This window comes from Schistosoma haematobium, chromosome 1 (genome assembly GCF_000699445.3).
Source record: "Schistosoma haematobium chromosome 1, whole genome shotgun sequence".
Lineage (NCBI taxonomy): Eukaryota > Metazoa > Platyhelminthes > Trematoda > Strigeidida > Schistosomatidae > Schistosoma > Schistosoma haematobium.
In genome coordinates, this window is record NC_067196.1 from 53052673 (window position 1) to 53118704 (window position 66032).

Sequence of the window (66032 nt, forward strand, 5' to 3'; positions counted from 1 at the left end):
AGAATTTGTAGCGGCAGACATGTCCGTACCCAAACTTAGTATAGATTTCCTGCAAACGCTTAATTTATTGGTCGATCCAAAACAACATAAGCTTTTAAACAATGGTCATGCGAAAACGATTAGAGGGGTCAGTACAGACTCGTCACCGATGAACTTGGTAATGTTCCAAGTGTCTTCTAATCCACACGCTCCATCGCTAACAGAATTTTCCAAATTGACGATAGTGTCATGAAGAAGCAAATATTCTGAACATGAGGTACAGCACGACATAATGATGAAAGTATCACTAAATGAGGTTAGACCCAGTAAAATTGGAGATAGAGGAAGGTGATTCTGATAGATCTATGAACAAATGCATCATTCGACCGTCTAGCAACCCAGTAATCTCCGTTGTCTATGTTAACTAAAAAGGAAATCTAACCACTTGGCGACTGTCAGGCCCTGAATAAACAAACTCTCGCAGATCGGTACCCAGACCGTGTATCCACGGCTTTGATAACAGTATATACGGTGCAGTAATATTCTCGAAGACTGATTTGGTACGTACACATCATATCTAAATGCCTCCAGTTAATGCATAGAAAACAGCCATTACAACGCCTTTTGGGTTGTACAAATTTTTAAGCATGCCATTGGAATTAACGAACAATGGCCAGACATTTCCATGCTATCGACCAGATAACCTGAGGCATACCAATTGTGTACATTTATATTGACAATCTGGTAATTACAAGTGCGTCGGGAGAAAAACAACTACAGTGCCTCAAACAAATATTCGCAAAACTAACGAAATATGGAGTGGTTATAAACCCTGAGAAGTGTGTGGTAAGAAATAGTTGTATTTCCTGGCTTATGAAATGGGTACGACACCTATCCCATCCGATTTAAAAGCAACTTTTGAAATTGGTAAATTTCTGTGGGTGATTCATTTCATTCTGTGTTGCTCCATCTCAACCACTAAAAAAAATATATTGCGAGGACATATGCGTACTTCCTATTTCCTGATCAAAGTCACACAGGCATTTGAGCACGCCAAAAACTTACTAAACGAAAAGATTGCTGGTTCGAAAAAAAGTCATTACTAGCTATAATGACAGAAGCATCGAACGTGACCATATTAGCCGTTTTCTAACAGTCGGTTAATGAAAAATGGGAACCTCTGTCTTTTTTTCCTAAACGACTGAGTCTGACTCAACCGAGATGTAGTACTTTTAGCTGGGAATTATTAGATATATATCTAGCAATAAAGCACTCTAGATACACGCTTGAACAAAACAGCTTTATAGTATACACTGATTATAAAACGTTTACAAAAGGGTTAGATAATAAATATGACTATTATTCACAGAGATCCGGTATCTAGAGTTTATCCCGCAATTTGCGTCCACCATACGAAGGTAATAAGAACACAGTGGCTAATGCATTATCACGAACAAGTATGCATACATTCCAGTGTAATGATTCCAATTTACAAATGATAGAATGATTGCAACGAGATAATTATGAAGTGCAGAGTTGATTGACGAATGGGCATACCTTGTTGGGATTAGAAAAACTGCTCACAGACACGACGAATATAATATGTGGTGACTACCAGCCGACTAAGATAATTTGTCCTATCAACGTTACGAAGACATCCTCGACAAACTGTGTAAGACTTCACATTGGTATTCGGGCATCAATCAAATTAGTTAGAGATCTAGATGATCTCAAATAAATGGTGATTTATGGCAATGAGCACAAACTTTTATAGTGTGCCAAAGGTCTGAAGTACATCAACATACTACCACGCCTATTGGAAACATTAATGAGCTAGAACGTCTATCTTTAAATTACTGTACATCATATACATATAAACATGTAGCTTTTAAAAGTTTTATGATATTATATTATTTTCTTTTGCCCTATGTGCCCACATTAACTTGCACGTACATTTTAATTTTATAAAATTCTTTTGTGTACACTAATCATTTAAAAGTTTCAAGCTCAAAAGTCTAATATTATTTTGATTCATTATTATATATAGAAATAGGAAATTTCAAACGGTGGATAAAGAATATAGATACAGACCAGAGTGTTAAAAAAAAGTGGTTAATCGGAAAGAATAACCATGATATACAGAAATTACTGAGATATAAAATATGCATGAATTTTACGAAGTGTCAAAATGTTATGATATCGACATACTGTACGCAAGCATAATGCGGGTTAGCGCATAAAAACTTCATCGTGTTAATCTATTGTGCATGAATACACATTAAGTGATGTATTTCATTTTAAAACAAAACTAATGAAAATCTTATGGGAACATTTTAGAAATATTTTTGCAAGTTTATCGAATTACGAAACAGCCAATTGCCGAATTTATTATTAGACACGTATGAAGCTAGATAATTGAGCAAACAAGATACCAACAGATATAAAGCTTAAAATTACATAATATATAAGTAAATAATTCAGAAAATTGTAACAAAATGTAATCATTATTGCTGAAGGTACTGAAATCCCCGTTAACGTAATACTTATTCCCAAAATCCATCGCGTTCAGCGGTGAAAGCTATAAATAAATGGATAGAGACGCAGTACATTGACTATTAGGTTCTAGACTAGGTAAGAACTTTTTTAACCAAACAAGTTGCGCCATACAATGTTAACAAAGGAGCAGCGTATTATCCACCTTCGGCTGAAACAGTTGAAAATTCTATGCAGTTCTCTGTTGACCTGAGCGTCATTAATGGTCGGCTAAGATCATCATCTATCTCATTAATTAGATCTGTCTGGTCAGCTAGTTTCTAAAATTTTGTTCGTGATGCCACTCATTTTTTCGAGAACTCTCGATCCTTTATATAGCTACTTAATCAATAAATTGTCATCTTTTAGAAACATGTTAATGACCTATTTGTATTTCTTCTTTAGAAGCAGAAGCAATAGCCATTTGAACCAAAAAAGGAAATATGTCCAGCCTCTTCTTTTGCCTAAGGAAACTTCAGACCTGATAATTCAGTCATCATCTTAATTATAGGATGACCTCATTTGACTAATGGACACATAGCCTTACCCTATGTAATTTCATAACCTACATTCATCTTATTCAAATATTTTTATTATAATTCGTATCATTATTACTCTTCTTGTAAACGTCAAGAATCTAATTAACTATCAACCTATTTCAATATCTCGTACTGAATTCATATCAATTTATGCATTACCCAGTCGTTAACCAACCATTTAGTTTGATTAATAATTACATTATTCCCTTATTTTGTTTTATCTAAATTTATTCTTCATTATCAATCATCTCATGATTTCATTTAACATATAATGTAATTCAAGTGAACATTGAATACTAATAATTTCAATATTAAATCTGATTTTATTTTTACAATCGTACATTTATATAACCTAATCGTAAACGATGGGTTATCTCACATTTGGTTTAGGAATTTGACTTTGAAGCGATAGAACCTGACGAGAATTTATTGAAAAGAATATTCTTTGTTTATATGACCCATGTTTTATTAATATGATGAAAATTTGTAAACAATTAATTATGTGCAAATATGATAGGTGGCTAACAGTGGAATTCAAGACACGCGTTTCGTCCTATTTGGGACTCGTTAGCTGGATGTGTCTGCATCCCAGAGTTGATGTTCATTCCGGGACCCGGACTCAGCACTGTTCGCTTCAAACGCTATAGCTTTATCCATTTGGCTACTAAGTCCTGATAACCACTTGCTTGTGAAATGGGGTGGAGTTTTAAATTCATTGTATTGTTTGTTTGAATCTTCCCATTGACGTTTAGGACCTCGATTGATCAGGTACATCCAGCATACGAGTCCCAAATAGGACGAAACGCGCGTCCTAAATTCCACTGCTAGCCACCAACCATCTTTGTTCATAATGCTTTTGAACGAAGGCAATATCCAGGCAATCAGTACAGGATGCACATATGCCAATAAGAGACTGATCAATTGCAGTTCTAAACATCAATGAGAAGATTCAAACAAACAATACAAAATAAATTTGATAATTATGCGTAAACCAGAAATATGAACGATCTACCGAAACAATATAAACTTATAATACCAACGAATAAGGTGATGAAAGTGTTAACCATGAAAAAAAACAATTTATACTGTTTAACAATGTATATTCAATTTTAAAAAATTCATATGAATTATATCTTATGTTGTACATACATTCAATTATGAATATGTTAACCCTAAAAAAGAGTTATTTATGAACCAATAATAATAATAGTAATAATAATAAGCGCTCATCTATCGACTAAGTAGGATGTGGTTGATGATGTCGACAATTAAATGACATATTAATACCATACATAATATACAATACAAGTTCCCAGATAAAACTATTATCGTTTAGATGGGGAAATTAAATTGTTTGAGAAATACAATTTTGTAACCAATGAATTATTACCATACTACTGCTTCTGTTACTAACTAATAATACTACCAGAACGATTTTTGAAGATATTTCAATTCGCGATTTTGTTTTTTGCGTCATGTTTTTCATTTTGTAAACTGAACTATATATATATTGTTCAAAGATGGTTATCAATGGATGGATTAAAACATAGATGAACATTTCTTCTTCCAAAAGAAAGGAGAGAAAACACCAAAAGAATAAATTGAATTCTTCTAATTAGATTCATCCCATGGATTTAAAATAAATGTTTCATGAAATTTATTCAAAATATTCCCCAAGTTATTAGCACGATTTCTGTAAAGTAAAAATTGAAGAAAATTAATTGACAAATAGTTAACAGTTGAATAAGCTTTATTATTTTCTAAACGAAAGTATAACAACGGGGAATACATGTAAATAAAAGAGGTTTACCTTTAAAAAAAATATAAATATTTCGAATGTGAGATTAAAGAGAAATGTGAACAGCTTAAGTAAGTGACTCTCCCTATTAAAAAATGGCCACATACGAAATATCGTTTTTTTTTTTTTAAAATGACAGTTTAATCATGATAACATGAAGATGTACGTACACATAAATGCTTTAATTGTCTATTATGCTTCAGTAAACTAGGTCGATGTTCACTTTATTTAATTGTTGTTATTTATTTTTTTCTATGGAATGAGAATAATCACTAATGTTGTGCTGTAAAATCATTTCAATCAGAATTGTACATCATCTATAACTTTGATCATTTTATTCGAAATTCTCATTTTGAAGTTACATGGAAATCACATTCTTTCAGACGCCGTAACCTTAAATTTATTATTGTTGTTATTATAACCAAGTAATTTGCATCAAATTGATCAACGCGGTAAACTGACATACATTCTGTACTTATTTTCATAAAATATTGTTATTGTTATTATAAATACATCCCTTATTTGATATATTCCATATATCCCTTATACCTAAAACTAAAATTATGGACGAATTCAAAAGAAGTGACAAGTAATTTAGGCTAATTGTAGGGAGGATTTCTTTTGGAAACAGATAATCTTTTGCACTATTAGCACAGCAGATAGAATAATAAATAAGGACATAAAACAAAGAGTTCCATGTTCACACTAACATATCTATAGTGTAAGATCCATATATTCAACAGCTTAAAATACAATGTAATTAAATTACTCACTTAAGTTTCCTTGCTTCTGTAGTAATGAAATCCAGACGGTTAATATCACTATCCAATTGTTTCACTTCTTCAACTAAAGTATCAATGAAATTCTCCACTTCCGTGGACAACTTCTTATGAGCTAGATGTAACTCTCTTTTAGCCTAAGAAAATAAATAAAACATGTCAAACACATATTTACAAATAAATTTAAAAGCGGATTAATACTAAAAACCTCTTTTGGGATTTAACTATACATTTGTATCAAGGCTATTAATTATATCTGACTACTTAAACCAAATTAGATAGAACAGAGTTCAAATTTACAGTTAAATAATTGAAAACTGACTGAGTAATTTAATTATTTAACTAACCACAAGAGAATAATACTTTAAACCCCAATAATAATAACATAGTGATAGCAAGTTCTTTTAAGTAATTCCAAGAATAAAAGTGTATAGTGATATATGTATTAGGATGAATAAATAGGAATATTGATAAAGCAACTGGGAAAAAAGCTGAGCAATATGTTGTTCAGTTTTAAGTACACAGATCAGCAAGTGGAAGGATTTCCTAAAATTTAGATTTTCAAAAATTAAAACTACTCCAAATCTGCCAACAACTATTAAAGTTCTATACATTTATATCAAGTATATCAAAACAAAGTAGATGTTATCGCTATTATCAAATTACTTTTTACACTTAAAATTATTCAGTGAACAAACCAAAGAATTTTTTAAAACTTTATCACAAAACTTACTTGATGCCGAGCATTTGTACTAGTTAAATCAACAATTAAACGTAATTTATGGGAAGCGAAATCGACATATTGACGTTTGAAAGCAGTCTCTTTAGCTTTATTTGTCCAAGAAAGTCGTTCGTATAGATATAAACCACCGTATATTCCACAAGCCACTGCTAGAACTCGCCAACCAACAGCTTTAGACATCTAGTATGGTTGGGTTTTTTATCAACAAAAAAAGTAATGCTTGATTCAAAAACGTTTTTTGAAGAAATGAATGAACAGAAACCTACCATTACACTAAGAACTTTAGAAAGCAAAGTACTTAGGACAATATGAAAAAAGTATTGCAATCTAATAAAATCGATTTTCACAAAGCTTATAAAAGTCACTTCACTTTCAAACGGAATTACGAACATTTACAAGAATAACCATTTAAATTTGAACAAATAGTTCCACAGTAGTTTTGAGTCGAGTTAGTATCTAACAATGAGAATATTAGACTTATAAAAATTTCAACGTTTCGCTTGGCAGTCTAGTTCAAGCTTTTGCAAAGAAAATCATTAAAATGACTGGATACAAATATATGGTTTACAAATGGACTATGTACTAAACAAATCATCCAACCATGTTATCAAAGTTGAAAATGAGAGACATTTGGAGTGAAAAAGTGGAGAAACTGTGGCAAGATAACAGGCGTATGTACGTAGATCTGATGCTGGAAAAACTGATCGACTATACATGACCTCACATTATGGTCGTTGATGAAATTAGACAATCTAATAGATGCTGTAAATCAAAGTTGTCATACCACGCAAAGAAGGAGAATAAATGAACAAATAAATGTTTGTATTGCTGTGCTAAGCAAGCCGCGTTTTCATACCCTATCCAGAAACATTGACTATTTGGAACAAAAGAAAATACACCTTTGTTGCCACAGAACGAGACGAATTCGAAGTATTAAAATGAAATTCTCAATTTATAATTTCTAAATAATCTTATAAAAGAGTAATTTATTAAAATACAGGTTGATAAGCTCCCTACCGGCAACTCCAATAGCAATTATGAATATGTAAATATCAAAAGATGTTTATCACAAGCCATAAAAAAATAAATTCTTTCTGATTGACGTTCGCAATGACAAACAAGTAATTTTAAAAGGTGAGCACGAGAGATTTAGATCTTAAATAAAATCTCTACCATCTTGAACAATTTGCTCAAAATTTATCAAGGAAGAAGCTATGGTGAAAATAGTTGATGGACGATTTATTCATATATCATACCACTTATATGTAAATGATGACAGCCAGAAAAAGAAATATGAAACAAGTAGTGAAATCTATTGGGACTATGCATTAAATTTGAAAATGTATACAACTAGAGAACATTGAGTGAGTTATTAAAACTTATTATTCTTTTTATTCATAAAACACCGTAAATACAACACAATGTCAAATGAATTAAAACTTACAATTCCAAAAGCAATAACAGTACCGACAGCGCCTCGGCTCATAAGAGAAGGGAATAAATCAACAGTCAATGAAGATCTGGGTAATATGGAAGAGTTAACCAAACTAGAAGGAATTCCATCAGATTGTGTCCAATGATACTGAAAGTAAGATGAATAAGAAACATCGACTACCTGATTATACATTAAACAACCAAACACGTGTACATATAATTGTTATTTTGCTAATACGAGATCATTTAAAACGTAAACATATTGAATTGAGATAAAACATTTAAACATGATCGTAAAACATGGAAAATTCGAAATATTTATCATTAAATAACGTAGTCCTTTGATTAATTAGGCGAAATACTAATTACTTTTAGTATTATCTAGATTTACTGTAGTGAATGAGAACTCAGGTGAGGAAAACCAATATATTGTTTTATGCAAAATTATACAATGCTTTCGTAAAATCTAAAAATAATACATTAAATACACTATTTGCACATCTTCCCTCAGTTGTCCTGTACATACGTCTTCATTCTTTCAATCCGGTTGTTATTACAATTGCTCTCTGTTTAACTTCCTGTTCTCTTTAATTCAATCCTCTGGCAGACATCTCACTTCCTATTGGTGCTACATACTACTTATATTTGTCAGTATAAGTAGTATACACTACAGTACAACTCATGATACCGAGTTACATTCTGTGATACAAGCTTTTTTTAATTTCAAAATCACTTGTCAATAAGTACATCAATCCTTTAAAATATGACCAAAAGGTTGATATTAATCAGATCAACATGGGCACTTTATCAATAATAGGTAACAATATGCTAGATAGGAGACTTGAAAGACGGATATTCGATAAATGGCGACCAAGTGATATCATCGGATTGTTGTCCGTTTTTAGTGTGGAAATAAACTTACGTTCTAGTTTAAACAGTCACGTGTTCCTAATCTGAGTTGTGTTGTAGTCCTGTAGAATAGACACTGGAAGGATATCTAGTGTAGATATTCGTCTAAGACAAATTAGCGTCCAATTTGTGTAGACGAGGAAAGCTGAGTGTTATAACAAATTCTAAAAAAAAGAATCCTCAGATTCTTTTTCTTCTACCATTATCGAATTAAATCCCTATTAAAATTTTAGGACATTATTCAATGACGTGTTTCTGTTAGAAGACTTTCGAAAAAATAATGATGAATTAATAAAGACAAATCAAACTATCAAAATTATGCATATAAAACGATTCTGAATTCGTATATTCTTCAAAAGAAATGTCTATAAACCGTTTACTTAGTTAACTTATACCTTGTCTTTCAAAAAAGTTGAACAGTAAAAAAGAACAGTGTACAAATGCAACCATTTGTTAAAATAAACTGGAAGTGATAGTAAGTGAAAGTTTTAGTCCAGAAAGAAGTCTTCGACTTATTAGCACCCTTAAAAACAATCTAATTAATTTGTTAGTGTTGAAGAGTACCGCGTCTCAACAAACAAGAACACTTCCTAAATTACACATTTTGTTTAAGGGCCAATGATTCTGTTTAGCTGTTTGAAATCAAATAGTTGACATGATAATGGAAGATGTGATTAAAAGTTAAATGCTTTAACTAGCAAGTCACCACGCTTTACATTACATATAACGACTAAAAAATTCCATTTTTTCAATTAACGAAATAGCTATACACTGACAGAAAACTTACACTATTTGTCGAACGACGTGGGGCTGATAACCGTTGGAACAGCGTTCCCAAACTAAGAGAAAAACGAAACTGAATATCTTCGTGAAAATTCGCACACAAATTACGACAATCAAGATGGAATTCCGGAGTAAACGCAGTAGGATCAACTAGCTGAAGTATACGATTTTTACAAGCTTCGTCTGAAACAATTGCCGCATGTTTATCTGAAACGAAAAAAAAATAAAAGCCAATTCAGAAAACTATACATCATGCATAATATAGAAATTTTGTCAAATGTGGTAAAAACCTGGTACTTCACATTACTATTTATTTTAATGATAGAATTTTAAATCTTCTGGACAAACGAGTATTACCCTACATCTTCAACTCTGATAATGACTATGTTGGATCAACTTTACCACTTTCATATACGAATAAATTACGTAAATATTTAGAAAGCAATTATTTTATCATATTGGACTTTAATAATAAAGAGCAGTACACAAACAGCTATATGAGAGCTTAACAGATCAAGTGCTTAACAATTTTTAGTCTAAATTTAGAGGCATTTACAGTAAGAAAATTTAGTGAGTTATCTAGCTATTATAATTCACAATCAGAACTCTAATGTGTACACAAGAAGGTTACTTTTCAAAAGTAACAATTAGTTTCATCACACTTACAAATATGCATATGAAAATGAAAAGACTTAATTTTTGCTTAATAATTCATAAGTCGATTAGCAGTACTCAAAGACGGAACTGCAAAAAAAACGTGAACACTATGAATTACTATTATGGTGTGAAGCCCCCGACTATTAGCACATGAGTGAGTGTAGTTGCAAGTTTCAAAAAACTTGTTACTCTTAATTAACATTCAAATTTGTAAAAAAAACTTACTCATCATTAACTGTTCACATCGAGCAACTTCATTAAGAATATCACTAGAACAAGCTTCAGTAAGTTTTCTGCCTAATTCACGTTCAACATGTGTATTTAGTTCTCGCTTGTATACGTGAATCAAAGCTGGATCTGGATGGAAAGGACGCGAATAACTATCGACAAGTTCACTCAAACGTCGAATTTCAGCATTTAATGCACTAGCAACTTGGGCTTCAACACGTGCCAAACTAGCATGAAGCATTTCATCTACAGCTTGAGTTGTCTTCATCAACCGGGCGCGTACCTCTTCAAGATGTGCTTGAGAAAGACGACGACAACGAACGGCAGCATCTCTAATACAGAAAAAAATGTGATTAAAATTAAAATTTATAACAACAAACATATGACGACCAATATGGTTATAAATAAAAAATAACTTTGTCAATAAAAGTATACTCATAAGACTAGTTAACTCGTTAAAATAAACAGCTTTCTGAAAGTCAGAACACGTAAAATATTCTAAATAAAGTAACTTAAGATGATCTAAAGGTATGATTGAATGCAAAGTAATACTGCCAAGAAGTCTAAATTATCACGTTCAGGTGAAAACAACGTAATACTCGACTCGAATGTGTTTCGATTCAAGTTATCACATGTTAAACTGTTATAGCGAAGAGAAAATAATAACAGAAAATGTGAATAAACGAAAATAGTGTCAACAGCAGTGAAAAACTAAACCATCAGAAACTGATAGGGTTGATAGACGTAGCCTAAGTATAACTCAATAATATGAGGATCAAAATAGAGAAAATGTTGTATAAACGATGCTAAACTTAATATTAGATAAAGTAAATAAAAAGAATGAAATAGATCAGAATTCAATAAATTTTTACAGTCTATAATCAATGTTAATAATCCTTTTCATAATGAGGATAAATGTAGAAAAACGTCCAAAACAAAGAAATACGCAAGTATAAACACTAACAACATAAAATATCGAACAAAAATCACAATTAAAATAAAATCAAAATGTTAACAATAAAATAATACTAACTTTTCTTCAACTGTTGTCTCATAGATATTTTCCATGATTGTACGAACTCTATTCACTACATCCTTGCCTTGTTCAGAATGAGCTGCAAATTTTGTACGAGTAGCAGACTCTGAAAGATTTTTCTATATAAAAAAAATAATAAATTAACAAGAAGTAATACTGGAGTTCAATAAGTCATAAATTACAAGTCATTATATGTGAAAATTATATTTAAAATAATCTTAAGTATTACTATAATTATATTTGAATGCATTTGAACGCAACACACATAATATATACTAATCTATCTCTAACATGATCAATTCAAAACAGTGATACCTTGATTGTTAGTATTCTTTTATATTGCGATAGCTTACATTCTGTCAACTGATTAATTACATTGAAAAGTTGGTGATGACTTCACCTGGAACTTGTTAAATACCATTATTCGACTTCGATTTGTATAATTCAAGTGAAATTTAAGTAAAAGTTCACCAAGATGACTATCGAGGGGAAGAATGTCCTGAGATTACTCATGAGTGGTACAAAAGTAAATTGAACCTATTACCCTACATTTAAAATTGATTTTTCTTCTTTTTGAACGATAGAGGTATACGTACTATAGATAAAATTCACCAATGCATGATTTTCAAGACAGTTATTCACTACAAATGGATCTCCCCATACAGATAGGAACATAAAAATATATCAAATAAATTTAAATGTAACTAGTTAACTCAGTACAATCTTAAATCGACAATAAAGGGTCGTAGAAAGTTCATTTAAATACATTTAGATCAACTGAAATAAGGTATCTTATGTGACGACTACAGGTTAATGCACTCGATTGACACCAGTCAGTTTTCTCAAAGGAATTAGATGAAGCGATGTTAGAATCTGAAAGTCTTTCGAAGTCGAATGTTATGAACATTAAGACAGTGTTCCAAGTACTGTAAGCCCTTTAAAGAATTTTTAAAAAACTAGGAATCTAACAGTATGTAAGAAAACTAAGCTATAAGCTGTACTTGGTGTATAGTAATTACTTAGCTGTTAAATCTAAATAAGTACAGTGTAGTTGAGAATCCCAGTCCTATAGTTGAAAATTCAGTGTCTGAAATCCACTGAATCACAACAGTATCATGATTATAAGGCCCAATATACAACGAGTGATTAGTGCATTTAATGAAATCATATTGATCATCAGTAATGGAGGACAAAACAGAAAATCACATACAACAAAACATAAAACAGGAAAACTGTCACAAATAAATTACTTCAACGCATAAATAGGGAATAGAAATAAAATTTAACCACCACTAACCTCGAAAACAGTTTCGAAATTTGTAAACTCCACGAGTCTATCTTGCCAACCCTCAGCCATATAGGCCACTAAAAAATCCCAATGTAATGTCACAAAATTATTAGAGTAACTAATAACGATATGGTAGTTTTAAATAAACAACCAAATTTATTTGCTGTAAATTCCAAATATAGAGATCATCCATTTAGATTAGAGAAACTATAACTGATAGAACGATACAAACAACTAGTCTAATTTTTCTTAACTTTGATGAAGTATTAATCAGGTGTTTTATCCGATTATGGACAGTTAATGATCCCGATAGGAAGTAAAGAGAAACGTACTGAAGTTATATTTTGATGTCAAATTTTATTAGAATCAGAAATCCATAAGAGCTGGCTAACGTCTTATTTGTTCTAAAGTAATAAGTAGTGATTTTAATTATACACAGAACCACCATGACAAGCTCATAATTCACAAAGGGATTTCCACTCATCCGTATATATATTTGAGATTACGGGATGACCAGGAGAAGTGAGGGACCATGAAGACCAGTCAGGTAATTAGGGAACTGAGGAGATGCAAATTGGAAGTGCTTGAAATGAGTGAAAACTATTGGAACCAAGATAGATAGAATAGAGTAGATTCGGCAGCGATACTGTTGTACTTTGATCATGAAAAAGAGGATGCTTCACCCATACAGGGAGTTGCACTGATGATAAGAACTGGGAGAAAGGAACGAGAATGGCGAGAGATTTTCAGATATATGTGCCTTCAATAAAATGACTATAAATGACCCCATATTCCCCCACAAGCACATACACAAATCTTCATGTGTCTCACTGGATCACAATACAGAGAACCAGATCAAAAATATTTGAACCATTACAAAATTCAGAAGATCCATGTAAGACGTGAGATCCAAGAGAGAAATCGACAAGTGGAAATGCGTGGAAAACCTAGCAATGGTAGAGGAATAAGCTGAAGGAGAAGGAAATCTGAGACAAATATACAATACAACGAAGAAACTGGTAGGGAAATATGGTAAACCAGAGAGGCCAGTCAAGGACAAAGAAGGCAAACAAATCACCGAGATCCAAGGACAGTGGGACAGGTGGGCAGACCACTTGGAAGAACTCGTGAGTAGACCGGTCCCAATGAACCTATCGGACATCGAAGCAGCATACACTAACCTTCCTGTAAACATTACTCCATCAACAAGCGAAGAAATCACGATAGCCATCAGACAAATAAACAATGAGAAAGCAGCACGACCTGACAACATACCAAACGAAGTGTTGAAGTTAAACACTAGGTTGACTGCAAAGATGCTCCACATTCTCTCCAGAAAGAACTGCGAAGAACAAGTGCCACAAACAGACTGGGAAGAAGCACACCTCATCAAAACACCAGAGAAAGGAGATCTCAGCAAATGTGAGAACTACACAGGCATCACATTACTATCGGTACTAGCAAACGTTTTCAGCAGACTGATGCTTAACCAGATGAAATATTCAATGGACGCCAAACATCCAGATCAACAGACCGGATCTCATGAGGATCGGTCATGCACAGACCACATCGCGACACTACGGATCATCGTTGAACTCATGAAACAATGAGTCCTCAAGAGAAGGAAGTCTTTGTTCAGTTTCTGGATTTATTAGTCATTTATTAATACTTTCCGAAATGTTTGAACACAATCACATGCATTACAAGCCAGCTATTTATAATTTTCGTGATATAGTAGTTTTCAAACTGTCGGATAGGATGGTGCTCTGGCTGTACAGAAAAAAGTGTCTGACAAGTTTATTAACATCAATTCCAGAAGAGTAATATTTTTAGCACTAATGTTCCCCAAAGCCAAATAGATAAATATAAGCTTGATAAGAAAGCACTAATGATAGTAGCCCACCTGCTGACAAAGGAGACCCTATACTTGTAGCCGCTCCAGGAGGACCTGAATGTGGATCGCCACCTAAATTCGCTTTTGTTCTCATCGCTAGAACTTCACGGGCTGAAACGAAGAAAACATGTCCCTCTGCCTCTGTACGTGTGCACACTTTTAATTCATCAACAAGAAACGCTACACAACGTTGCAGGTGTTGCTCACGTACCTAAAAAGATAAATAATTTAAGTAAAAATTATGATAATTTAGAAAGTAATATTCTTGGAAATTATAGTTAGCGTAGGAAAATCGAAATAATGTAAGTGGAATCCACATATGTATATTTTTATTATACTGAGAAAGTGATAGAGTAAAAAGATGGTTCAAACCATATAGATACCCTTACCTAAGTTGGGAATTTAGCTACTGAGTTATAGTCTATGGTTCCAATCACGCTAAGAATACGACCTTTATCGTTTGATGAAGTTGAAAGATGGTCGCACTATATCGCGAATAGACGAAAGTTGAAAATCTAAACTATTAAATGTCAGACTCAGTGACTAAATGGTATGCGCATCGCCAGACCTGGGGGTCATGTTCCAACGCGTATGTAATTTTTAAGAGTCTCGAACAAGGAGAAAACATCTCCACGAATCATGGTTTTCACTGAGCTACTGATTGATGTTGATCCATTACAAAATTTGATTGGTAAAGGGGTGTTTATAAACTCCAATCACGTTACCGTAGGTCTTATAAAAGGAAAATAGTCATTATTATTTGTCTTTCTACCATAGCTCTCTTCTCCCTGAAAAAAAAACTTTAGAAAAGTGGGCCTCAATGATCTTGTTATGACTAAGCTTAATTGAACACTTTTTAGTGGACTCACACTAAGTATTCGAAAGTTTAGAATATAACTAAAACAAGAAAAATGTGCACATACCTCATTAATATATTCAATTTCGTTTGCTGAAGCATCCCAACGATTATTAATGATAAAAATATTTGGTTTGGATAACTTCTGACTGACTTTATGAAAGAAATCTTTCTCCTGAAAAATTTATTACACAAGAACTTTTATCTGAAGGAAAAAACGAATTCCGGTCACTCTTATTTAAAATATTTGAAACAAATAGTGGAGATTAAAGCTTTTCCACAAAAAATTCAAATAAAATACGATTCATTTAGCAAGGTGCAAGTTCATATACTCCACCTTTAGATACACTTTCGGTGTAAGAGTTAATGACACTAACCGAATGATCGAATTAAATTGGTTAGAACGGAGTTCAGATTTACAAACTAACAGCTGAAAAGTTTAATGTTTTAACTATTAGATTACTATAATCTTTGGCTTTAAATAATTTATTACAATGATTAGCAATACAAAACAAACTGAATTCATACAGTGTCCTTTAAAAATAACTCAAAGAAGTAACATTCACAGTGCGTTTTTAATTATCGATAGTGAATTTAATACTAATCTTTATAATAGTCAATTTGCAATTAAATAACCTTCAAGTACATATATATCTCTATGACCACATCATTTTTGTACATTAAAAGATATACAACCGTATTGATTTTGGTAAAATTACCCCTTTCTTTACATTCTATATCTCTACAACCTCATTGTTATTGTGTGGTGCATACGTATTTGGTGCCCCTTTTGTACCAATGTGTTCAAATAAATAAGTAAATTACCAATCAAAATAAAATATGTGAATTACTTACAGCTTGCATTAATGTTGACTCAGCATTAGCAACAAGAATGAAAACATCCGCATCCAAACAGTGAAGATCAATCCATCTATCCATATCTGGATCAACATTAATCCCTGGACTATCTAGTAGAACAACATCTTCACGTAACAGCCTACAATATGAACTTGGCCAGAATATTTTTAGTAGTGTATCTGTGGAAAGTTTGACACTGCTTAATGCATGGGCTAACTGACCAACGGAATCAATAGGACGAGCCTGAGTAAAGAAAAATTAACTTGATTAAGAGATTGTGCCAGTACAACTGGGACTATTTTAATTATTGGGTCGACTTAGCAATAGATTTAAGTAGTAAGATATGAATCAGATATTTCGAAAAATTATACGTTCCACGAAAGTAAATGAACACAAATCTTTCTTTAGGATTATCGTGCTATGCTCTTATTTTTCCAGAATGGTAGAATATAAATGATGAATGCATCTGCGCTACTGTACATGGTTCTGCAATGTCAATTAACGTCTTCGATCACTGATTAGAGTTGCCGCGAAGAACTCAATAGGTAGCTTGTACCTGTCAATAGCAGTCAATGATTGTATGGATTGATAACGCCTTGATATGTTCCACCCTAAATTCCTTCCAACCTATTCCTATCTCACTGAAACAGGTGAAATAAAGTAAACCTCGAGTAGAAAACTACAAGTTGTAAGATGAATGGCAGAATATAGAATTTTAGTACACCCACAAAACTAAAACAAGTTTCAAGACAAAAAATATTTATATTTCAGACTATCCACTAAAATGTAATCGACTTCCCATTAAAACAACAAAATAAAAGTCATCTTTCAAAAGTACTAATTAAAGAGGAAGGATGTATTTGTAAAATCTCGGCGAATGAATTTGGAGTAAAGCCAACGTTTCGCCTGGCAATCTGGTCCAAGCTTTTTCAAGGAAATATAATCAAGCGTCGAAATTATCGAATATAAATAGGTACATGGTTCTTTGGTTCACTGTATACTGAATATGTCATCCAATCAATGTTAACGATGTTTAAAGCAGGCATTTGCATTAGTATGTAAGAGACATGTGATGTGAAACGAAGTGTTAAGACAACAGATTGTGTGTATACGTAAGTGGTGTGAGAAGAAATTTCATTTACTATATATTATCTCTGGTCAGTGAGCTTTAAGAAAACATATAATTTTTATAAATGATATGGATCAAAAATGTCACAGCATGTATAAAATGAGGATAAATAAACAAGATAAAGGAATGAATCCAAAGCGGAGGAATGTAATTGTAACTGAATGTTTGTGTTATTTTAATGTTCCAGTTAATCGTTTAACATATTCAGATAGGACAACTGATTAGAACCGTCAAATGCAATTGCTGTTATTCAGATAACACACACTAAAGTAAATACCTACTTTAAACATTGTTAACATTGATTGGATGACATATTCAGTATACAGTGAACCAAAGAACCATGTAACTCCGCCTGTAGCTCTTCTAGAGTTACTGCCGGTCCCAAGCCCGGGTAAAGGAGGAGGGTTGGGCATGGGGTTAGCGTCCCCATCCCGTAGAAAACTAACTCGCTAAAAAAACGCTTACCAGAAAAAATAATTCAAACCATTTTAACTCTGCCCTGAGAGTTAGAAGGTCTTCACTTAGAAGAATTATGACGCTTCATGGTGAAAGCCGAGTTCGTTCGGAAGCCACGAGGCCGATGCCCCTTCTAACAACCAGAGCAAAAATTTTTATAGGTACATGGAACGTTAGAACAATGTGGGAAACCGGGAAGACCAGTCAACTTGCAACGGAAATGAGGAGATACAACTTAGCAGTACTGGGAATCAGCGAAACCCACTGGACCCAAGCTGGACAGAAAAGGCTAGCTACGGGAGAGATGCTGCTATACTCCGGTCACGAAGAGGAAAATGCTCCACACACTCAGGGAGTTGCTCTAATGCTGTCCAAAGTAGCACGAAATGCACTTGTAGGATGGGAATCCCACGGATCCAGAATCATCAAAGCATCATTCAAAACAAAGAAGGAGGGGATCTTAATGAATATTATCCAATGTTATGCACCCACCAATGGTAGCAACGACGACATTAAAGATCAATTCTACGAGCGGCTGCAGTCAATCATAGAGAAATGCTCAAGAAAGGACCTCACCATTCTGATGGGAGATCTAAATGCCAAGGTCGGAATAGACAACACTGGATATGAAGATATTATGGGACGACATGGACTGGGAAAAAGAAACGAAAATGGAGAAAGATTTGCAAATTTGTGTGCATTCAACAAATTAGTCATAGGAGGCACAATATTTCCACACAAACGTATACACAAGGCTACATGGATCTCACCGGACCACACTACAGAGAACCAGATAGACCATATTTGCATCAACAAAAATTCCGAAGGACAATGGAAGATGTGAGAACCAGGAGAGGAGCTGACGTAGCTTCAGATCACCACCTAGTTGTAGCCAATTTAAAACTGAAGCTAAAGAAGAACTGGACAAGTGGACAAACAGCAATACAAAGGTTCAATACAGCCTTCCTTCGAGATACTGACAAACTCAATGAATTCAAGATAGCTCTCAACAACAGATTCCAAGCCTTTCAAGATCTACTGAAGGAAGAAGAAACTACCATGGAGGACAACTGGAAAGGCATCAAAGAAACATTGACTTCAACGTGTCAAGAGGTTCTGGGCCTAAAGAAACACCATCATAAGGAATGGATCTCTATAGAAACACTGAACAAGATCAAAGAAAGGAAGAACAAGAAGACAGCAATTAACAACAGCCAAACACGAGCAGAGAAAGTCCAAGCACAAGCTGAATACATAGAAGCAAACAAGCAAGTGAAGAGGAGCATTAGAGCCGACAGGAAGAAATACGTGGAAGAATTAGCAACGACGGCAGAAAAAGCTGCTAGAGAAGGAAATATGAAACAGCTCTACGATACAACGAAGAAACTATCAGGGAAATACAGTAAACCAGAGAGGCCGGTCAAAGACAAAGAAGGCAAGCCAATCACTGAAATTCAACAACAGCGAAACAGATGGGTAGAATACTTCGAGGAACTCCTGAATAGGCCGGCTCCAATGAATCCACCGAACATCGAAGTAGCACACACAGATCTTCCTATAGATGTCAACCCACCAACGACGGAAGAAATTAGAATGGCCGTCAGACAAATCAAGAACGGGAAAGCAGCAGGACCCGACAACATACCAGCTGAAGCACTGAAATCAGACGTCGAAGTAACCACAAGCATGCTTTACCCTCTATTCAAAAAGATTTGGGAGGAGGAACAAGTGCCAATGGACTGGAAAGAAGGACACCTCATCAAGATTCCAAAGAAAGGAGATCTGAGCAAATGTGAAAACTACAGAGGCATTACACTACTGTCAATACCAGGGAAAGTCTTCAACAGAGTGTTGCTGAACCGGATGAAGGATGCAGTAGATGCCCAACTTCGAGATCAACAAGCTGGATTCCGAAAGGATCGGTCGTGCACAGACCAAATTGCAACACTACGGATCATCGTCGAACAATCAGTTGAGTGGAACTCGTCACTATACATCAACTTCATTGATTATGAAAAGGCATTCGACAGTGTAGATAGGAGGACATTATGGAAACTTCTTCGACACTACGGAGTTCCTGAGAAGATTGTCAATATTATCCGGAACTCATACGACGGACTACAGTGCAAAGTAGTGCATGGAGGACAGCTGACAGATGCATTCCAAGTAAGGACCGGAGTCAGACAAGGCTGTTTACTCTCTCCCTTCCTCTTTCTTCTGGTGGTCGACTGGATTATGAAGACCTCGACATCTGAAGGAAAACACGGAATACAATGGACAGCTCAGAACCAATTAGACGATCTGGACTTCGCAGATGACCTAGCCCTCCTATCACGTACACGTGAACAGATTCAGATAAAGACAGCCAATGTAGCAGGAGTCTCTGCATCAGTAGGCCTCAGCATACACAAAGGGAAAACCAAGGTCCTCAAATTCAAAGCGGAGAACAGCAATCCAATCACCCTTGATGGCGAAACTCTGGAAGATGTAGAATCCTTCACATATCTGGGAAGCATCGTCGATAGACATGGAGGTTCAGATGCAGACGTAAAGGCGAGGATTGGCAAAGCAAGGGCCGCATTCCTACAATTGAAGAACATATGGAACTCAAAACAACTTTCAACCAATATCAAAGTGAGAATCTTCAATACGAACGTCAAGGCAATTCTACTGTATGGAGCTGAAACTTGGAGAACTACAACAACCACAATCAAGAAAGTACAAGTATTTATAAATAGCTGTCTACGCAAGATACTCAACATCCATTGGCCGGATACCATCAGCAATAGCCTTCTGTGGGAGAGAACAAACCAACTTCCAGCTGAAGAGGAAATTAGGAAAAGACGATGGAAATTGATAGGACATACATTACGCAAATCGTCAAACTGCATCACGAGGCAAGCTCTAACTTGGAATCCTGAAGGGAAGCGGAAAAGAGGAAGGCCAAAGAACACGTTACGTCGGATAATAGAAGCAGATATGAAAAGGATGAATTACAACTGGAAGGAGCTGGAAAGGATTGCCCAGGACAGGGTTGGATGGAGAATGCTGGTGAGCGACCTATGCTCCTTCACGAGTAACAGGTGTAAGTAAGTAAGTAAAGAACCATGTACCTATTTATATTCGATAATTTCGATGCCTAATTATATTTCCTTGAAAAAGTTTGGACCAGATTGCCAGGCGAAACGTTAATGTCTCACATCAACTCGGCGCCCAAATACTGTGTAACTATTCGAAAGTTCTTAAATGCGAATTAAATATTTGATCAAACCTGGTGAGAAATATCTGACGTTTCTTTAGGGTTGGTATCAGAATCAGCCATTAGAAGATATCCTGAGTCCTGATCCGTTCCTTGGATTTCAAGGAAACAACTGGTGGTGTGACCCAAACCAGAAGGTAACAATTTTGAACCCAACATCGCGTTGATAACAGTACTCTTTCCATTTGATGTTCTATACGTAGAAAGATAAAAATTACAATACACCTGAATAACATCAAAACTGAGTACTAGAGGAAATAAAAAACATGTTTACCGATTCCTAAAACGCCTTCATTTTGATTATTTTTCCAAGTGAACTCCGGTAGAGCCATTATCCTGATAAAGAGAAACTATCGGCCTAGTGACCATAAAGATTATTTATCTACTACTAACTAATGATACCCTTGTAAGTGATTAGTTCCATTTAAGAAAGGGCAATATTATTACTAGTGTATGGTCATCAATCATACTGTGACCCACTCCGCGACACGAATAAGGACATTGTTGGGCTTGACTATAATCAGAGATGGGCATCTAAGTCAGTCAGTCACAATGTAAAACCTAGTACGTATGTACATAGATCCAAGTTGCCATACCCCATTAGCACAGAGAGATTAAATTGTCAGGCCGAATTCCAGAATAGTAGAGGTACTAACAATAGGTATGGTGATAAAAAAGATTATGCATCAAAGATACGATTCAAGAAAATATACATAAGTGATACAAAAACACAAAGAAAGTAATTAGGAACTCCGAAGCTCAGAAATTTGAGGAAGACAAAGAGTGAATGAATCTGCGCCACTGCAAACGATTCTAAGGGATATCAAAGTGTCTAGCCAGTGGCTACGATAATCATGCGAACCCTAGCCAGCCCCCAAATGCCCTGGTATGGACGAGAGTGGGGTGGGCTCGCCCTCCCTCTCGAAATACTCTCGCACGGCCGCGCGTATACAGCCTCTGCCAGGGAAGTCTTACTTACTGCCTTCTCGTGGCGCGGGTGTTGTTTACGAAGATGAGAGGACGAAAAGCGAATGTCCGGTGCTTTAACCGGATCCCAAACCAATGGTGCACATGGGCTCCAGTATCCTGTGGGAACAAATGGCGTATGAGCCAATTTCTTGGTCACCGGCTACCATGGGACTGCATCTCCTCACGATGCTCCATTGCCTTGTGGGTTAGACCTTTAGGTCGAAGGCTCGGGGTGTGGCCCCCTAAGAAAACCACCTGCTTCGGTCTGGGCACCCGGACAGTATCACAGCCCTCACACGTATCAAATGAGATTTGTGTGGCGCCTGTGTATTTGGTGCCTCCTTGTACCAATATCTATGTGTTAAAATAAATGAACAAAGAGATAATCAGCTTAGCTGCAGGATACGCTCTGGTCAGTGTTTTTAATACTTTGTTTATTGTCACTGTAACGTCGTCATCTTCGAATTCAAGTTGTATAAACAAAGGTTTTTTGTCTATTATGATTTCTTTGCGTGTTTCGTCTCCGCTTTTCCCAGGTTCCTCAATAAATCTATGTGGACGCCGTTGATCCCTCGGCACGTTTTAACATTTAGTAGTTCTGCACCTGGTGTATCATCAATAAATATCCTTGCCACTCAGTGAAAAAAACCATTTTGATAAGTGAATTTTTTTAATTAATTGGACACTTAAAATTCAGATGAACTCTATTGCGATAAACTGAACGTTGAGTTGTGCCACTCTTTCTCTTTTGTAACAAGAACGTGGAACTTATCATACATTTCATGTTCCATGGTAAACTGGATATTTTTATGAGCGATGTTGGAAAGGTTAAGCAGGTATTTTGCTTGTTGCTGATCACTACATACAAGAAGCATTGTCGACATACTTCGCATGAAAAGAACAGATTCCTAAAGCAATCTGAACATGATAGTCAATCTAACCATTTGGACCAGAGCATAAAACGAAAAAAAACGAAGGGACAACTTAGGAAAGCGAATACAAGAAAGAAACACTATCGGAGTACCACCTAAATCAGTTACCAGAGGACTTTTTTAGTCAAGAATCTCTTTAATAAGGCATGTTCAATCGATAAATAAAATTGCTACCACTGACTACACTCCTAGTCATAAGTCCACTTAAACGAAATTCAGCTTAAAGGGTTCCGTATGTGCCAGAATAAATTTCAAAACAATAAGCCTATTTAAACCCAGCCTTCATCATTGTATACTTCAACAAGCACGACATACCAACTTATAAGTAAAAGCCTTGATCCTTGCAAAATTTAGCGACATGTGACACGACAAGAATAGCAAAAGAGATTAAGATAATCTAATAATTGATCGCAAAACTAAATATTAATATGGTTCGAAAAGGCGTAATGGAAAAGTAAGCATGCAGAAATTCTGGAAGTTAAGAGACAGGGGATGATAAAGGAAATGTATTTGTGTCATTGCGAACGATTCTGAGCCATGTCAACTAGTCTCCAATCGCTGATCAAGGTTATCATGCATCAAAATGTACGTTTTGGTTAAACAAAGCCTCCTTTGACTACATTTTCATTGCTATTCTTACAATTTTCACCTGACCATATTTGATGTTTTTTTGTTTTTTGAACTTTGATTATTTTTAATCCACTTTCTTTCAATCACTCAATGTTAATTTATAACCGAAATGTCATTATGTAAATATTTAATGTGTAAGGAATTTTTGGTGCGTATCGCCACTGTTTTGAGATTTAACTTACACGATTGATAGATAAACCATTGGGCTTTACAAACGAGAGTATGAGGCATGACTGTAAATTAATAAATGGGACTTTGTTGCTTAAAAGTGTAATAATCCGTACCGGCTTTATTCAAAGCACAAGCTGGGATGACATTCATTTGTTTTAAAAAATTTCATTACTAATTCCAGACATCTGAGCGTTTGGTAAAGGTGGTAAGCGTATGTCGACTTATTAATCTCGATGAAATTTCATCGGACGGAAGACAGTTTTTGCAGAACTTATGTCACTTTACAGCGTCTCTGCGACCTGTCAGTGTGACATCTTCAGTCTTCAGTAATAAGGATAGGAGGTCTATCGACCTATATTAATCCTTGCAGTTTGTAATACTGTGGAGGTCCAACCTCGTTTTGAATATATTAACAGACGGTGCTGATATTACGTGTTCCGGTAGAGAATTCCAGTAATTCACTACTCGGTGCGAGAAACGGAACTCCAAACGTAAACGGTTTGATCTCGGTTTTTGAACTTTCTTCGAATGTCCTCTCAAATGATCAGTTCTAGACGGAAGCAAAAGATAAGACATGTTAATACCAAGGACATCGTTCAGTATATGATAGGCCAATATTAGATCACCCCGTATTCTACGGTAAGATAACGGAAATAAGTTAAGGTGTCTCAGTCTGTCTTCATAAGATAGGCCAGATAGACCTTATACCATCTTAGTAGCTCGTCGTTGGACTCTTTCTAGCATATCTGCTTCATACTTGAAACAAGGACACGCTGCTTGAATCCCGTATTCTAAATGTGGTCTCACATAAATCGGGTATAGTAATCTAAACATTTCATCATCTAAATACTTGAAAGACCTACGAATTGACCATAATACCCTATAGCCTTTTGCAGCAGCAGCCTTACAGTGACTAGTCGTTTTGAGATCATTGCTTAATATGACTCCCAAATCTTTATAGTTTCTTGCTTTGGGTAGCACGAATCCACGTAGTGTATAGTCATACGATTCATCAGAGTTATTTAACTGTATCACTACACTCTTATTAGGATTTACTTCTAGTGACCACCTATCTAACCATGCCACCAATGAGCTAAGATCGTCCTGTAATACTATCCTATCCGACATGCTATGTATGGGTCTCCAAATCTTTATGTCATCAGCGAAGAGTAGAACGGGTGATTTTGCTACAGTTGGCAATTCATTTACATAAAGTAAAGAGAGAAGAGGACCCAGGATTGTACCTTGGGAAACCCCACTTTTTACAGGTAACCACGAGGAGAGAGCCCCATTAACCCTTACCCTTTGTCTCCTGTCATGGAGAAAGCTACTTATCCAATCGACGACTGTATAATGGATTCCAAAACGTTCTAGTTTGAATTTAAGACCACAGTGGGAAACCTTATCGAAGGCTTTACTTAGATCCATGAAAATCACATCCACAGGAACATTCCGATCTTTTGCAACAGTACAATCTTCTCTTGCAATGAGAAGATTTGTCAAGCAAGATAGGCCTTTCCGAAAACCATGTTGTGCCCTGGAGAAAAGATTTTGCCCTTCAACATAGTTCATAACGGCTATCCGAATGATTTTCTCCATCAGTTTTACAACTGCACTAGTTAAGCTAACGGGTCTATAGTTACTAACTAAATCCCTACTCCCAGCCTTATACACCGGACTTATTATGGCGTCTTTCCAGTCTCTAGGAAGTCTGGCCTGTCTCAGAGACATGTCGAATAGTATCGCTAGTGGTTCAGCAATTTCATCTGATATGGCTTTCATAATCCTAGGATGAATATCATCAGGACCACTGGACTTATCAGGTTTGAGATGCTGAAGTAGCCTTAAAACAGTATCTTTCTCAATGACTACCGGATCCATCAGCGAGCCGTCACGGTCGCGATGAATCGTTGGTCGTTCCTCATTATCGATAGAAAACACTACTAAAATATTCCGATAAAGCTTCAGCTTTTTCGGCATCATTCTCTGGTAAGATTAACGGAGTATCTCGTATCAAAAGTGATGGAATTCCATCACTTCTCTTAGTTCGCCTTTGTATATACGAGAATAACCGTTTCGGACTATATCTAGAATCCCTAACCAATTGTTTTTCGTATGATAGTCTAGTCTTACTTATTAACGCTTTACAGGCATTCCTAACCTTACAATAACTGGATCTGTATTGTTCTAAGCCAGTAGAGATGAACATATTCCAGTGATTCCTCCTTTTTCTAAGGAGTTTCCTGACCGTTTTAGTTATCCATGGTGGACTGTTATTCGGTCTTCGCGGTACCAGGTATGGTATGAACGGGTACGTAACTAGTCTTAATTTACCTTTAAATACAGACCATGCTTCTTCAACTGATATGCTAGTATCTACTAGCCAATCTGTCTTAGTAGCGCATTCCTGAATGGCTGATATGTTGGCTTTCCATACATTTGGGAGAGGTGTAACCTGATCGTATAACATGTCCCTAGTTCTAAACGCGAATGACAAAACAACGTGATCGCTGTTCACTAACGGTGGGAGAATATTTAAGTCGACAATATCCTCAGTCTCAATAGTGATTACCAAGCCCAGCAGAGAAGAACCCTGGTTAACACCAAAACGTGTGGGTTGGGATACATGCTGTACTAGTGCATGCTCCATTATTGTTATCAGGAACTTGCTATCAGAGGAGTTTATAGATCCTTCTGTGGTCATATCAGTCCAACTAATATCAGGTGCGTTAAAGTCTCCTATTATCAAACATCTGGTATTTTCACTCTAAGGATGAATGTGCTCTAAAACAAAGTCATCAGCTAGGCAGATTGGGCTCCGATAGATGACACCTAGCATAAATGTACTACATCCTATAGCCAACTTACAGCTAATGACTTCACAAGTGCCGCTATCATGGGATTCGCTAGTAGAGGAGCGGATATTTATGCTATTGGCTATGTGTAACAGGACGCCGCCTCCTTTCCTACATCTATGTCTATCACTCCTGATGCAATGGTATCCGGATAATTCTGGAGTAATGTCTAAGTCATCGACTAACCAAGTTTCTGTCACTGCTACTATGAGTGGCTTTAACCTGTCCACTAATGCTTCTAGTTCATAGAACTTATTTCGTAGACTACGAGCGTTGGCATATAAAACTCCTAAGTAGAACAGCCTATCCACACAGGCCTTGGTAGCATTCGCCTTCAAGACCTGACTATCTGAAAACCCACTAGCCGGAGATCTTCCTCGCCGTTTTGCCGAGGGGTTTCAAGCTCAGCTAGTGCTTTCTTCCTTTTTATTCTATCTTCGAGAGATATGTCAGGTCTAACTCGGATGTCAGAATTGTCGTGACAACGAGCGCTACTTAACAAGAGGTTCCGTTGCTTCTCCGATCCTAGGATTACCTTAAGGAATCTGCATGGACGGGGTTCAACATTGTCCTCGGTCCTCTTGCCTATTCTTACCAACTTTTTAACCTAAACTCCTTTGGAGTTATCTGGTAAAATACTACGAATGTATTCTCCTAGCTTTTCTAAGTCATGCGCGTGTCCAATTTTCGGATCAGGGTCATTTGACTCCCGCAATTTGCTCACAATAATATTCGATGTTATTAGATTTTTCTTCTCAGTTACGCCAGGATGGGTTTCACTCTTACGATCAGATCTTGGTAGTGCGATTTGTGGCTCACAATTTGAGTCCACCAGTGAGTTACTAACTACCTGTGTACTGCTTACAGCTTTTTTTTCGTTTCGTTTCCTACGTACCGTAGTCCATTTTTCATCCCTCATAACACTGGGACTATTTGGAACGGTGACTGTTTTATCCAGATCTTCGGTTCCCACTAAAGGTGCATTATTAACAATGTCAGTACTAGGTGGTACTACTCCCCCTGTTAATATCAACGAAGATTTCACTTTTACGCCGGCCAGAGTCGGTTGTTTGAGGCGTCGCGTAACAACACTGACACATTCGTCACTATCAGTGCCCGTGTTGTCGTCGCATATGCCATCATTCTTTTTACAGGCCAAAGCCAATAGGCTCATAGCCTCCTGTATTAGCAATGCCTTGTTGGAACAGCAAAACATGCAAAGCCAATGTGAGTTAGGCTTCGAACATCTTTTATATGCAATGGGACTTAAACGGGTGCACATTTTGTGGAACCGTTTATTGCATTCGTCACACTGCATTCCCTCCTCCACAGGGAACAAACAGTTTGGTTGTCCACATTTGTGGGTACTACCAACCATTTTAGTCTGATCAAGGTGTAACACACAATATGATCACAGTATGAACCACAAGACAAACTCTAGCAAGATGTCAAACCTTAACTAAAGTACTTTGATACAGACCAAGAATGCTTTCGAATGTAATAAGGACACAAGAGCCAAAAAGCTCAATAGAATATCACTTTAGCTGTAGTAGATTCAATTAAAGTGTAAGTCGTAGTTTTGATACGTAATTTACGATCAAAACAGTTAACTAATTCAACGAGAAACAATACCACTGTCCTTTTTAGATAGCGCGTCTAAAACCTTTCTAGTCCGTAATGGAATGTCTAATAACACGAGGAATACCTTACCTCCCGAAAAAAGCACACTTCATTTGATTACGAGCAATAATTTCCTGAATATTACGGATTTTCTGGAGATGGTGTTCAACTTCAGCATGAACTCCTTGTCCGATAAGTCTGGCAAACCTCTCTTCTGTAGTTAAGAGTTTTTGAAGTTGGGTACAAAAATTACCTTCACTTTGTTCTCGAGTAAATTTGTGACTTTCAGACACATAACTTAAAATATCTTCATATATAGAAGCTAGTTCCTTTTTGGCTTCTTTGAATTTATTTAGGTGAGGATGGCTAAGCTGACGCCGAAGGCCTGTCATTTTCTGACGCAGTTCACTAGTTGAATTATAAGGATACGACGACATTGCTATCAGAACACATCCAAAAAGTAACGGCTTATTTGAAATACGTACATGTTCAGTCTTCAGTCTTCAGTAATAAGGATAGTAGGTTGGTGAACCTGTATTAATCCTGACACATTGCTTTCCAGTGAAGGTCCAGCTTCTCCTTGAAAATGTTCACTGATGGGGCTGATACCACTTGTTCGGGTAAGACGTTCCAATGATTGACTACTCGAGAAAAACAAGACCCCACTTTAAGTTTATTAGATCGTGGTTCATAAACCTTCTTGCTATGGCCTCGGAGATTATTAGTGCTGGAGGGAGCAAAAAGATAAGATATATTAACACCCAAATCATAATTAAAGATACGAAATGCCAGTATAAGGTCACCTCGTGTCCTACGATACGACAAGGAGAAAAGGTTTAGGCGTTTTAAACGCTCATCGTAAGGGAGTCTAGAAAGACCCTTCACTAATTTCGTTCCCACACGCTGGACACGCTCAAGGGAGTTAGTATCCTTTACCAGACACGGGCTAGCTGCTTGGATACAGTACTCTAAATGTGGTCTAACATATATGGGATATAAAATTCGAAACGTTTCCTCGTCAAAAGATTTGAACGTTCGGCGAAGTGACCATAACGCACGAAAACCTTTGACAGCGGCTGCTTTGCAATGCGTAGTTGCTTTTAAATCATGACTTAATACTACTCCTAGGTCTTTATGCTCTTGAACGCGTGGAAGAGGTTTACCCTCAATAGTGTAATGGTAACTATTACCGTGACCGATGTGCATTAGTACACTCTTCCTGGCATTGATTTCTAAGCCCCAACCTCGAGCCCATCTAACTAAATCGTCTAAGTCAACCTGAAGATCCAGATGGTCAGCCGCACTTTTATCGTTCTCCAGATTTTTACATCATCCGCAAACAATGATGTCGACGACCTAAGTAACAGCGGTAACTCATTAAAGTAGAGAAGGAAGAGCAGAGGACCTAAGATGGTGTCTTGGGGTACACCAATTTTGACCGGCTTCCAATCGGATAGCGTTCCCTTGACCCTCACTCTCTGTCTGCGGTCACATAAGAAATTTCTTATCCACTCATGTACAGTACCTGTTATTCCGAAGCTCGTGAGCTTCTGCATAAGACCTACGTGTGAAACCTTGTCAAATGCTTTGCCAAAATCTATGAATATCACATCGACAGACAGACCTTTATCTAAGGTTGCTGTCCAATCCTCTCTCGCATAAGTAAGTTAGTCAAGCATGAACGCTTGGTACGAAATCCATGTTGCTCAGGAGCTAACAGATTGTGTAAATCTATGTGGCTTAGCAACCTAACCCAAATTATCTTTTCAAGTAACTTAACGACAATGTTAGTTATACTGACAGGCCGGTATTTAGATACGATCTGTCTCTGACCATCCTTAAATATAGGACTGACTTTAGCGTCTTTCCAATCTCTAGGGCGTTGAGTGAGTGAAAGAGACATGTTGAAGAGTGTCGCGAGCGGTTTTGAAATAATGTCCGCAAGAGATGACAGCAGACATGGATGTAACCCGTCAGGGCCCGGTATCTTACAAGGTTTGAGGTTAGTTATCAACGGAGGGACAGATTCCTCAGTCACCTGTACAGATTCAATGGTTGGTATCTCGGTGTGAGTGGGACAAGCATTTGTTACAGAAAACATAGAGTACACTTCGCTAAAATAGTTTGAAAAAGTCTCAGCTTTTACTCGATTTGATTCAGCTAGTAATTCTGAATTTTCGTGTAACAGCAACGGGGGAATACCATCACTACGTTTCATTTGCCGTTTAACATCAGAACAGTCGTTTCGGACAAGTACGGCATTCATATGCCAACTGTCGTTCGTAAGTAGTTGGTACCCACGCTTAAATGATTAGTGACCTGTCAACAAGAATAAGTCCCAGAAGAGTTTCCTACGCCTTAACAGCCTCCGAGTTTCCTTATTTATCCATGGAGGGCAATATGATAGCTTACGTGCTGACCATGGGATAAACGGCGACCTCACGGACTCGAATGTAGCCTTAAACGTATCCCATTCGTCTTCGATCGATCCATCCGCGTCGACTGGCCAATCAGTCGAGGTAGCACAGTTTCAATTAGCTCGCCAGATATTGGGACGAGGGGGAGTAGATACAAATTGCATACCATGTGTCCTAAACTTAAAGTAAAGTACAACATGATCACTGCTCACTAGTGAAGGAACGTGCTGAACATCAAAGACATCCTCACAGTGGAGGTTGAGGGCGAGGTCCAGCAGTGACGGATCATGTTTCAAGTCAATATGTGTCGGTTTTGCGATACATTGTACGAGTGCACACCGAATAACGGGGCTGTAAGCTCTATCCAGTTGATATGCGGTGCGTTGAAGTCCCCAATGATGAGACTACATTCTGCCATACTCCAAGAACAGATGTGTCTTAAATGAAGTCGTCAGCAAGACAACACAGACTACGGTATATTCCCTCTATAGTCACCAACCCATTTCTAGATCTAATCTTGCAACATGCTACCTCACATGAACCACTAACACGAGCCTCCGATGTGACTGATTGTATACGAAAGTGATTCCTAACGAATAACGTTATACCTCCCCCCTTGCGACTTAAAACTATATCACTTCTAATACAGATATAGCCTGCAATGATGGGAGAACATTCTATATCTATGGTGAACCAAGTTTCTGTAACAACAATTATATCGGGACCCAATTCATCCACCATCAGACTTAGCTCGGACGTTTTATTTCTAAGACTACGAGCGTTCGTGTAGCACACACTTGAGGTGTTTTGGGAATCATTCGTTCTGCCCATACAGGCCTTGGAAGCATTGGCTTCCAAGACCTGACTACACGAAAACCCTTAAAGGTGAGGTTGGTTTCGTCATTTAAGTTGCGCGTTCTTAACTCCGCAAGGGCACTCTTTTACTTGATTCAATCCTCAAGCGGCCAATCTGATCGAATACGAATATTTGAATCATGAGTTTTTTGTGCGTTTTTCAATAATATATCTCGTTCTTCAAAATTCCTGAAAACCAGCTTCAAGATCCTTCGTGGTTGGGTCTCGCCTCCAACCCATTCACCTAGTCGTATTACTTTCGTGATATGTACCCCTGAAACCTCTTCAGGTAGTACATTTCTTATCACAGATTCCACTAACTGCAGATCGTGTGAGTGTCTTTTAGCAGGATCATTGTCTTTCGACTCCTCTGGATTCCAAATAATTAAACTAGGGAGGGGTTTAGCTCCTTTTGAAATCGTGTTCGCGGCTTTTGGTCGCGATGTTTGATCCTATGTATTAACTACTGGCATCTTACGATTAGTTTTTATTGTAACAGGGTCATGTGAGTCGAGCAAGTGTCTCACAACAATGTTTGACGATGCTTTACTCTGGGACTTTGGTGGATTAGTCTGTGAGTCCACCAAGGTCTTATCAAGTAAACGGGCATTAGTTTTAGCTATCTTTCCTACTCTTCTGCGTTTCCGCGTCATCCATATTCCATCAGTCGTAGCATCTACATTAGAACTACTTGGGACGGTAATTGTTTTGTCTGGATCACCGGTCGCTGCTGTAGCAACTTGGCCACCAATATCTAATGACGTTTCGCTCATTGATTGTTTCGAGGTAGAAGGTTGAATTGCAGGTTGCACAGTTGGATGTCTGGCTTGTGCCGTGACAGCACTTACGACACTGACGCAATCTTCACGATCAGTATTCTTGTAACCAGTACAGCCCTCGTCAAGCTTCTTATTAGCCAACGCCAGGAGGCTAATTGCTTACTGGATGAGTAGTGTTTTGCTCGAGCAACAAAACATACAAAGCCAATGAGAGTTGGGCTTTGAGCACCTTTTATATGCAGTGGGGCTTAATCGGGTGCACATCTTATGGAACCACTTATTACACTCATCACATCGCATCCCTTTCTCCATGGAGAATAAGCAATATGGGTATCCACATTTATGAGCAGAGTCATCTTGAAATTCAACTACACCGGTAACACAAACAGGGCATGTAAAAGAATTCTCAAACTTTAACTTAATAAATCAAGTATAAGTCGACCAAGCATGCTTTGATGCAATAAATACACAAAAGCAAAATCAAAGCACTCATTACAACATCACTTTAAATGAAATAGATTCAAATAAAGTGTAAACAGTAATTTTGACGCGTAATTTACGATCAAAACAGTTAATTTAACTCAACGAGAAACAATACCACCGCTCTTTTAAATAGCGCGCCGGTCGAAATTTTCCACACTACGGTTAAGCGTTTCAGTATTTGTCACCGTAATCAGTAACTAGAGTTTTCATTTGAGGTCAGACTGAATGTGTGCTCAGTTGACTTGTGGACAAATGATGGTTCATGATTTATATGTTTTCAAGAGCAAAAGTACTTACACAAACGGACTCTTGATTAAAATTCTGATAAGGACTTTTAACAACATGAGTTGATTGGTTAAGGGTTAGCCGAGAACATACAAGTCATGTCAAAACATTATACATCAAGTATTCATCTACTTTCCTATTTTGTGTAGGCATTACGCTACATATAATTTTATACTAAATGGAAACTCTGTGTCTCAAAAAGTAACCTCGAGGTCCAATTACTCTTACTGTTGAGGTAATCTCCCTGGATGTTCACCATAGCGGGTTTAGGTCTGGGGATCCTGGTATGAACCTATTAGAGAGATGGTAACTTCCGTTCAACACCAAGAAGCGACGTTTGACACTTAAAGAAACCTTCAATTACACGAAAGACAAAGGAAGTCTCGTTAATTCTCTATATTTGGCACAAACTCCGTCAATAGTAACTGCTAAGTCTCAAGATATACTCGCAGAATTTTCAGACTTAGCCAAGCCAAACTTAGAACCTTCTATGAGCAAGCTAAAGGCAAGCTATGAAACCAAAAATGAAGGTAAACCTATGTTTGTTAAGCCAACGGGACTGGAATCAAATAAACTTAAAATCTCTAGAGTCGAATTCAGCTAAATTATACAGCTGGATATTATCCGTCGCTCTGATACCCGGATGGGTTTCCTTCTACACGTGGTCCTCATCGTCGATTTTACATACTTATAAAGGTTATGCGAAAAATCAACGAATGTTTCTGCAACGTAGCTCGTAATGTGATCAGGTAACTCAGATCCACCGGCGTTATTCAAACCATTTTTTAATTGTTTTTAATTGCAGATATTTCCTAAACAATAAACGTGAACGCACTCAGCATGCGAAACAGAACTACCTATATTTTCCATAGCAAATGTTAAATCAATTCTATAAGTAGTTATTGAGAATGGTTTTTCGACATCACAAAGTCTTCCTACGATTGCACAATCATATAATATCGATGATCTAAGCAATAATCTGACCGATAACTATTTCTACAAATAGTGCTGTTTTCCTAAAGTTATCTTTTTCAAACACTGATGTTTTCAAAAAAATGTTTTTCTTACCAGTTGGTTCCATAGTAAGTGCTATGGAAATTTATCAGTTTGATTAGAGGTTTGGCAATAGTCATTCGTGCAAATTACTAATGTAGGCAGTCGAGCAGATCTCCTGCAAACGGAAAACATCATTTTAGTATTTACACAAACACCGACTAAAGGTTCGTGCCAATAAGACAGGATTGGTTTGGGAGTTATACTCCCTTGGTTAAAAAAATATGCTCTACTTGATAATCACATGTCTTACACTCACTCAATTGACTTATTATCATCAAACTAACTGGAGAAGTCGTACAATGCATCATTTTTAAGGATGGTATGTAAGTTGTATTGAGTTAATACTATATTTTTCTTCCAGGCCAGGTGCACGACATTTTTGCAGGCTAGGTTTATACGTTGTAACATTGGTTTGCTTACAGTGTCTCTCAAGTAGGGCTGTTAAATAAATTAAAATAATAAAAAATGGAAGACGGTACATTTGTGCAGACGTCTCGAAGAGTTAATGATTAGGTCTATGTCTTAGCACCACACTGAGTGCAGATTTTATAATATTTTTCAAAGTCGGCATTGCGTCCATATTGCACATTGCGTTCAAAAACAGCATTATTGTGTAAAAATTCCGGTCAGGCTAAGCATTCATGAGATTCAACTTTTTCAGTTCGTAATTATCTTAAAGTGATTTTAAATAGCACTTGGTATGGGCTGTGACCTTGAAGAACGAGTACACCAAGATTGTTTCGGGTGTCAGAAGCTCCACAGCTATGTCCTCGGAGCGCAATGCTGAAAAAAGGGCTCATTGAATGTACTGGCTGAATAATGCTTGATAGTTTGTAGTTGTGCAGCTTCATTAATCAATCACCTTGATAACTGTTATTATATAAATCCTCGACTGTGTTTGAATTCACTAGGTAAAAAGAAGCTGCGACTACAGTTCGTTAACGAATTGCACTGATAGCAGTAACACGCAAATCGAGCAACTTCGGAGCAGGAAGGTTAATGTGTGAGAGAGCAAATACAGAGGCAAATTTATAGTGAAATCGAATCAGGGCGCAGCTAGGCACGGCAAAGCCTATTAACAGGATTCGAGCACATGCATTGGAAAGAGGATGATCCATCAAGCGACATTTAAAATATTAATATTTAGGCTAGAGAGATATTTGCGTAGGCTATCACATGTGATCAAGGGTGCACGTTTATACGGACATGATAGTGATCATAATGATACCAAGAAGTAAACGAACTGTTATCGTACGAACACCATAGTCTGTTAAATAAGCAGATAAACGGGCACAACAAAGGTTGACCATAATCGAAATTAACCGTAGGAGTGTTGCTACAGTCGAAAGACAAAGGCGTGATAAATAAGTAGATCAAATTCATACTAGTTCCTGCTGCTAGGGTTAAATGTGGCTAGAGCCCTCAGATAAGGGAATGCAGTAACAAAGAACGATGAATTGTGATATGCAACAAGGTGGAGTAAGCTCAAGTGATAGAAAGAATGTCGAAGTTAAAATAAAGAAAGCTGTTTATTTTAATCAAAAGTGCATCAAGAGAGTAAATTTTAAGAAACACCGAAAACTATATATTTCATCGTTTGGCTTTTCGAATTCTCTTTTCATCTGATGCCAACCACTATATCCTAATGTAAAAGTACGAGTTAGCATGTTATAGTTTCTCTTGGTAGAATAACTAATCCAACATAACGTTAGAAACTTGAGTCTGAATGATGAGTGTAGGAGAACAACCTCAATAACACTGACTGATCAACTCGCTCCCAATCATAAAGAGCCTGATACGAACAAAATGTTCTGCCCCACAAATATGGGTGGGTTAAAGTTGTCGCCCTCACCATCAATGCCTACTGGTCAGCGGCCATTAATCAAAAAGGTTTATTCTATGTGGTTGTCACGAAAAGACAAAAGTTAAATATTACTTACAAGTTGTGACTACAGTATAAGCCAAGAGGTCAAACCTTCTCCGTTCTATATAAGCAGATCCATAGCCAACATTAGTGATCCGCATTGATGAGCAAGACTTAAACAACCCAGGCCAATAAAGTTCGAAGGTAAAATGGTCTAACAAACCAAACGTCGCAGCCCGATCTTCACCCAATAAATCCTATCTAGTAAAAACATTTAAAGTATGTGGAAACCATATGGAGGAGTTGCGCCAATGACGAAAACCAGATGGATGTTTGTGACTTAAATAAGTCTTTTGTGCATCGATCATCTGACATCATGCTTCGAATATATCCAAGTTCGAAGAAGAGTCATGTGAAGGCCGAAATTTCCGATAAGATCGGGTCAAATATCCAACCTCAGGGATTCCAGTAACCGTTCCTAGCACAGTCAAAGGTCGGCAGTCATCACTTAACCCACTCTGTACCTCGGGTTTGGCCGAACAAGACCTAAACAATGGCCCATCATCATACGACAGTGAAATTAAGTAATAAGGGTAAATCTTGAGCCAAAGTCAAATAATAATAGTTTCAACAAAGAAGGCTGAAGGAAAGAAAACCGAGATGGGGATAAATTATAAGACAGGGAAAAAGAACAATGAATTAAAAATAATAATCAACAAAACACTGTAGGTACTTTCAGCATGTTGTTACCGTTACAAGTTGTGTTACAATTTTCACTGAAGCTGACATACAAAAACCTATTTAGTCACTTAACCCATTCCAATATTAAGAATCTGATGAAATCTTAGTCATGCTGTTTTCAAAAGTGTACTGACGTTCTGTATTATCCGTTCTTGAGTACCTTTAACGAATCCTTATCAATCAAGCGCATACCGAAGATGTGAAGAAACATTAACATAATCTCAATACCAAAGTGGGTATCTGAAGATTATCCGACGACTTATTCAAATAACTCAACGTTATACAAGATAAATTAAACAATTACAAAAAATTGTACAGTTCGGAAGTAATTTCTATCACCGAATGACATCAGATGATTCAGTGAAAACCAAAGCAGTAAGACGATTTCCAGAGTCTTTCTAAAAATGCTCGAAAGCTATCTCGTTTCCTTAGTTATTATTTTAGACACTACCTTTCAATCGCTGTTACTATCATTGACTAAACTGTTTTACTCTTCAGTTAAAGAAATAACGTTAAAGTGACCGCATATTTCCACTAAAAATAGAACTTCTCCACCACACAGAAGTATGTTTCAAAGTTAAAATAATTAGTATGTTCTGTGAAATAAAGTTCTGAAGTTTAAGAAAGTCCCTTCAGATTTTGGTTAAGTGATCAATACTTTATATGGCACTTCATTCCAACGTTACTCTAGCGCTAAGGTTAAAGGTTTGCGGTGTAACATCAACAACACTGTAGATCGGGACTACCATTGATTTGGAATTATTGGTTATTTGGTTGGATCAGTACATTTAGTCGGTTGGTCGCAGTTAGTTGGAAGCAGACTGAGCTGAGAATATACACTTATATCATCGAGGGATTTAATCCAACGGCAATTCCAGCCAACTGATCGAGTTACTCGCTACACTTATACTAAGTATTTGAATTCCAAAAATGAAATTCTCCCAAACCAAGGAAGAAAACTGGAATTTTTCTAGTGTAGTGGAGGGGTTAAGAGGTCTTTACGACAGGAGACTAAAGCCTTTGGAAGTGACATATTTGTTCCCACAGTTTCATTCACCAACACTTGATGCAGGGGAATTTAGTTCCAAGCCAATGATTCTTCTTTTGGGTCAGTATTCTACAGGCAAGACCACGTTTATCAAATACCTTCTAGGATCCGCCTTCCCGGGTATGCATATTGGCCCAGAGCCGACAACCGACAGATTTAGTGTTGTTATGTCTGGGGATGAAGGCATTATTCCTGGGAATGCTCTTGTTGTCGACGCCCAAAAACCTTTTCGCCCTCTTTCGAAATTCGGAAATAATTTTCTGAACCGCTTTCAATGTTGCCAAATCCAGAATCCTGTTCTGGACAGCATAGTCATTATTGATACACCTGGTATATTAAGTGGTGAAAAACAGAGGTTAGATCGTGGTTATGACTTCACAGCTGTTGTTCAGTGGTTTGCAGAACATGTTGACAGAATAATCCTACTTTTCGACGCTTATAAACTCGATATATCAGACGAGTTTAGGCGAGTGATAGAATCTCTCAGAGGTTATGACGACAAAGTCCGTATTGTTCTTAATAAAGCTGATATGATTGATGCACAACAATTGATGCGGGTTTACGGAGCATTAATGTGGGGTCTTGGTAAAGTATTAGGGACTCCGGAGGTTGTTAGAGTATTTATCGGGTCATTTTGGGACCGACCACTGCGATATGACGTTAACCGTCACTTATTTGAGTTGGAGTCACAGGATTTATTTAAAGACCTTCGAAGTTTGCCTTCTAACGCGGCCATGCGAAAACTAAATGATATGATACGACGAGCAAGGCTAGCTAAAGTAAGTTTGATGTTCATTATTTTGTTGTATCAATCAGCTTTTGTTTATGTTGGTTTCCAAATGCGTTTTTGTTGTGGATGTTAGGGTGCTGCAATAAAATATAGATTTAGCGTTCGTTAGGTCTTTGGTTCATACATATTCTCTTGTTGGGTAATTGAACCCTACAATAGCAAGCACCTTTAAATCTACTTTAAGCAGAATTAAATGAAAAGACGTCATTCTAAATCGGAATAAGTAACACGCTACTTCTGATTCAAGTTCTTTCTTCCGTTTACTGGGTCACTAGAAACATAAGAAAACTGCAACAATTTCAAGGTTTCTATCCTTTACTTATCCATTATAAACTCTACGTTTTGCTACAAATTCAGGCAGTTGGTCCCAAGTCTTGATGATACTTGACTTAACCAAATAGCACCCTGGTACTTCAGCTTTTATGCTGGTCAAGACAGTAGTGGTCTTTACTGCAATTGAGTTTAATATCGAATTAAAGTGTAACGTACCATCTCGGTTGTTTATAACAGCTGATTTACACAACTTGTCATAAAAAGCAAGTAAACCTTAAAGTAATACTATATGTATTTCCTTACAATTGTGAAATACGGTTTTGAAGGTAAAAGAATTGGTTGGGTTGCTAGTATACGATATTAAGTATCTTCAAAGCGTTGCTTGCGTATGTTGAAATCATCATTTGTTCCGGTGTGGCGCATATATATCTGGTACCCCTTTGTACCAATATGTGTCCAAATAAATAAATCATGTTCCGAACCTTCACTAATGTGCTTGTAACACGTTTCATTCAAATACACTAACTCCGGTGCATTATACTGGTTCCCATAGTAATAGATAAAAATATCGCTAAGGGCACCCAAACCATGGCAAAATAGACCTACTAAGTTCTGAAATTTTATTGGTTGCTGTACAGAAAGATGTACATATAACCACCCAGTTCAAAAAACGGAACTCCGCAAGTTTGTATTTGAAAACTTCAGGTTCCATATCTAAAATACTAATATCGCTGGCTTACATATGCCCATTTTTTATAACCTAGTTGCTTGACGTAGTATCAATTCTTACTTTTATCTACCCGTTCCATCAATTTATTGACCTATTTTTTTAGGTTTTTCTATAACTATTGGCTTTGTTACTTTCACTTTTTATTCGTGCTAACATACCTTCATTGACCTGATATGGATTTGTGCAATGTGAACCAATGTAAACTATCAGGTTATAAACTTTCGATGTTTTCCCACCTCGTTGAAGGCATAAGCAGATTGTGTTTAAAAACCTTACTTTCACTTGACTCATTTAGTGCAATTCAGAATCAGTCAAAGCAATCTACAAAGAAACTAGTGGGATATATTTGTGAAAAAGAGAGCATAGACACTAAACAAGACAAAATAAACTTTTTAACAGAGTGAGATACGTAGATTAAATACTGAGAAATTACACAGAATATACTTTTATTAAGATAAATGATGTAACGAGACAGGTCTACATTCTTGTATTAATCTTTGAAAGCTACAGGTGTCTAACTCAAAGTAGATAAAACCAGTTTCGAGTACAATTTAGCGGTTAGTTTCTTAAACTGTTAAGGTGTAATTTCGTGCTGTGTACTTTCATATACAGGGTTTAATATTAGATAGTTTATAAGGTCCAAACCCCGTTTAGTCTTTTAGGGCTTGGTGAATAGGTCATTACTTTGGACCCTCGATTGATAATTGTAATTAACAGCTCGTAGAGGAATATGTATGCGTTTACTGGTAAAAGCTGATTCTGCATACGACTAAACTGAACTGTAGAGAATGTCTACCTTCATATATTTTACTAACGACGAGTAACTATCCTTCTGATCTTACCTAGGTACATGCCTACATAATTGGTCATCTTAAGAAACAGATGCCTTCAATCGTTGGGAAAAACAAAAAGAAGCAAGAACTTATTAACAATTTACAGCAGATATATGATTCTATTTCACGTTTACACCATGTATCTCCTGGTGACTTCCCTAAACTCTCTCATATGCAGAGTATTTTGAGTGAACAGGATTTTACAAACTTCCCCTCTCTTAAAGAAAGGCTTATTGAACAAGTCGACGTTATGTTAACTCAGGAGATCCCTAAATTAATGCAGATGATACCAATTGTAAGTTTACTGTACATTAGTCAACATGCATTACTTTACTTCTATTTTACGATTTTTCAAAGATGGTTTCTGTGTATAAAAACTTATGGTCAAACAAAGTTTCAAGCACACTCCTTAAATACATAGTTTTACCTTACTAAGTTTATATTGAGCGTACTGCCTAAGCCGTACAAAAGCTTTCATCTTTTAACAATATTAAATTTGATGTCTTTTTTTACTAGATAAACAACAAAAATTCACACATTATCACAGCGCATCGCTAAAAGTTACTGTTAGAAATTTACGGTTGACTTTATTTAACAATTCAAAACATGTTTCAAACGGGTGCTGTTGTGAAGACTTATGTTTGTTCATCATCATCATTTATGCAGCTTGGTAACATGGCTCAGAATCGATCACAATGGCGTCGGTGTATACACTCCCTGTCTTCCCTTAAACTAAGAGATTAAAATCGCTTCATATCTTTCTTTCTACGAACCAATTCTTTCTTCTTGTACTATATCTCTATATGCAATCTTTCTCTTATATATTACCACCTTTGACATAACCACTGCTATGAATCTGGTGTTCATCTTGTTGTGCTGATGCGGTATGGCAACCTGGACCGATGCACATATGTGCCTGGTCCTACGTTGTAGCTGACTGACTGACTGATGCAGCTTTTAGAACTATGTCAAGATAGTTTAACCTAGTTCGTTCGGTTTAATAGCAACAAAAAATATCCGACTTCGGATATCTGAACTCGAACTCCATACTTTTTATCTATCAGCAAAGTGTGCTTGCAATCCTGAGGAAACCAATGCTCATGATCGCTTTAGTTTTCAACTGTTGAATGATTTAAAATGATTCCCAATATATGACTAGACAAATATCAAGGAGAAACCAAGTAAAAATCGTAAATATGTTAAAATAAATGCTATCCGCCATATAACTAAAACTGTAGCACACACATTTCATTTATGGAAAAATGTAACCAGTAAACGGTTTATCATATACTAGGAAAATGAAGTGAATGGTTAACATCTGATAAGATAACACCCTCCGGTATTTTGCAAGATTTTAAATATCTGTCCACAAACATATTAATAATAACTTCGCATAATTAACCACACCCTAGTAACTGCCTTCATCACTCTCCGCAATACAGCAAAATCTTAAGATATTTCAAGACCTTGCTTTATCTCTTGTGTGTGTTGTGACCTATTGCAAGAAAAACTGCCACCATACTGACTGTCTTCACCTGAATTTGTTGGTGTATATGGGATAGAAGATCTAGGTCATTTGAGAAGTCCAAGTCGTCTAGTTGCATCCAACCTGTTCATTATATTCCATGCTTCACCTCAGATGTAGAGGTCTTCATAAACCAGAAGAGAAAGGGGGAGACAGAACAGCCCTGTCTGACACCAGTCATCACTTGAAATGCATATGTGATCTGTCTGTCCTCCATGCATGACTTTGCAGTGTAATCCGTCGTACGAATTCCGAATGATGTTGACGATGTTCTCAGCTACTCACTCCATAGTGTCGAAGAATGTTCGATTAGGTTCTCCTATCCACACCGTCGAATGCTGTCTGATAGTCAAGGATGTTGATATGTAGTGACGAGTTCCATTCAATTAATTGTTCAACGATGATCCGTAGTGTCGCGATGTGGTCTGTGCATGACGGATCCTCATGGAATCCGGTCTGTTGATCTGGATGTTTGGCGTCCATTGAATATTTCATCTGGTTAAGCATCAGTCTGCTGAAAACGTTTGCTAGTACCGATAGTAATGTGATGCCTGTGTAGTTCTCACATTTACTGAGATCTCCTTTCTCTGGTGTTTTGATGAGGTGTGCTTCTTTCCAGTCTGTTTGTGGCACTTGTTCTTCGCAGTTCTTTCTGGAGAGAATGTGGAGCATCTTTGCAGTCAACCTAGTGTTTAACTTCAACACTTCGTTTGGTATGTTGTCAGGTCGTGCTGCTTTCTCATTGTTTATTTGTCTGATGGCTATCGTGATTTCTTCGCTTGTTGATGGAGTAATGTTTACAGGAAGGTTAGTGTATGCTGCTTCGATGTCCGATAGGTTCATTGGGACCGGTCTACTCACGAGTTCTTCCAAGTGGTCTGCCCACCTGTCCCACTGTCCTTGGATCTCGGTGATTTGTTTGCCTTCTTTGTCCTTGACTGGCCTCTCTGGTTTACCATATTTCCCTACCAGTTTCTTCGTTGTATTGTATATTTGTCTCAGATTTCCTTCTCCTTCAGCTTATTCCTCTACCATTGCTAGGTCTTCCACGTATTTCTGCTTGTCGGCTCTGATGCTCTTCTTCACTCGCTAGTTTGGTTCTGTGCATTCATCGTGTGCCTTGATTTTCTCTGTTCGCGTTCGGCTGTTGCTAAGTGTCGTCTTCATGTTCTTCCCTTCTTTAATTTTGTCCAGGGTTTCGATAGAGATCCATTCCTTACGATGATGCTTCTTGCGTCCCAGCACTTCCTGACATGTTGAAGTTACTGTTTCTTTAACACCTTTCCAGTTGTCCTCCATAGTAGTTTCCTCTTCTTTGAGTAGATCTTGTAATGCTTGGAACCTGTTGTTGAGAGCTGTCTTGAATTCGTTGAGTTGGTCAGTATTTCGAAGGAAGGCTGTATTGAACATTTGTAATGACTTTTCTCCAGTTGTCCATTGCTTCTTTAGCTTCATTTTCATCTTTGAAGCCACCAGGTAGTAAATCGAAGTGCATTTTTTAAATGTGAGACACTATCAGATCTTCTAATTTGATTTTTAGAAATCATAAACGGATCTCTCACTTTATTATAATTATCCTCTTACCGTTAAAATAATTTTTAGCCAGAAGGAATCCATAATAACTTTGGTTTAGCGTCAGAAATCACAAATTACGTATGTGCATGACTTTGTCCTTTGTGACTCTGTCAGTTTTTTTTACAATCACTGTCATTTATTCATCAGTGGTATGCAGTCCCACCAAACTGGTTTATTTCTCAGTAAGAGAGTTAGTTGAACAATTCAGAAATTCTTTCCAGACTTGAAGTGGGTCCAACTTTTCTCTCGTTTTGATGATTTTTAAAAGTCCCTCATTATTTCACCGCCCAAGTAAGTAGATTTCGGTAAGGGTTCATTGAAAGTTCATATCTTTATTTGGGAATGCTTAAATTAACTCGTTGATGCATCCCTTTCATGAGTCTCAAAAGTGACGAAACGCGCGTCCAGGATTTCATTGATAGACATAGTTCGTCTAATCTGTTCATTAAAGGTTTTTTTAGAATAAAAGTTAAGCACTAATTTGCCAGACAAGAAATAATGTGCTACCTTATCAATTTGGTTTGTCTAATATTTTAATTCAGTCCACAGTAAAATTAATGTGCTTGAATGTATCTTTATAATATTATATTTTTCACTATATTCGTCGCTAAAAATCTTCTTATATCACTAAACAAGTTTTTATTAACTTTGCTCATAGGAACAAACAGCGGCTGTTCAACAGGGTAAAAGTTTAATCAAAGGAGGAGCTTTCAACGATAGTGTAATTGATAGTCCATTTACGGCAGATGCTGATATGGCTATTAATCGTGGACGATATAGTGATAAGTCGGCTTTAGAGGACGATAAAGATGAGCTCATAAAAGTAATTTTATGTTGGTTAAACTATTATGCGTATCTTTCAATCCTTCAATAAACTTCTATTTAAGCCGATGAAATATTTTTCTTGCATTTCGTATTTTAACACAGTATTTTTCATGTGTACGAATTACGGACATGACGCTCATAGCAACTGAAACTTATCGTGGTAGTTTATGTGTTACATTTTCTGTAAATTATCTCCTAGAAAAAGCAGACTGTTCAAAGAAGTGACCAATTTATATCCGTAATCTCTTTGAAACTAATGTACATTAAAAACTTCCTATCTTAATTTGAGACTTTTCAGCACTGTGCTCTATCCGCTTATTTCTCAACCTAACTGGGAGTCTTTTATTCGAAATTGACTACAATAGAAATCAGGTGTAACTGCGAATAACAAGGTTCAAATGAAAAGTTCTGTCCACTTTTTATTGAACTGCAGCGCTCCTTCCTTTCTTAATGTAAATTTTATTCAGACTAATCACGTCCTTAAAGTGATCGGTTTGAGTAAAAATATCTAAAGGTTTCTGATATGCCTGTGAACTCATTTTATAAAACTATATGACCTGATCTCCCTGTTCAATACTAGCTATTGATGTAACTCCCAAAATTAGGATTTTTATGCATATTGTTTTCTGGATAAAGTTTTTCATTCCCACTCATTTTTATAAACTATCAGGAGTATTTTATACGTCCCATCAAAAAAGCTCTAAGACAGTGTATGACCTTTAGTATCTTCAGTGGTGAAAATCAATTCGTATAGGCAAAGTATGATTATCTGTAGACAGTAAATAATTTTTGGCTTTTCTGCCCTTCATAGTTTTCCCTAAATGGACTCGAGTTAGAAGTCAGCACAAACTGATAACTTGATGTAAACTAAATAAAACCTTGTTTAATATACTGCCTACAGAGAGAAAATCATCAGAATATTGCGGCGTCAAAATAAACTTTGAGAAAACGAGACAAATATAGAATAGTAGTATGTTTTTTAAATCTCGAAAAACTATGTAGCGTACTTTTCCACTGTCCGAATTGATTTCGAACCATTGTCTCATAGTATCTTCAATTGGTAGTGCTCTTGCTCACCAAACCAGTTGAAGGCATCATATTATGGTTCATTGTAGGTTCACTCTTATTCTCCTTTGAAATAATTTCCTCATATTTCATACACAATATGTGTGCTCATTGCATTAAGATCATTCCCCGATTACCTGAAAAGTGATTAATTATAGCACGATTCTTATCGACGTTATTTTGCGCTCGTCGCAACTTATGTATGACTAATTCACTGAAGCGATCAATTTTCTCCTACCTTTAGGTTATCTGCAATTCTAAGTGATATCCAAATATTTTGGAGAGGTTTATATACAATACAAAAATCCCTAATTTATTTCATTATGAAAAAGTCGTAGTTTGAAACCAGTGTGTTTATTGTTCTTACGACTGTAGTATACTGTATAAGCAACGCTCTCGACTGAATTTTTGGGCATCGATCTCCTACCAGGAGGTCCACTTATCGACTTAGAATACGCAGATGATATTGTCCTGTGTGGTGAAGACGCTGATAAGATTCAGAGTCTTGATAGCACTGAGAAACAATGCCAGAATGTTTGGGATGCGCTTCTCCCCCTCTAAATGCAAGTTGTTGCTTCAGGACTGGCCTGCGTCAACACCTGAACTAAGGATAGGGAATGAAGCAGTCGAACGCGTTGACAACTTCACTTATCTTGGAAGTGTGATCAGCCCTAATGGGTTGGTGTCTGACGAAATCTCAGCACGGATCCGAAAAGCTCGTTTGGTTTTTGCCAACTTACGTCACCCACGGCGAAGGCGAGATATCGTCTATGATTTAAGGGATGAATATACTGAGCAGCAGTTCGTTCTGTTCTACTTTACGGCTGCGGAGCGTGGCCATTAAGAGTAGAAGATACTCGTAAGCTACTAGTATTTGACCACTGATGCCTTAGAGATATTGCTCGCATCTGCTGGGATCACCGAGTAAGTAATGGTGATGTTAGGCGCAGGGTATTAGAGAATGATGATAAATCAGTTCATGAGGTTGTAAATCTCCATCGACTGAGATGGTTGGGCCACGTGTTGCGTGTGCCTTAACACCGATTACCACGACGTGAAATGCTAAACGGTGTTGGAGAGGGTTGGAAGAAAATTAGGTGCGGCCAAACCAAAACGTGGCATCAGTGCTTGAAGTCACTAACTTCTAGTCTGAGCCATGTTGGTAGGTGCAAACTACTTGGTTGGGGTCCGCGTGACTATCGTAACCAATGGTTGGAGACTCTGTGTGACATGTCTCGGAATCAATCACAATGGCGTAGGTGTATACACTCTCTGTCTTCCCTTAAACTATGAGATTAAAATCGCTTCATATCTTTCTTTCTACGAACTATTTCTTTCTTGCTGTACTATATCCTTATATGTAATCTTCCTTTTATATATTACCACCATTGAAGTAATTGCTTTTATGAATTTTGTGTTCATCTTGGTGTGCTAATGAGATGTGGCAACTTTGGCCGATGCATATATGTGTCTGGTCCTACGTTGTAGCTGACTGACTGTATAAGTAGTTTGTGACCTCTTATGGATTAGGTAGATATTGCACCCAGCTTAACTCGCCTAATGATTTGAGAAGTTAGCTAATAGAAATTCTAATGTGATACCAACAAGTATAAGTAATAAATCTTGCTACAAGTACCCTTAAACTTTCCTAGTTGGTTTTTATAACCTTATCTACTTCTACACGTCAACTGGAACAATTAAGAAATGACACGAATTGCGAGTAAAAGCTTTATTCCAAAGTTAATTTATGTACAGAAAAAACGATGGCATTTGTAGAGTTATACGTGACCTTGGACTTACAGAAACTTATGGAACCACACTATATATAGCAGCATCGATAACTATCCAATCAAGATCGCGACATGTATTTCTGCATTTTCCAGATGTTTATGCGAAGTTTTTATTTAACGCTGGTTGGTGTCCTGGTATTTCAGGGCCTCTATAAATTTTGATGAGGGTCGTTTTAGGATTCCTCCGACAGTAAGACGTTTCTGTTTTATTGACACATTCTAAAATTTGCTAGCATATTATTGGTGCCATTATCAGACGTTTGATTACCAAGTTAAGGTCAATCTATCGGGCAGGTGGTAATACAAACGTGGAACGAATTAGAATATTTAATGTTTTTGGTTAATTTTTTCAAATTATTTCGATCTAGTTTTTTTAAATGTTATCCATCTTCGTATTGTTTTTGTTTTTAGGAATTTGAAAGTCTTCAACCAGTTGATGGTCTCCTTTGTGGAAGCGGACGATTAAAAGCGAAATTGATGGAATCTCATTTACCTAATATCACATTAAGTCGTATATGGAAACTTTCAGACATTGATAAAGACGGTTATCTTGATATCGATGAATTCATTGTTGCTAAGCGTTTGGTCAGCATAGCTATTAACGGTGGTGAAATTCCAGAAACTCTACCAGGGCACTTAATCCCACCTAGTAAACACAAATATATTTCCCCAACTATAAATGGTATAGATGATTATAATGAAACAAAATATTAAACCGCATTGATCTCGTGTTATCGATGAAGCCACAAAAAATATTAACTGGTTTATACTGAGACTATCATTGTTAGCGGTTAGGAGTACAGCATTGTCACTTCATATTGTCCTATCTTTTAGGACAAATTTACTCTTATTCTCCTAAAAATGACATACTAATGTGCTGAAAATTTCAGAAATATTTTACCTGTGATATTATTGAAGTCTGTTCTTTTTCATACTCATTTCTGTATGTCTGTGTGTATCTGATGAATTACCTCCGAATAAATGCAGGAAATAAAACATTCAATATAAAGAAGTCTTCAGGTTCTCGCTATTCGTTTTTTTTCTTATATTTTAGAAAATGTAATCAAATTTCACACTAGCTTGATTATGTGCCTATTATTCTTTCATATTTGGATCCTATCGTTATTGCACTTATTTTTTCGTAAACTGTCTATTCAACTGTGTCGTGTATATTATCATTGAGTTTACTTATTCTATTAATTATTTATCTCTTGATGTTTAGTTACACTTTCTGACTAACAAACATTATTTTTATTTTTATTTTTTTGTGGAGGAAGAAATCATTTGATTTTGTTATAATTCAACATTCCACTATTTTTACGCTAATAGATTCATCCAATTAGTAGTTTTTTTTCTTATTTATCTATAACAGATTTATTCTGTATTATAGGTGTTTTATTAAATAACAGGTTGGATGGAAAATCTTCAGCGTCAGTCACTATTAAGTTATTTAATTATGGTGTGTTCTTGCTGCAATTATCACTATCTAGAATTGTTTATGTCTTTAGTTGAAGCACGGCTTGTCAGTAGGAAACCAAAAGGAAAGACAAATTTTGTCAAAGATGATTTGTCCCATGAATGATCTCTGGAATGCTAAAAATCTGGATTCGTATCCTTATATGTTACTAGTGCATAATATTCATTGTTAAGTGTTTATTCCATCATTTGATTTATGAACCGGACATTAGTTTTGTATGTGGAAAGTATTTTTTTGCCCTGGTTACGGCCAAGAGTGTGGGGAGAGTCAGCTCTCTCAAATGCTCTCACATGGCCGCGTGCATAAAACTACTGTCAGGGAAGTCTGCCTTCTCGCAGTGGGGGTGCTTTTTACGAAATTGAGAGGACGAAAAGCGAGTGTCCGGCGCTTTAACAGGGTTGGTGGATACGGTTGATCCACCTAGGGGGAGTTGGAAAACCCTGATTCTAAACCAATGGTGCACATGGGCTCCAGTGTCCTGTGGGAACAAACGGCGTATGAACTAGTCGTTGTTCACCGGCTACCATGGGACTGCATCTCCCAGTGTTACTCCACTGCTTTGTGAATTAGACCTTTAGGTCAAAGGCTCGGGGGGTGCACCCCTAAGAAAACCACCTACTTCGGTTTGAGCAACTGGGACGTATCCCAGCCCTCACGCAAATACAATGATTTACGTGGTGCATATCTATTTGGTACCTACGTGTACCAATGTTTATGTGTTTAAACAATAAATAATTTTGTTGAGTATAAATTGGCAGACATTATTAGCATAAAGCCAATCGCAGATGTGCGTCAGCTCAAGTTGCCGTACCTGATTAACGCGTCAAAGTAATTATAATAATAGACATCGAAATAATGTACTAACAGTGATAAATCGAAAGACTAAATATTGGGAATATAGCTTTAAAAGTAGAGTGGAAAGGGATACCGGAATTCAAGATCGAAAGGAAGAAAAACAGTGAATCTATCTACACTGCGAACGATCTTGACCCATGTCACTCAAGGTCTATAGGCACTGATTGTGGTTATCATACAGACCCAAACCAAATGGTCTAAGTTCTCCTACATGGCTCAAACCCACAGTCAGTAACTCCACAGATTGGTGTCACGTTTCGGTTTAGTCTCCCTTAGGTTTCTTCCGACCTGCTTCTTCACTAGCCAGTATCACTCATGTAAAGCATCGGCTTACCTTCTATTTTTTTTGTAAATTGAGTATTTTTTTATCATTAAGGGTGTAGAAAGCATGGTATGACTTATATGCTGGAAGTTTCGTCACGTAAAGAAAATCTACAGTCTTGCAAAGAAATCCACTCTTAGTGTCTGTGTTGAATGTTTGTATAAATTACTAATTATTTCAATTTGGAGTCATGTTTGATTGTTTCAGGCTACTGGGAGGCATGATCATTATGATAAGGTATCGAGTATTGCCAGACCATACTTCAGTATAACTATCCTTTATCCAATTGGGTCATATAATGAAGTAACCTTTTTACTTCTAATCAATCTCGGTGACAGTTAATAGTACTCTATATGCAACCACCTTTGAGGTTATAGATGTAAGCTTCAGGTACCTGTTGTTATATCCGAGCGAAAATTAAATCACGAGTAAATTCTGAGAATGCTGGTCGGCGGCCTATGCTCCATTAGGAGTAACAGACGTAAGTAAGTAAATTCTGAGACATATTAATTGACTAATATTATCTGTACATTCTTATGGTATAACTATTCAATAATTAGATTATGTATATTTATATTCCTCTTATTATAAGCTTCATTTTGACCTATCATTTATTATTGTACGATTTACTGTTCTTAAGCTATGTTCAGTTTATTGACTACTGCCTCCCACGTTTACAGTCACTTTTTAGCTTTATTTTGTACAAATGTTATTTCCTATTTTATGGTGCGTTGCGGTCTGTTTGATTGATATATAAACCCAGTATGTCTGAAATAAATGACTTGATTCGCATAGTGGGAGCTGGTACTGGTGTTCTGGACTCAAGTGGACGGGCTAGGCGAACATAGGACCAATAAGGACGCTAGACTGCCCATACCGGTCGAACGTCATTGGTTTGGCACAGTGCTAAGATTGTATAAGTCGTATTTTGATTGGTGGATACATCACGTAATACAAAGCCGGGAATAAAGCCACAACACCTGTCTTAAGATGAGCCCCTTGCCGTACTTAGTGTCTGTAATAAGAAATAATGTTGGTTAGATACATCCCCCACAAATGTCCAGTTCAAAGGAATCATGCTACCATTATAGGTGTGCACATGTAAACAATTTAAACACTACCTTTACCAGTTAGAATAATGCCACAAATATCACAAGCTTTCATTGAATGTAGACTGGTCTCGTCTAACACAACTGACTGAATTTTTCTAGTCGCTTCACTACTGAGATTGTGCACAGGAACTTTTACTGATTTTAACACTTAAAGCACAGTCTGTACTTCATAATACTGTCCGTGGTTACTTGTACGGTCTCTATATGAACATAACAAGACGATGTCATCTTAATTCTGAAGGTCAGAATGTCTACAGATAACAGGTCTCCACCGCTATCCACTAAATAGTTGTTTCTAGAAGATCGATAAGAAAGCCAATCTGTAGTAGTAAATGTTCACACTTACTATCGAGTTTTGAAATTAAGGACACTACCTGGGTTTCGGTACAGGGCTTTGGAATGTGTCGGTAGATTTCTTGAAAGTAACTTTTTAGAAGGCTACTCTAGAGTACAGTCTTATCCGATGAACTATATCCAATCTTTGTGTCAATAATTTTGGCTGTTGTTGACGCGCGATGTTTACATACATTAATTAGCATTCTTTGTTTTTTGAAAAACGACGAAAGTCACGTCTTAGTAGTAAAAAGACTGAGTAGATTATGAAAGAAATGATGAAAAAAGTCGTTTTGATAAACTGAATCTATGTGCAATAAACCTGTTATTTTCAACCATAACTAGAATGGTCTCTGCCTACTATTTTTATAATTATTAGCGTATTTGTTATGTATAACTTTTCATTAAGCATAAAGAATTAGCTTTAAAATCAGAAGCATATTTGAATGAAAATACACAATTGTTTAATTTTTGATCAGTCAAATTTAGTTATCGCTGAAGGTGGTCACAACTCTATAACTGCTAAGCGTAGTGAATACGGTCTTATAAATGATGACTTGAACACATCGACAACAATGCTTGTGATTAATTAATTCAAAACTGATAAGCTTACTAGAACTTCTCTAAAAACCATACATTTCACATTCAACCTTTTCTTGATTTTCTGGTATGATAATTTGATAAATAATTTGTGGACAACAGCAATAATTCGAAAACGACTACAGAGTTTATCGATTGGTGCACAAGCAGACAGATCGCACGAAGGTCTCTTTGTTCTTTTATTAGTATAATTAACATATATATAATATGACACTTGATTCATAAAAAAATAGATGAAAAAAAATCATTTTTTACTTGTATGTTATTGTCATTTATTTCTTATATAAAGTAGATAGCATGTTGTTACTGGATGTGTCTCTGTTGGCCTTTTTTCATTTTCACCTTGCTCTCTTTCTCAACCAAAATGTTAGTAATCTATATTATTGAACTTCTTTGAAATAACTTTTCTAAAAGTTGTATTAGATATTAGTAAGATATCGGAAGTGTAGAAATTAAATCAGACGTAAATAATTATTTAATATCTGGATTAGAATATTTCAGTTACTGAAAACGGATTGAACTGTTTTAAAGGTCCTTATTATGTACCTGAAGTATGAAATAAAGGATCAGTCAAAGGCAGACGTCTGCGGATTTCACAAATGAATGTCTGAGCTCATTTAATTGAGATTAGTTTTTATATCTAAATATAAAGCTATGTAGCGGAATGGAGCCATGACCAAAAGACAACTGAAAAGGAATTGTAGTGATAAGTTAATTCATACTATAAATAGCTTTGTAAGCCTTCGACATTGATGGTGAACTTATTAGTTTTCCCGTACGCGGCTCCAACTGTAGAGGCTTGGTTGAGCATCTTCAACATAACGTCTGGGTAGATCGTGTTGCGCATCTCTTATGACAACTGGTCAACCTGGATTCTATGCACTGACATACATCAACCCATAATTCAGACATATTTCCGCATCCCATCATCATTGACTGTTGGTTTGATTGGCTCTGGGATTGTTACATAAGAAGGACTTGTGAACAGTAGCGTTGTAGAACAGTGATTATTTGTGACCTCTTCAAAATACTTCTATCAAGCTGTAGTTTTAAGATAAAACTTTTGGAACTTTTGTGGTCACTGATCTGAGTGGTTTAGTTGTGCAGCTTTTATTGTTCTTCTGAACAACATAGTAAGTACGTCAAAGAGAAGCGAGCTATTAGATTTTCTTCACGATTGACCAATAGCTTGTTCTGTTGACTTGGAATATGGTTGGTTTTATCCACAATTGTGTGGTCGTTATTTAAATATTTGTCCTGGTTGTTTCCTCTCCTTAACTGAACTCTGACCTTGCTATTTATGAATTCTGATTTTATCGATTTTGATATTTCTTTGACTGATTCTTTATTAAATTGCCAAGCTCCTAAAAATTTTCTGGGTTTCTTTGGGTTCTCTCTATCCAATATTTTGATGTTTTCTCAATCGGACAGATGTCCATAGTTGTCCACATGTATGGATATGAACAAGGACATGTGATGTTGCCTAATAGCTTACTGTTGTTCATGTGGACGTAGATAAAGAGCGGGGTGGCCTTGCCACATGTAGTGTTTGTAGCGGTTGTTGCAATTTATTTTATAAATGATGTGTTTTATTTTCGTTTATCGTTGTGTCCCTCGTTTTGCATAATATTGTTTACAACAGTTATTATTACTTACTTACTTTCGCCTGTTACCCCTCGTGGAGGAGCATAAGCCTCCCACCAGCACTCTCCATCGAACCCTGTCCTGGGCAATCCCTTGCACTCGCTATTCTTTCTTTTCATGTCTGCTCCCAACTCTTGATACAAGGTGCTCCTTGATCTTCCTCTTTTACTCTTCCCTTCAGGATTCCAAGATAGGACTTGTCTCGTGATGCAGTCTGATGATTTCCTAAATGTATGTCCTATCCACCTCTATCGTCTTTTCCTAATTTCATTTTCATCTGGAAGTTAGTTTGTTCTCTCCCTAAGTAGGTTGTCGCTGATGCTATCCGGAATATCTTTCGTAGACAATTGTTTAAACGTACTTGTACCTTTTCGATGATGGTTGTGGTAGTTCTCGAAGTTTTATCTCCGTACAGTAGAACTATCTTGACGTTAGTATTGAAGATTCTGACTTTGATATTGGTTGACAGTTGTTTTGGCTTGCATATGTTCCTCAACTGTAGGAATGTTGTTGTTGCTTTGCCAATCCATACCTCATATTCTGCATCGGATCCTCCTTGTTCGTCGATGATGCTGTCCGGTAGGTAAGTGAAAGTCTCCACTCCTTCTCCATCACGTGTGACTGGGCTGGTGTTCTCCGTGTTGTATACGAGGATCTTGCTTTTTCCCTTGCGCGTGCTGAGGCCCACCGCTCCAGAGGCTTGTGCCACACTGTTTGTCTTGACCTACATTTGATGTATGTGGGTTAGAAGATATAGGTCATCTGAGAAGTCCAAGTCGTCTAGTTGCATCCAACCTGTTCATTATATTCCATGCTTCACCTCAGATGTAGAGGTCTTCATAAACCAGAAGAGAAAGGGGGAGACAGAACAGCCCTGTCTGACACCAGTCATCACTTGAAATGCATATGTGATCTGTCTGTCCTCCATGCATGACTTTGCAGTGTAATCCGTCGTACGAATTCCGAATGATGTTGACGATGTTCTCAGCTACTCACTCCATAGTGTCGAAGAATGTTCGATTAGGTTCTCCTATCCACACCGTCGAATGCTGTCTGATAGTCAAGGATGTTGATATGTAGTGACGAGTTCCATTCAATTAATTGTTCAACGATGATCCGTAGTGTCGCGATGTGGTCTGTGCATGACGGATCCTCATGGAATCCGGTCTGTTGATCTGGATGTTTGGCGTCCATTGAATATTTCATCTGGTTAAGCACCAGTCTGCTGAAAACGTTTGCTAGTACCGATAGTAATGTGATGCCTGTGTAGTTCTCACATTTACTGAGATCTCCTTTCTCTGGTGTTTTGATGAGGTGTGCTTCTTCCCAGTCTGTTTGTGGTACCTGTTCTTCGCAGTTCTTTCTGGAGAGAATGTGGAGCATCTTTGCAGTCAACCTAGTGTTTAACTTCAACACTTCGTTTGGTATGTTGTCAGGTCGTGCTGCTTTCTCATTGTTGATTTGTCTGATGGCTATCATGATTTCTTCGTTTGTTGGTGAAGTGACATGTACAGGAAGGTCTGTGTACTCTGGAACTCGTGATTCACAGGAAAACATAATTGAATACATCTACACCGTTCTGAACAATGTTATACGAAGTATTCAACCACCGATTTTAATTATCATCCTAACCTAATAAAGTAGCCTTCACCTAGCGACACTGTTTAGTTCAATAGTGACTGCTTTCATGCTTTGATTTGGTCATCCCCAGGTTTCTTCCGATCTTATTCTATACCAGTAGACATAGCCCATCTAGGTAATTGGTGGTTAAACAAATATTATATTCTTTTTACATAAATTCATTATACCAGATCATAATACAATCAAGTACATCACTGGTAAAACATGTTAGTAAAATTACACATTTAACTAAAGTAATTTTAAACTATGTTAAGAGATTGAAATATAACTGTGAGAAAATGGCCTCGATTTAAACAATCTGATTGTAAAGACCATAAGTTGGTAATAGTCATCTATGTTATACTGGTTATCATTCACTAACTAACCATTTTATACCGGTATTGAAGACTTTTATGAAATTATTTGTATTTTCTAAGTCATCAAGCCGAATGTGAAGTAGAATACTGGAAGTTAATAAAAGATTTAGATAATAATAAGGAAGGATATGTAAACATTGAATATTGAATGTATCACAATCAATTGATGGTATGGTAAAATTTACATTGATTCATATAATCAATTATTTTTATTTTAATGTGACAAACAAAATTAGAAAAGCGAATAATTAAATAAACTTTTTTGAAAAAGATGTTTGTAAGTGTTTCATTTAAACGATTTATGTCAAACTGATATTTTTCATCATTACATTACACTTCTACATATTCATTCATTGTCAAATGGTTTGGATGAACTAGATTGAGTATTTGAATGGAAAATCGATTATTGAAATAATAAAAAACACAAGAATGATTCTTATAATTTGTTTATATGTGTCAAAAGAAATATTCTGTATAAGTAAATTAAGAATAGAAAAGTTGATTTGAAGGATTGTGGCATAAAAAACACATATGATCTTATGTTAGAAGTAGATAGGAATCTCTGCTTGACCTAGATTTTATACTAATTACCACTTGTCATTAAGACTCACTATATTCTAAAGTGGACTAATACTACCCGCTATGTTTGAACCTACGTCATCTGGTAAGTTTTCATCGAGCCATTCGGGCAGTGACTAACCTACTGTAGGACTGGAATATTTGTAGTTGATTGATCACTGAATACAAACAAATGTCATATTTATTCAATCCTTTACTGTGGATAAAATCTTATAGATCAGGTTGCAAAAAATCAGGATTTCCTATATTATTAACTGACAAGATATTTTGGTTTATAAACATTCTACCATTAATTAAGAAAATCAATTGATTATAATGAAGCTTAACGCCATATTTAAAGTACATAAGATGTATTCTTCATTTGATGTGAAATATTTTAGTTAAAAAGCAGTCTTTAGAATTTATATTTCTATCAGAATAGTTTAAGCTATCTTCTTGCCGTGATTGAGGATTGAACTTAGGCCATTCTTAGATGACAAATGTGCATATTGTGCAGATTACCTCGACATAGCGATCAAATTACTAGTATTTGAAGTAGGAGGATAATGTCTGTAAGTGGAATTCAGAGCGTGCATTTATTCCTATTCAGAACTCATCATTTGTACATACCCGTGTCTCAGCGTTAATGTTCACAAGTTAGTGATTATCTGGAATCAGGAGCTCAACAAAATCTGCGTTGGGTGTTTGGAGCGAAGGGTATTCAGTTCAAGTGTCAATTTGGATATCAACGCTGGGATCCAGGAACATCGAGCTGAAGAGTCCCAAACAGAATGAAGTGCACATCCTGGATTTCACTTTTAGCCATAAACTATCCATTCCGAATCTTTTAAATTATACGAAAGCTAGTTCATTCAATATTTTATCAGATATCAATTATAAATACTGTTCACATTAATATTTGTCTTCAACACTAATTAACACTGTTTGAGAACTCTTGGGAAAACGGTATTATTGATACCTCTTCTACCTGAGCTCCTAGACATCGATTCCCTAATGGCTTCCTAGTCCTCAGTGAAGCAAGTAAAGCAAGCTTTAATACAAAGTTTGATTCATATACAGAAACTAAGGGCATTTAAGTAACTCTATGTGAAATTGAGGTTTTAAATTATTTTGGAAACTACGCTAAAATCGGTGTCGGATTTGGTAATCGTGCAACCAACATAATGGATAAATAAATACGTAAAATTTATAATAAATAAATATCAGAACAACATATATAAGCGAACAATATTGTTTTCGATTAGATCTTCATCAGGCTTTACTCTAATATACAGTAATATTTATATGCACATATGAAATTATTAAACCAATCAAGGTAGTTTATGAGTCAATGATAACCATGATAACGATTACATAATAAGTGAAAAGTGAAAAGTACAAATTGGTAGTGTGATAACAAGTGCATTAGGTTTTGATAAGAATAATAAAGGCTCAAATCCATGTTACATAATCGGAAATAGGTCAATGATTAGAAAAATATAGACAGAGATAACATTTATAAAATTATAAGATGACGTAAATAATAAGAAGTGTTCAGATAATTGTACTTTGAAACGTATATTTGAGAGAAAATCAAGTAAAATGGTAGGGGTCGGTGAAGAAAAATAATAAACGAAGAGAAGTTTGAAAAATAATAAATAGATTCATTTATTAAGGCCAAGGGTGTTACAAATTTCTTCTGAACACAAAGACTTGGCTTGTTGGCTCGAATTCCTATGAGTAAGAGACGAGATCGAACACCATAAGGAGAACTAGTGGCAATACGATAAATAACTATAAATGACTTGTTTCTGTCCACTACATGACCGCTATCGACCAAGTGTGATAGAACCGAGCTGCGTATTGTCTTGACGTTACCTCCTCCTAACCACGAAGGGAAGTGTTCACTAACTCGTTGGTTCAGTTGCCTGGTAGTGAGCCCAATATAGCTTTCTTCACAGGAGCAGCCGAATTCGTAGATACACACAGAAGTGGCATAACCAGGTAACTTATCCTTCAGTTGGGGAATCACCATAGATCGGGTTAGCAGCATTAAACGTTCTATTTACTGCTCTAGTCAATCTATCACGTAATACATCACTAGCTACATCACCATTGAATTGCAAATTCAAGAAAAGAGGTTTCTAATTAGCCGTCAGTGTCAGTATTTTCTTACTTGTTACACGCAAGCGTTTCTTCAGGGAACCCTGTTATCTCACCGTCTATTTTTCTAATCATTGACCTATTTCCGATTATGTAACATGGATTTGAGCCTTTATTATTCTTATCAAAACCTAATGCACTTGTTATCACACTACCAATTTGTACTTTTCACTTTTCACTTATTATGTAATCGTTATCATGGTTATCATTGACTCATAAACTACCTTGATTGGTTTAATAATTTCATATGTGCATATAAATATTACTGTATATTAGAGTAAAGCCTGATGAAGATCTAATCGAAAACAATATTGTTCGCTTATATATATTGTTCTAAATTTACAATATTGGAATATTTCACATATAAATATCAGTAAACTACGGATTATATTGAAAATCATTATGTCCATTCGTGTAGAAACTTTATTTCTTCTTGATTAACTTCAACAACAAAAAATTCAAGGCATTCTAAAACGATGATCACAATAAACGCATAAATGTTGAACAAAAAAAAATAGAAAAAGTAGATTACTTCAAGGATGAGTATAATTAAAGAGTAGTTATTTGCAAATAAATATGAATTTTGTATAGTGATTTGGTGGCTTGAGATTTGACTTCAGTAAGATCGTTTCTAATTGTTATCGTAACACATTCCGTCAATCCTCGTACAAAATTCTCGACTTAACTCGCGTTAGTTAATAACAGAATTAAATAAGTCAAGTACGAGAGTCAAGTTTGGTTGATCTGAATAAATAATCAAGGAGACGGAGCGAAGAAAGTGAAACTAAAAAACGTGCAGTGGGGCAGGCGAGTGAGCCAACTCAACCAAGGTTGAATCGATATTTATAGTCGAACAAGAATAAGTTACAGACACATAATGAGTAAGGTAAGTAATTAGCACACATACAATCATATAAAAAGTCAGAATTAATAAACGAATAAGTGACAGGATAAAAATGTGGTTCAAGAAGAATGAATAGATTGATCTGTCCAGAGGCTAGAACAACTTATATGGGCCTGACATAGTACCAGCCCCTACAATGAGATGAATATTTGGAGACTTAGTTTTTCATCGAATTTTCATCAAGAAGTTTCGTTCGTAAATTATGGAGGGAGAATCTGTTTTGTTTAATTGTGGAACATTGTGGAGACTGATGACGGAGTAGTTCTATAAAAGCAAAAACAGTCTAGTTCTCAAATATCCTCTGGCTGACATCAGTTTGTGATGTAAAATATTTGAGAATCATATAAAATCATTACAAAATCAGCTTAGTAGTTAATACAACAAGAAATTAAGAAGCAGTAGAATGATTAACATGTAGAACATGAAATGTTCATAAATATTAGAAGTATTTTAAAATCACTATTTCATTCATAACTCATTAGAGAGGAATAATATATATTTGTAAAATCTCAGCGAAAGAATTTGAAGTAATTCCAACGTTTCGCCTGGCAATCTAGTCCAAGCTTTTTCAAGGAAAATATAACCAGATTGCCAGGCGAAACGTTGGAATTACTTCAAATTCTTTCGCTGAGATTGTACAAATATTTATTATTCCTCTTTAATGACTCACATTAACTCGGCGCCCAAATATTGTGAAACTATTCTTCCAAATTTAGACGAAAGTTCTTATTTATTTTCATTCATAACTGTTGTAAGATTCATGGTGCATACTATTTTTAGTAGTATGTAGCAGTTTATTTGTTGAAAGCACAAGGTCTCGTGTGGGTGTATAATTGTGTGTGGGTGAAAAACAAAGAACCAAGAGTACAAAAGCACAAGTTATAACACTTAGCAACTGAATAATAGTGTGATTATTTGAAAATAGTAACCAAAATAGTAAGTTGGATATAAGTATGAATTGAGTAAATAGTTACTCTATGTCAAGTTAACTCCGCCTATAGCTCTTCCAGAGTTACTGCCGGTTCCAATCCCGGGTAAAGTAGGAGGCCTGGGCATAGGGTTAGCGACTCCATCCGTAGGAAACCAACTCGCTAAAAAACGCTGACCAGAAAAAATAATTCTGGTGGGCGGCCTAAGCTCCTGCACGAGGAGTAACAGGAGTAAATAAGTAAGCTATGTCAATTTGGATTATATGAAAAACGGAGATAGAATATATATGTATATTTTTAAACTTAACATTCAACAATCTGTAATGAATAAAAATGGAATGATAATTAAAATAACCCATTGTGTCATTCAACAAACATAAGAAGAATTCATCAAATCATTTACTTTAGCTGTACATTTGTATTTATAATTATATTGTAAATATATATCTACAGTGTTCGGGCTTGAATTAGTAGATCGTCAACACCTCAGCAATGGATAGGTTTTTGATTCCACCTCTCTTCGACCCAGTACCTTCATATCTGTCTAGCTAACAATTATCTATCATGATTCTAACCAGTAAATTGTTTTCATTCTTCTATTCTTCTCTAACTCCCGAATTTTTATGCAACCTCATTTGACATATAGAGTTTCAAATCAATTCATGATGCAATCTTTTCTATCCTGTATATATATATATATATATATATATATATATATATATATATATATATATATTTACCACACAACTGTAAATACGAATGTACAGCTTAAGTAATTGATTTCGATAAAAAGAGAATTTTCTTCGTTGAAAATGAAATGACTGCTAATAATATAGAAATGTATTCGTTGCAATTCTTTGTTGTTGCTTTATTTTGATTTCTTTCTTAAGTGTCAGTTTATTTTGTGTTCGTAGTCTTGTTAATGTTATACATATGAAAAGAATAACACTAAATAGTTCAAAATGTTTTAATAAACCAAAAGATGAATTTCTTTCTTACTTAGCAGTTATTTTAGCTTAGATTAAAGAAAGCTCAAGAAGTTTACCGTTTTCAGTGAGACAGTTATTTAAGTGAGAGCTTTCAACTTCAACTAAAATAATGTTGGTAGATAGTATTTGGGACATTTAACAAACAGGGTTTCATAGCAGCAAGATTCATCAATAAATAAGCCTCGTTCATATTACAGCACTGATATAACGAGTGAATAAAAATGTTTCTGTACTACTGTTATACAGTAGTACCATTAAACCGGATACTCGATCGATATGCTGTACTCAGACTGAGATTACGCTTCACCAGATACACGATTCATAACTAAATATAGAGAATCAGTGTATAGGCTTAACAATAATCTATTCAACACAATTACAAACAGTCTCTATTCAGTGAGTTCACAGAGGAAATCAACAAAAGAAGCAAAACCACAAATTAAACAGTTAATAAGTTGCGTCTTTGTCAGTTAATGCTCATTAGTCAATTAAATCTTACTTTAACCACATTTCATGTAATTGAATCATTTTAATTTTTTGGTAAATACAGAAGACGATTTGTGAACATTGACGGCAAAAATAGGAAAACACTACTGATTTAGTTGTGAATCGGGTGTTTTCCATAATCAACCTTAAGAGTTTTGAATAAAACATGAAAGTATTTTAACACAGATCATTTATCATTGCTCTGGTTATAAGTCTATGCACTGATATAATCGTAACATTTTCTCTGAGTTCGTTTTCAATTCCGAGAATAAATAACACTTGATTTTCGTGACTGGTACCTGTGTCATAAATGCATGTCAGGCTTTTTAATCCGTCATTTGATAATAAAATTGACATCTTTTCACCATTATGTAGCAAACCCATGTGTAAATCTATTTTATGATAATACATTCTCTGGATATTCATTTCAAAGGTACTTCGCAGTCAAATCTCTTAGTAATTATTCACGGATCAAATTTATTAACTAATGGATACGTCAACAGCCCACTGAACATACATTTACTCCAAAAAACACAGTTATTTGAAAACCTTATGTACCCTTCCAACTTTATGATTGTTCATCAACTTCTATTGTACTTCCAAATTATTAGCTTTCTACCCAATATTTAATTTATTTGAAACTATCAAGTCTAACCTTGGCATTGATACCTATAAATTAGCTTAAGGTTAGAAAGTGTACATGAGAATTAACAATATTTGTCCACAAGATGTAAAATGGGCATTCAGAAACGAGATTCGAGTGATTTGGAAATGATACAACATGAAATGACGAGATGATCGGAGAATCTGACTTCTGTAGACTTCTGAATGTGTTTTAAATCATGGGAATGGCCATGAGGCAAGTGAATTGACATAAGATGGGAAATATTTTAAAGGATACAAGAATAATTTACATAAAATATTTATAAAATAAGGTTCTCATGACTTTAGAGTCTTTACAGAACATAGCAGTATATCATACCATTAGGCTATATACGTTTCATCGTCAAGTTATGTAGTTTAATAAGCTTATTTTTTATAATTGTTTACACCTCATAATATTATTTTAATGGAAATTATGATAGTTTTACGAAAAGAATTACATAAACTATCGAAGAAAACATTTATACTTTACTAACTTAAATTGACAGTGTATCTGTGTGTGTATAAAATTAAGCGATATTATAATAAATGCTTCATTGCCAAATATTTCCTTCAATGGTGCTTTAATCAGATGCATGAATGAATTTTCATATAAAAAATGAAATCATATTCATTGAATTGTAAAGATTAACGAAAGGTCAATGTTTTTCTATTAGCCCGATCACACCATATTGTCTGCATTTATTAAAGAATATTTAAATTCATTAAGATTATAAAAATTCTTTTAATTTACTAACAATTATTTTTTGATTGAGATTATGAATCGATAAACGCTAGACCACCATTGAAAACCTGGACGGCCGTTTCGTCCTAGAATAAGACTTCTAAGCAGTGCGCATCCACAATCCTGCCACGCGGGATTCGAACAAAGGTTCCTCGACCTTGTGCGTGAACTCTTAACCTCTAGACCACTGAGCCAGCATCCAACGGTGTTAATGTCTAACCTCAAACAATCCACAAAATTGCGCGACCATCTTCCATTGTACTGAGGTAGATACCTGTCTCTATCTGACTTAATGATCTCCACAACCCCATACTGATAATTACCATGTACTCACTAGTGACTAGCTTTGTGAGGAAATTCTCGGATTTCTAGTGGGAAACCGTGATGGCTAGAGTTTATCTATTTCAGGTAGACACAGGTATCTACCTCAGTACAATGGAAGATGGTCGCGCAATTTTGTGGATTGGTTGAGGTTAGACATTAACACCGTTGGATGTGGGCTCAGCGGTCTAGATGATAAGCGTTCGCGCACAAGACTGAAGGTTCTGGTTTGGAGTCTCACGAGCAAGAGTCTCATTCTAGGACGAAACGGCGGTCCAGGTTTTCAATGGTGGTCTAACATTCTTCGATTCGTGATCTCAATCAAAAATTTAATAATCTCCACAACCCCATAATGATAATTATTTTTTGATTTATTTATACGGAGTTGAAAGTTTGGCAAAAACAATATCTAAATAAACAATTATGTCTATGGTAAGAGAGAAAAATAAAAATCTAAGACTCCTTGGATTTTTATTTGGGAAAGTATTCTCGCTTATTATCTAACTGTATGCAGAATTTTCAGTTCGAATCGGCAGACATAACTTATAAATTCTCTGTACAGAAAGAGAATGCCTTGTCGGTACTTAACAACTACCAAATTCGCGATAAAATAATATTCGTGTGCCTATTAAATGAAAAGCATACTACATTTAGCTCTACTCAATAGATCACTAAGTTGGAAAAAAACAGAATAACGACGTCATAGTGAAGAAAGGGAATTTGAAATAAAACATCCGTTAGGAATAAAGATAATATTACTTGGAAAAAATTCATGGAATAGAATGAATGGGTGGTATAATATTGAAGGCACGTTAATAATAGGCGATTGTGGGGTAAAAGCTCTGGGTTGGAGGCAGTAATCGGGCGATTAAACATATATAATGTACTCTTCCATCTGTTGATCATTCTGAAAATATTTAACATTTCAATATGACATTTTGTGTCACTCAAATGGCATACTTTAAAACTGCACACCATTTGGGTTCACCACAACCTGAGATTTTTTGACATAGACTTGACAAATCGATTACTCACTTGTCTCTCTGACTTTTCGATAGGCTTTATCTTGAAAATATGTGCTCATCGGTAAATATAATGTTGCTTTATATTCAGATAACTTTCCCTGTTGATTGGGATGTCGCAATGTTTCAATATGATCATTTTATAATTAAATCCTCACAGTAACTTCATCGAGCCTCTGTTCCTTTTAAAAATGAAAGATTGGTTGTAGTGTTTACGAAAATATGCATTGGTGGGTAGTACTGACAAAATTATCTTCCACTTAACTCTATCATTCCTTGTCTATTGGTTTCAATTTAGAAGACAATATTTAAAACCGAATCTCTATCAAAACAATCGAAATATAGAGTAGTGTATTATGATTTTAGGTTTCTGAATAACTGACAGGATATTTTAGTCAGACTATGCAATTGTACATCCATACACTTTAGAACATAAGAACACATTTGGTTGACGGAATGTAATTAACAATGAATAAAAAATTAAGTATCAATAAAAAAGCAAATTAACAGATAAGTAGTTTCTCAAGGATTTAAAATGCCCATCGAGTAGTGAGTCTGTTAGTACATAAACTGTGGAACAAAGACATTTAGTAGAAGATATGTAGTAAACATTCCCAAATACTTGAACTAAATAAAAAAGACTCAATCGTTGTAATAAAAAGACAAAAGTTTTCAAAACAGTTTGATCAAACTAACTTGTTACGGTATTTATATGTAATAAGAAAGGTCAACTAGACAAACGGGGCTACAAGAACAACAAAGATAGTGAGGAAAACACAGATCAGGCCACTTCGGAAATTAAGTTCAAGGTCAGTATTACCAGGACAGGTCTAAAGTAAATACAATCCAATTTTCTGATTGAACGAGAGGATTTGAACCACATCTTACCACCTCAACATGCATGTTGGGATGGTTGAATATACACCAAAATGGCTACAAAAACAAATAAATCTGAATATTTCGATAAAAGCACATGACAAACACCCATCTTCTTCCTCTGCTAGACGTATAGTTGGGATTGGTCACAAACAAGCTTTTCCAGTGATGTGTAGAGGTGATCTGGGGTGAACACTAACGTTTGTTAAAGCCTTAGACATAAGAAAGTTCAAATCCGCTCGTTCATTCAAAAGTGATTTGTATTTACTTTAAACCTGTCCTGGTAATACTGACCTTGAACTTAATTTCCGAAGTAGCCTGATCTGTGTTTTCCTCACTATCTTTGTTGTTCTTGTAGCCCCGTTTGTCTAGTTGACCTTTCTTATTACATATAAATACCGTAACATGTTAATTTGCGACCAATTTATTCGATATGCATTTCGCTAGTATATCACTTGGTTCCGATAAACTTTATCTCCTCATTACACTTACAACATTTATCAGAGGGAGTAATTATTGTAACAGCATATTCTATGCTAACAAGCCGTTCAATTAATCCCGCCTCGCAGAATTCTAACCCAGATCCTATCAGTCTCGTGCGCGAACACTTAACCTCTAGACAACTTAGCCGACCGGCAACCAACTGTGTTCATGTCCAAGTTCAACTAATCCATATCCACCATTGTCTTCAGTGAGTTACTATCTCACAATAGACCCGGGTGAACTCCATTGGTCACGGCTTCTCACTAGAACTTCAGGACTCATGAATTCAATTAATAAATTACCACAA

General features: G+C 36.1%; 2 protein-coding genes across 2 annotated transcripts; one reads left to right on the top strand and one right to left on the bottom strand.

Annotated features, from left to right (window-relative positions):
• Nucleotides 1-209: 209 nt before the first annotated feature.
• On the bottom strand, nt 210-28802 carry MFN2 (Mitofusin-2). The gene is made up of 14 exons (XM_051209048.1): nt 28587-28802; nt 28424-28547; nt 21169-21349; nt 16310-16555; nt 15522-15629; nt 14608-14809; nt 12714-12781; nt 11414-11535; nt 10378-10712; nt 9500-9702; nt 7814-7951; nt 6361-6549; nt 5622-5764; nt 210-4743 (listed from the first exon to the last, which is right to left on the bottom strand). The coding sequence occupies exons 1-14, from the start codon at nt 28768-28770 to the stop codon at nt 4662-4664; spliced, it is 2325 nt and encodes a 774-aa protein (XP_051074470.1). The 5' UTR covers nt 28771-28802; the 3' UTR covers nt 210-4661.
• An 8495-nt stretch (nt 28803-37297) lies between these two features.
• On the top strand, nt 37298-50689 carry EHD3 (3-hydroxyisobutyryl-CoA hydrolase). Its single transcript, XM_051209049.1, has 4 exons — nt 37298-38640; nt 40501-40782; nt 44246-44410; nt 47679-50689. The coding sequence occupies exons 1-4, from the start codon at nt 37744-37746 to the stop codon at nt 47979-47981; spliced, it is 1647 nt and encodes a 548-aa protein (XP_051074471.1). The 5' UTR covers nt 37298-37743; the 3' UTR covers nt 47982-50689.
• The last annotated feature ends 15343 nt before the right edge of the window (nt 50690-66032 follow it).

Coding starts and splice junctions, on each gene's coding strand:
- MFN2 (XM_051209048.1), bottom strand. CDS start 28,770: ATGTCGTCGTATCCTTATAATTCAACTAGTGAACTGCGTCAGAAAATG. Junction 7,952..9,499: donor CACGTCGTTCGACAAATAGT/GTAAGTTTTCTG, acceptor TCTTACTTTCAG/TATCATTGGACACAATCTGA. Junction 4,744..5,621: donor ACAGAAGCAAGGAAACTTAA/GTGAGTAATTTA, acceptor TTTACTTTACAG/AAATCGTGCTAATAACTTGG.
- EHD3 (XM_051209049.1), top strand. CDS start 37,744: ATGAAATTCTCCCAAACCAAGGAAGAAAACTGGAATTTTTCTAGTGTA. Junction 38,641..40,500: donor GACGAGCAAGGCTAGCTAAA/GTAAGTTTGATG, acceptor GATCTTACCTAG/GTACATGCCTACATAATTGG. Junction 44,411..47,678: donor ATAAAGATGAGCTCATAAAA/GTAATTTTATGT, acceptor TTTTGTTTTTAG/GAATTTGAAAGTCTTCAACC.